Below are 67770 nucleotides of genomic sequence, written 5' to 3' on the forward strand. Positions count from 1 at the left end.
GTATAGTTTTAAATTTTAATAATTAGGTGACTAGTTAATACATTTAAATGTTAGACCATTTCTGAATTCTGGAGGTAACTCTAACTAGGACATAATGCATTATTGCTTTGAACACATTACTGAATACAGCTTGCAGAATTTTATTTTGAATTTTTATATCTATATTTATGAATGATATAGGTCAGAATTTTCTTTCTCATTTTGTTCCTGTTTGGTTTGGGTATCAAGGTTTTTCTAACCTCATTAAGTGCATTGAGGCATGTTCTCTTCTTATTTTCTGGAAGAGTTTTATGAGATGGGAATGATCTGTTTCTTAAATACTTTGAAGAAACTACCTGTGAAAACATCAGAGCCTATTTTTTTTTTACAAGGTAGATTTTTAAACTTCTGATTACATTTCCCAAATGATTATAAGATTATTTAGCTTTTCTATTTCTTCTTGAGTCAGTTTTGCATAGATATATTTTCCAGGGAGTTACCCACTTTCATCTAAGTTTTTAAGTTTAGTGGTAAAAATTTATTTGTAATTTATAATGGTTTATAGTTTAAATTTCTGTTTTTTTCACCATTATGCATTGCTCTTTCACTTTTCTTATTGTTAAGTTGTACCTTCTTTCTTATATGTTTCGTAGATATTTCTTTATTTTAGAGATGTCGCTCTGTCACTCAATCTGGAGTGCAGTGGCCCAATCTCACCTCACAGCAACCTCCGCCTCCTGGGTTCAAGGGATTCTCCTGCCTCAGGCTCCCAAGTAGCTGAGATTATAGATGTGTGCACCACACCCGGCTAATATTTGTATTTTTAGTAGAGACAAGGTTTCTCCATGTTGCCAAGGCTGGTCTCGAACCTCAAGTGATCCTCCCGCCTTGGCCTCCCAAAGTGCTGAGATTACAGGCCACCACCTTGCCCAGCCATTTTATTTAATAATTTAGGTATTTAATATCTAAATCTTATTGTTTTATTTCTTCTACTTTCTTTGGATTTGTTCTATTATTCATTCTTTCATGTTTAATGTTGGCTACATCACTCAATAATTTTCAGCCTTTCTTTTTTTTTTAACATTACCATGCATGGTTATACATCAGTCTTACGTCCTCCTTCCTAGAGGCAGCACCTGCTATAGGTATTCTTGTATGTGTGATTTATTTAAGGAGGGCACTCAGAATAAGGGAGCAGAGGGGAGATGGATGAAGAAGAGGAAGGAGTTAAGCAAGGATGTGTGTTCAGCTGGAGTCTAGCCTTGGCTTGAGCCCAAGATTCTGGAGTATGAATGGCCGTGGAATTGGTCCTTCCTTGAGGCAAGTGGGCTGGATTTTGTATCCCTATTTGAGTCAGTGATTGGCTGCAGACCACTGTGGAAGTGGTGGCTGGCACATAAAGTCCAGGTGAAGTGGCTCTCATCAACTGAGGGCAATTCTATGGAAACAGAGCAGTCACGGAGCTACTGGCAGGCAACACTCACAGCAGCCAGAGGATGGGCACATTGACCTGTTATAGGGGATATGGTTGGGGCACCAATAGCAGCTATTACATCCAATAAGGTATAGTATTTTGGCTGACTACAGTGGCTCACAGCTACTATAATCCGAGCACTTTGGGAGGTCGAGGCAGGAGGATTGCTCGAGCCCAGGAGTTTGACACCAGCCTTGGCAACAAAGAAAAAAGAAAGAAAAAAGATATAGTATTTATATAATACTATAATACTATAATGTCTCAAACAAAAAAAGATATAGTATTTTTATAATTTCATATTTGTAATATTTCGTTATTTATTATAGATTTATTATTTTATCTGTAACACTTAGAAATGTGTTTGAAAGTAATTTATAAATGTGTTTCTTAGTTATTTTTTGTGAGATTTATAAATCAATTTATTTGCATCAAGAGAACTTTTATTTACTTATTTATTTATATTTATTTATTTTTTGAGACGGAGTCTCGCTCTGTCACCTGGGCTGGAGTGCAATGGCACAATCTCGGCTCACTGCAACCTCCGCCTCCCAGGTTCAAGTGATTCTCCTGCCTCAGCCTCCCAAGTAGCTGGGATTACAGGCACGTCCCACCACGCCTGGCTAATTTTTTGTATTTTTAGTAGAGACGGGGTTTCACTGTGTTAGCCAGGATGGTCTCAATCTCCTGACCTTGTGATCCGTCCGCCTCTGCCTCCCAAAGTGCTGAGATTATAGGCATGAGCCACTGCGCCCAGCCAAGAGAACATTTATGATACTCATTCTTTGCTATTGGTTAGCTATTGATTGCTCTATGGTCTATTATGTGGTCAATTTTTGGAAATATTGTGTATGCACTTGAGAAGAATAATGCTTTTTTTTGTTTCTTTTGCTGGGTGCAAGGTTCTATATATGCCTTTTAGATCAAGCTTACTAACACAATTGTTCAAATCACCTGTATTCCTTAAAAATATTTAATCTACTTAGTTCTCAATTATTGAAAGAAGTTTGCTAAAAATTTACACCAAGATAATGGATTTGTCAATTTCTGCTTATAATTTCATCAAATTTTGTTTGACTTATATTTCACCAATTCTTAGGAGTAGCCCCTAGAGAAGAAATGTCAGATTACTTTTAGTTAGATGGCAGTGGAAATGAGAAGAAACTGGGAATAATATTTTCAATGTGTTGGGAAAAAAATTCATAGAATTTTATGCCCAGCTAAAACATCTTTTAAGAGGTGAAAAAAGGCATTTTCATAAAACAAAACATCTAAAATATGGGTTTACCCCCAGCAGAATGTTACAAAAGATTGTTCAGCAAGTCCTTTAGATAGAAATAAAATAAACTCAGATGGAAAGTCTCAGATGCAAACAAGAGATAAAGAGAAAAAACAAAGGCAAATATGTTTTTCCATCATATTTACTTTATAGCACCAGACACGACTTCTTCTTCTTCTTTTTTTTTTTTTTTTTTTGAGATGGAGTTTCGCTCTTGTTGCCCAGGCTGGAGTGCAACGGCGCGATCTCAGCTCACTGCAACCTCACCTCCCAGGTTCAAGTGATTCTCTTGCCTCAGCCTCCTGAGTAGCTGGGATTACAGGCATGCACCACCACTCCCAGCTAATTTTGTATTTTTAGTAGAGACGGGGTTTCTCCATGTTGGTCAGGCGGGTCTCGAACTCCTGACCTCAGGTGATCCACCCGCCTTGGCCTCCCAAAGTGCTGGATTACAGGGATGAGTCACCGTGCCTGACCTAGACATGGCCTTTTCTAACGGCTCTGCCTCTTGCCCAACTTTCAGAAAGGAGCATCTGAAGTGGAAACAAAACCGCTGTCACCAAATGCTTTGGGGGGTTGAGAAAACAGTAATTTCAGGCTAGAACGTTTGCTGCCATCAGGAGGACTATGACTACCTTTATTTTGAAATATGTGATGGAAACCTAAGAGAGAAATATGGTTTAAAGGAAACACATGATAGAATCATTTTGAGGTTCTTCTATTTTAAAAACTCTGGAATATAAGAATAACTCTCAAAATTCACTGATAAGAAGACAACCCAATAAAAATGGGCAAAGGATTTAACAGACACTTCACTGAAAAAGATACAGATGACAATAAAGCACATGAAAGAATGCTGGGCCGGTCACGGCTCCTGCCTGTAATCCCAGCACTTTGGGAGGCCGAGGCCAGTGGATCACTTAAGACCAAGAGTTTGAGACCAGCCTGGCCAACATGGTGAAACCTTGTCTCTACTAAAAAAAATACAAAAATTAGCTGGGCATGGTGGTGTGCACCTATAATCCCAGCTACTTGGGAGGCTATGGCAGGAAAATCCCTCGAACCTGGGAGGCAGAGGTTGCAGGAGGGTGAGATAGTGCCACTGCACTCCAGCCTGGGCAACAGAGCCAGACTCTGTTTCAAAAAAGAAAATGTCCAACATCATTAATTTTTATGGAAATGTAAATTAAAACTACAATGAAATGTCACTATACACCTACTATATGACCCAGCAATCCAAATTCTAATATTTATCCAAGTGAAATAAAAACTTATGTTCTGAGCCAGGTGCAGTGGTGCATGCCTGTAGTTCTAGCTACTTGGGAGGCTGAGGCAGGAGGATCGCTTGAGCCCAGGAGTTACACGCTGTAGTGCACTATGATTTTATCTGTGAATAGCCACTGCACTCTAACCTGGGCGACAGCGAGACCCTATCTGTAAAAACAAACAAACAACAAAACTTACGTTCACACATAAATCTGTATGTAAATGTATATGGCAGCTTCAGTCATAATCTCTCCAAAGAGGAAACAACTCAAATGTCCTTCAATTAGCGAATGGATAAACTGTGGTATAACCATATAAAGGAATACTACTCAGCAATAAAATATGAACAACTAATATACACATTGGCATGAATGAATCTCAAATACATTAAGCTAAGCAAAAGAAGCCAGACTCAAAAGGCTACACATACTGTATATTTTGGAAGAGGCAAAACTATAGGGAGGGAAAATAGGTCAGTTGTTTTCAGAGGCTGGGGGAAGGGAAGAGGTGATCACACAGGGGCATGGAGGAATATTTTGGGGGTGATGCAACTCTTTTATATATTGATTCTGGTGGTGATAACATAACTGCGTGAATGCGTCAAAACTCGCAGAAGTATACACTAGAAAGAGTGAACATTACCCTATGTAAATTATACCTTTAAAAAAAGAAGAAAAAAATCGAGGCATCCTCAGGGTATTTTATAACCTCACTCTCTTCAACATGGAAGTAAATTCTGTTTATTATACACTCTTGCAAACACATACCCACACCCCCTCCCCACACCAAAAACGCTGTTTGTTGTTGAGTCAGATTTCCAGAACCACTTCCTCTAGCCCTCTCTGACTTTTTAACAGATGACTTTTCCACCTACTTTACCAAGAACTGGATCAGATGAACACATCTGACCTTTCTCTCCTCCGTCTCAAATTTCCTCTCCTTATTCGTGTGAAAATACAAGATGACCTCTAAGAACCTCCAAACGTTTGCATTCTAGTATGGAAAATAATTTTAAAAATTATTAAAAAGTACTATTAACTCACCAAAAAGTATAGTGACTTGGTAGTATGACCAGACGCTGGCATACCTTGACATTTCAGGACCATTTGAGGACTCTTTAACCATTTACAGTTAAGTGGAAGAAGCCCATGTGAAAAGGCTACATATTGTACGATTGCAACCCTAGGATATTCTATGAAGACGGTAAAAAGATCAGTGGTTGCCAGGGGCTCTGGAGGAGGGAGGGACGAATATGTAGAGCATAGGAGGTTTTTAGGGCAGTGAAATTATGATGTGTAATTATGATATGATATGTAATTGTATGATATGTACGATATCATAATGTTGGATACATATCATTATACATTTGTCAAAAACTCATGCAATGTATACCAAGAGTGAATCCTAATGTCAGTAGAGACTTTAGTTAATAATAATACATCAATATGGGCTCATTAACTGGAACAAATGTACCACACTAATGCAAGATGTTAAAAATAGGGAAGACTGGGAGGAAGGTGAAGGAGTACACGACATCTCTCTGTACTTTTTACTCAATTTTTTCTGTAAACCTAAAACTGCTAAAACAAAAATTTACTAATTAAAAAAAAGTGGTGTAGAAGGGTTGAACTTTAGACGTGAAGTTTTAGGAATACTTAACCCATTTTATTTTGCTTATTTCCTTCTTATGTATGCACAAGAGTGATAAGCCATAATTCACTGATTCTAAGACACACATTAAAAAAATTCTTTCTTCCTTTTTTTCTGAGACAGGGTATCACTTTGTTGCCCAAGCTGGAGTGCAATGGCACAATCACAGCTCACTGTAACCTCGACCTCTCTGGGCTCAGGCCATCCTCCCACCTCAGCCTCTCGAGTAGTTGGGATTACAGGCACACACCACCACGCCCAGCTAATTTTTCTATTTTTTGTAGAGATGGGGTTTTGTCATGTTGCCCAAGCTAGTCTGGAACTCCCTGGCTCAAGTATCTGCCTGCCTTGGTCTCCCACAGTGCTGGGATTACAGGTATGAGCCACTGCACCTGGCCAAAAATCTTTCTGAAATCAGATTGCATCTTAAAATAGATGGAATGTTAGATTTGATAAAATATGGTATGATAAAAAAGTATGATAAAATATGTATGTTTAAGATTTCTTTCAATAAGTATAAAATAAAAATCTAAGATTATAAAGTACTGTGTCGGAATGATAAAGGATTGTGTCAGAATTTAATTGGCAATATTTTTCCTTTTAAGTGGGGATTAAAATAATAGTGCATTTTAGGTGCGGTGGCTCATGCCTGTAATCCCAGCACTTTGGGAGGCCAAGGTGGGTGGATCACGAGGTCAGGAGTTCAAGACCAGCCTGGCCAACATAGCGAAACCCCATCTCTACTAAAAATACAAAAAGTTAGCCAGGTGTAGTGGCGGGCGCCTGCAATCCCAGCTACTCGGGAGGTGGAGGCAGGAGAATCGCTTGAACCCGGGAGGCGGAAGTTGCAGCGAGCCGAGATAGCACCATTTCACTCCAGGCCAGGCAACAGTGCGAGACTCCATCTAAAAAAAAAAAAAAAAAAAAAAAAAAGTGTGTCTCACAATTGATGAAATTGATCAAATTAGATGAAATATGATATAAGTTTAAACCAAAGAAGCCGATTAAATGGATACATACTTAATTTATCTGTTGTTGCCTCTGGCAGTAGGGATCCAAAGGAGACTACAATTTGACTTGTAGTGTTTCATTTCTTGTATTTATTTGCTTTTTTGATTTTATTGATTTTTTTTTTTTTTGAGACCGAGTCTTGCTCTGTCACCCAGGCTGGAGTGCAGTGGTGCAATCATAGCTCACTGTGGCCTTGAAATCTTGGCCTCAAACGATCCTCCTGCCTCGGCCTCCCAAAGCTCTGAGATTACAGGTATGAACCACTGTGCCTGTCTACAAAAAAAGAATGACAAGGCAAATGACATATAATGTTCACAATATTCATATCTGAGAAGCAGGAGCATGGTGTTTGTCTTTCTTGGTTATTTTTATTTTATTTTCTGTATTTACAAATCTTAAGGAACAAAACAGAAATGCCTGAAAAAATAATACTGAAGAGACCGAGTGTGGTGGCTCACACCTGTAATCCTAGCACTTTGGGAGGCAGGAGGATCGCTTGAGCCCAGGAGTTCAAGACCAGTGTGGGCAACATAGCAAGACCCTGTCTCATTCAAAAAGGAAAAAATAATAATAATACTGAAGAACAACAGCTCAGAATCCTTCTTGGAGCAGCCTGCCAATCGCCAATTCTATTTGCTGGGGAGTATTCTTAGGCAATTGAAGAATGACAGAACTTGAGGGAGGAAAAGTCAGGCAGGCAGACACAAAGGACAAATATCCTGTGAGTCTGCGTATGTGAGGTGCTCACCATAGATTCATAGAGACAGAAAGCAGAATAGGGGTCACCAGGGGCTGGAGGTGGGGCAGGGGGGTGTCATTGTGTAAAGAGCACAGAATTTGAGCTTGGGTTACTGAAAGAATTCTGGAAATGGATGGTGGTAATGGTCACACAAATTGTGAATACACTAAATGCCACTGAACTACACACTTAAAAATGGTTAAAATGAGCTGGGCGTGGTGGCTCATGCATGTAATCCCAGTGTTTTGGGAGGGAGCTTGAGGCCAAGAGTTTGAGACCAGCCTGGGCAATATGGGGAGACCCTATCTCTACAAAAATAAATAAATAAATGAATAAACAAATAAATAAATGAAGCCAGGTATGGTGGCACACACCTGTAGTCCCAGCTATTCAGGAGGCTGAGACAGGAGGATGGCTTGAGCCCAGGCAGGAGGATGGCTATGATTGTGCCAGTGCACCCCAGCCTGGGCAACAGAGCGAGACCTTGTCTCACGAAAGATTAAAATGATGAATGTTGTGCTTTGTATCTTTTACTACATGCACACACACACATGCTGGGCAGAAGAAATCAAGAATTTTATTTTGGCCATGTTAAGTTTGAGGTGCTCAGGAAGTAGTTTGATAAAAATCCAAGCTCTAGCGAGTGACCAGGGCTCTAGATGTAGATTCAGCAGTCACCACGTTGAAGCCATGGGGCTAGCGAGTGTGTGGGGAAGGGGAGGCAGTCAGGACCAAGAGGGGCCCTCCCACATTCAGAGGAGCATTGTCCAGTGAGGCAGGAGGAAAACCGGGAGAGTGTAGGGTCTGAGATGTCTACAGCAGAACGCATTCCCAGAGGGAGGCAGAGGTCAGTGGACTGGATATTTCTGAGAGATTGAGCGAGGTGGGGACCATCGGATTTGGCCACGTGGGAGGTGTTGGAAAAGGAATCTGGCCTGCAGTGGGCTGGGAAGGAAGGAGCTGGGGATGGGAAGGACCCACAACCCTTGAAGGTTTGCTGTGAATATCACCGAGGAGGGGCGTGGTCGCTGGAGGCAGATAAGGAGGTTAGGGTAACCTTGTTTTGTTTAGATGAGAGCGGCTGGAAAATGTGTGTATGTTTATGGGAACAGTCCATGAGAGAGGGAGAGATGGAAGAAACAGGAGAGGAGGGAGAACTGAAGGAGGAGGGGCACAGTGGGGTGAATGGCTTTTGCTAGGAGCAGGATGCCTCCTGTGTCTCAGAAGGGACAGCAGCGTGGGACAGACAGCCCCTAGGACAGGGTTGAGTGATTTCCCCAGCAGCACTCTCTCTCTGAGAGCTCTCTGGGGTGTGTGCAGAGAGCGTAGTAGGTGGGTCTAACTCCATCAGTGATTCTCAAAGTGAGCTTGATGGGCGAGCAGCATCGGCATCACCAGGAAACTAAGAAATGCAAACCATGGGGCTCCACCCCAAACCTACTGGATCCGAAACTCCGCGGGCGGGGCTCAGCCATCTGTTTTTCACAAGCTCTCCAGGTGATTCTGAAAGTTTGAGAAGCACTGAACTAGGGCGAAGGAGCCCAGCGCATGCAGATGACCCACAACGTCTGGGTGAGAATGGCTTCAGTTCTTCGAGGAGGCAGAAGTTCCTGTGGTATGAGCTCCAGGGGTGTCTTCTCTCTTCGCCAGGGACAGAACTATAAGTAAACCCTGGAAATTTCCAAGCATGGAATGCCATTCAGAGGAACTCTGAATCTTTCTAATGAAAGATTATTTATCAAGACAAACAACACACTTCAATGTACCTATTCTTTTTCCACGCCTGCATTTGAATATCAGGTTTCACCTATCTTGATCTTTGCTCCTGCCCACAGTGATTTGAAAGGACCCTGGACTCTGTCTCCCTGGGTCACCTCTTTCAGGGTTGTCCCGAAGACCTTGTTGTGGCCTGGTCCATCTTTCCACATGGCTCAATTCCAGTTTTCATTTCTGTTGGGAAATAGCAGTGAACTGGCTTGGCCATTCTCTGTGGGAGGCCTTTTTCTTCTCTGCTGAAATAAAGACAAAGATGACTCAGCCTCTCCCAACCTCCAGGATTTCCCAGTCCTTCCAGTGACTCAGAGGATGGTCTATTTAATGGGTAACTAACAGCTCCTCCCAGGAAGTTGGCGGCCCCAGCCTCCCCCTACCTGAGTCACCAGCACTGGGATGCTCCCATCAAGGCACAGTTACCTTCGAGACCAGGGGAGGCAAGCCAAGAAAGATCAGCAATAAGTGGATCAGGAAAGAGGACAGAAGCTGAAAGGCTAGATTTGTTCCTCATTTGCTGGCGGCCTTGGGTGGACCAATGGAGGGCTCAGTGTCCCTATTTTAAAATGGAGAAATTGTGTATCCTCTGATATCATAGCTGCCCTAAAGGAGAGAAGATAAGCCCATCCCTCTGGAACTTTTCTGTGCAAAAGGAAGGGAACCCTGGGGGTGGGTTTATCCTTGAGGATTTCTAGGACAAGCTATAGCAGGGGCAGGGCCTAGCAGGAGAGTGGAGGAAGGTGGGGTGAGGGGCAGGAGGTCAGATATGGGGTGGGCCGGCCAGGGGCAGGGCTGGAGCGATAAGTGGGAGGCAGGGAAGCTTGGCGAGGAGCAGGACCTGGAGGGCGCAGGGCACCTGGTGGGAACAGCAGCCCAAGACCTTGGTTTTGTGATGTCCTCAATTTTGCCCTGCTTTCTTCTCACTGACTCCTTCACTACTTCTTTGCCTTTGCTCTTCTCCATTCCTCTCCTCCCCCTTCTCTTTTCTCTCCTCCTTCCCTCTCTCTTGCATCACTGAGAGCATGGAGGCAGCCTTCCCATGGGTTGAACGTTTCCTTCCTGTTTAGATAGTGAGTGGCATCTGCTTTTGGAGCAGCCATCGGTCCATCCTGTTTACTTGTTGCTGACGCAGTGGGTTGTGGCCTGCGACGCCATCCACCAGGACCCCCACAGGGTGGGGTGGGAACCAGGACGCTGACACATACACAGGCATACACATAGCCGTGACCAGGTCAGGCTGCCCCACTGGAGTTGATGTTTGGGATGCTGTGGGATTGGCAGCTGGGCCGAGGTCATCTCCTGTGCTGTTGACACGGATGCCCCAGCCTGCCTGGCATGGCTCAGGGCTCGGAAAAGATCTGACTGAGGCTGAGCACGTGGCCTGCAGCTGCTCACAGGGTCAGGGGAGGAGTAAGAAGCAGAAAGGGAGATGCCGGAGGGGCGACATTAGTAGGCACCTTGTCCGGTGGTGCTCTGATTCCTCATGAAGGAGTTAGAGCCAGACAAGATAAAGGGCTTGCAGGATGGGTGCCCTTCACCACACCCCCTACCTGTTCCACCTCCCCTGACCGGGCCCTTCCTTAATTCATGTAATTTGAGATGCACTCCTTTGCTTTTCTTGATTTCTCTAAATGCTGTGCAGTGGCTACTGTTCAGGGTGACGCTGGAAACTGACAAAGTTTCCAGGGGCCGGTGGTATGGGCTGGGGAAGGGGGCAGGCCTGTGAGAGGACAGATGGTGGAGGCGATGGCATTTAAGTAGAAAGTTGGAGGAACCTGAGGCAAAAAAAAAAAAAAAAAAAAAAGTGCTTGAAAGGCTTGGCATGATGCCTCACGCCTGTAACCCCAGCACTTTGGGAGACCAAGGCGGGAAGATAGCTTGAGGCCAGGAGTTCGAGACCAGCCTGAGCAACATTGCAAGACCCCGTCTCTATAAAAAAATTGGCCACGCGCGGTGACTCATGCCTGTAATCCCAGCATTTGGGGAGGCCGAGGCAGTAGGATCACCTGAGGTCAGGAGTTTGAGACCAGCCTGACCAACATGGAGAAACCCTGTCTCTACTAAAAATACAAAAAAATTAGCTGAGCGTGGTGGCGCATGCTTGTAATCCCAGCTACTCAGGAGGCTGAGGCAGAAGAATCGCTTGAACCCGGGAGGTGGAGGTTGTGCTGAGCTGAGATTGTGCCATTGCACTCTAGCCTGGGCAACAAGAATGAAACTCTGTCTCAAAATAATAAATAATAATAATAATAATAATAAATCTGAAGAAGCTGATTAAAAAAATAATAATAGGCCGGGTGTGGTGGCTCACACCTGTAATCCCAGCACTTTGGAAGGCTGAGGTGGGTGGATCACCTAAGATCAGGAGTTCAAGACCAGCCTAGCCAACATGGTGAAACCCCGTCTCTATCAAAAATACAAAAATTAGTCAGGTGTGGTATCGAGTGCCTGTAATCCCAGCTACTCAGGAGGCTGAGGCAGGAGAATCACTTGAACCCAAGAGGCAGAGGTTGCAGGAGAATTGCTTGAACCCAAGAGGCAGAGTACCATTGCACTCCAGCCTGGGAGACAAGAGCGAAAGTCTGTCTCAAAAAATAAATAAATACATAAATAAAATGATAATAAAATAAAAAGGAAAAAAAAGATGGGTGCTCTGATTTTAAGATACTTGCCTATGACCTGACTCCTAAACTCTGAGATAAGGGCCTAAGCATACAAAGATTATCGAAGAAAAAATCAAGGAATAAACAAAACTCACATAATCTGATTCTAGAGGTGTGGCCTGGGCTGCTCTAAAGGGATTTGTGGAATTACTGAGGTTACCTGAAACTCTCCAGGAATCTGGCCTCCTGGGCTGATTACACACCAAGAATGATGGTGAAAATCCAGATAGTCCTGGGCTCGGGGGACCCACATCTGCCACTCACTGCTGTGTGGCTGGGCCAGTGCTTCTACTGAAAAATTATTCATTGTCTGCCTGAATTCAGGCGTAACTGGGTAACCTGTATTTTTTTTTAATTTATTTTTTATTTTTTATTATACTTTAAGTTCTAGGGTACATGTGCACAACGTGCAGGTTTGTTACATATGTATACGTGTGCCATGTTGGTGTGCTGCACCCATTAACTCATCATTTACATTAGGTTTATCTCCTAATGCTATCCCTCCCCACTCCCCCCACCCCACGACAGGCCCCGGTGTGTGATGTTCCCCTTCCTGTGTCCAAGTGTTCTCATTGTTCAATTCCCACCTATGAGTGAGTACATTAGGTGTTTGGTTTTTTGTCCTTGCGATAGTTTGCTGAGAATGATGGTTTCCAGATTCATCCATGTCCCTACAAAGGACATGAACTCATCATTTTTTATGGCTGCATAGTATTCCATGGTGTGTATGTGCCACATTTTCTTAATCCAGTCTATCATTGATGGACATTTGGGTTGGTTCCAAGTCTTTTCTATTGTGAATAGTGCTGCAATAAACATACATGTGCATGTGTCTTTATAGCAGCATGATTTATAATCCATTGGGTATATACCCAGTAATGGGATCACTGGGTCAAATGGTATTTCTAGTTCTAGATCCTTGAGGAATCGCCACACTGTCTTCCACAATGGTTGAACTAGTTTACAGTCCCACCAACAGTGTAAAATTGTTCCTGTTTCTCCACACCCTCTGCAGCACCTGTTGTTTCCTGACTTTTTAATGATCGCCATTCTAACTGGTGTGAGATGGTATCTCATTGTGGTTTTGATTTGCATTTCTCTGATGGCCAGTGATGATGAGCATTTTTTCATGTGTCTGTTGGCTGCATAAATGTCTTCTTTTGAGAAGGGTCTGGTTATATCCTTCGCCCACTTTTTGATGGGGTTGTTTTTTTCTTGTAAATTTGTTTGAGTTCTTTGTAGATCCTGGATATTAGCCCATTGTCAGATGAGTAGATTGCAAAAATTTTCTCCCATTCTGTAGGTTGCCTGTTCACTCTGATGGTAGTTTCTTTTGCTGTGCAGAAGCTCTTTAGTTTAATTAGATCCCATTTGCCAATTTTGGCTTTTGTTGCCGTTGCTTTTGATGTTTTAGACATGAAGTCCTTGCCCATGCCTATGTCCTGAACGGTGTTGCCTAGGTTTTCTGCTAGGGTTTTTATGGTTTTAGGTCTAACATTTAAGTCTTTAATCCATCTTGAATTAATTTTTGTATAAGGTGTAAGGAAGGGATCCAGTTTCAGCTTTCTACATGTGGCTAGCCAGTTTTCCCAGCACCATTTATTAAATAGGGAGTTCCTTCCCCGTTTCTGGTTTTTGTCAGGTTTGTCAAAGATCAGATGGTTGTAGATGTGTGGTATTATTTCTGAGGGCGGTAACCTGTATTTTCACTTGCAAATCTGACAACCTCTCCGAACCCTCCAAAGGACAGATCCTAGCCCCAACTTGAGGCCATCAGCAGCAAACCTGGAATTACCTTGAAGCCTGGGATTTCACCTCAAAAACTCACATAAATTTCAAGCTCATCTCCATGTTTCTATCCTTGTTTTGATATAAAACAGGTATTAAATCGTCCTGGTTAAAAAGCAAGTGTTTTGGCTGGGCGCCGTGGCTCACGCCTATAATCCCGGCACTTTGGGAGGCCGAGGTGGGTGGATCACCTGAGGTCAGGAGTTCGAGACCAGCCTGGCCAACATGGTGAAACCCTGTCTCTATTAAAAATACAAAAATTAGCTGGGCGTGGTGGCGAGTGCCTGTAATCCCAGCTACTCAGAAGCCTGAGGCAGGAGAATCGCTTGAATCCGGGAGGTGGAGGTTGCAGTGAGCTGAGATCTCACCACTGTACTCTAGCCTGGGTAACAAGTTGGTCAGGTGCTAAAATAAAATAAAGTTAAATTAAAAGGTCACTTTTTTTTTGAGATGGAGTTCGAGACCACCCTGGCCAATATGGTGAAACCCCATCTCTACTAAAAAATACAAAAAATTAGCCAGGCGTGGTGGCACATGACTGCATTACCAGCTACTCAGGAGGCTGAGGCAAGAGAATTGCTTCAACCTGGGAGGCAGAGGTTGCAGTGAGCTGAGATCGCGCCACTGCACTCCAGCCTGGGTGACAGAGTGAGACTCTATCTCAAAAAAAAAAAAAAAAAAAAAAAAAGAAAAATACAGAACCTCAGGCCCCGTCCCAGACCTGCTGAATCTGAATCTGCATTTTAACAAGGTCCCCAGGTGATTTGTATGCAGTCTGCCTTAGTGACCTGTCAGGAGTTTCATCCTGACGAGTGGTCTCAGCAGTAGTTGGCCTTCTTCAATGGGGACCTGAAGGCCACGGAGGCTTGCCTTCCCATCAGAGCTTGCCGCAATATCTCCCACCCATGGGTGTACAAAATTGGAGCTTTTATCCACAGGAATGGAACTTGGATTCATCCTTTGCCTGGGTCTATTAGTGTCTTTTCATCAATGCATCATTGTTCCATTGGGACAACCATACAGTAACCAAAAATGTTGGCTGAAGATCAGGGACTTCTGTCTTGGAGGAGAAACCCGAGGATAACCAGTCAGAATATGTGTAGAGGAGGTGATAAGGCATGCAGTTTGGCCTTGACTTCAGGTGCAACATTCATTTACTGCATGACCATACAGGCCTGGTTTTAGGCCATGCACCTTCTTGTTTTCTAATTCTTTTTTCAATCATACGACACTGACACAAGTTATGAAAAGACTGGGCAAGTGAGGGATGTTCTTTATTTGTCCTCTGTGTCAGCCAGTTATCACCATGACAGTGCTGTGAAACAACCATGAAATTGGCACACAACAATTCCTATTTATTTCTCATGTGTGTAGGGTGTCTGGGATGACTCTACTGATCTCCTGTATCTATAAGTTAGCTGGGTGTTACAAGCTGAGCTAAGCTTGGATCAGATAGGCGGCTCTGCCTCAAGTTACTCTTTGGGTGAGTTTGCCTCTGGGTGCTGGACTGAGTTCTGGTCTGCTCCTGTGTTTATTCTGTGGCCCTAGGCTGAAGAGCAGTGGCTGTCTAGGAAAAGACTTTTAATAGAGATGATAAAAGCACAAGGAAGTGGAAACATGTGAGAACTCTTAAAGCTAAGGCTCAATAGGGACACACTACCACTTCTTCCCTATTTCATTGGCCAGGGAAAGCCACATTGTCAAGCCCAATATCTGTAGTTAGGAAAATATAATCCTCTTTTCCGAGTCCATGGCAAGAATGTGGATGCAAAATACTATGTAAGGAAGTGAGGAACGTGGCCAATACGTCAGTCCACTATATCTTCCAACTGGAAACTACGTTTCTGTGGATATACATGACCCATTCCTTTATAAAATTCCTCTTGGCAAAGAGTGCTGGCTGTTCACCAAACATCACTTTCCTACCCTTCCTGGATATACAGCTAGGACACATTTCCCAGCCTTCTTCGTACTTAGATGTGACTATGTGACTGGTTTTGGTCAATGGCATGTGAGTGGAAGTATGTCATTTTTCAAGCTAAGACTTTCCTCTGCTGCTGGTTTTATGCAGATTACTACAAGACCCTAACGGTTGCTGGAGGCACAAGATGGAATGAGCCTAGATCCCTGAATCACTATGTGGAGGAAGGCCATTATGAAACAGGAATATTCCTTTATTGTGTCCGTAAGATCTAAACTTCTATTACGTTGGAGTCATTATATTCTTGGGTCTCTGTTCCACTAGCCAGCATTACTGTAACTAACATATTTCTTAAAGTCCTTCTTTGTTACTCAGCTTTCATCATGCATGGTAACCCAGTGCCTTGTGATGGTGGGTGTGAAGTGCTCCGCACATGTGAAATCTGACTGTGATCAATGCTTTACTAATGTTCCAACACAAAATGGAATCTAAGTCAGCTGCACTAATGTGACAGAGACTGGTGCTAATAATTACTGACATTTGGAGAGGACCTGATGGCTTGGACATCACTTTTCACACCCTTTATTCTTTTTAATCCTCACTACATCCCCGAGAGGCAGACTTTTATCATTACCTCCATTTTACAGAAGACAAAATGGAGTTCTCCAAACTTGCTGAAGGCTTCACAGCTGGTCATTAGATACCTGTACCCGACCTCCTTCCCCTCGTTGTCCTGCGAGGAAACGATGAGGAGACTTCTCAGGTCCACTCCATTTTACACCAATCAGGCTCCAAAGGCCTCCTTGGTGAGGTAGAAAAACAGATTCTACCCAAGGCTGCTGGTGCTGCTGGGTGTGACTTGTAAGGAGAATTTGCAGTTCCCAGGCTTTAGTTGAACCTGCCTGCCCTAGGAATCTGTTCTTGAAGACAACAGCAGGGTATTCCTGGGGGCTTCTGCTTGGTGGTAGATTACTTGCAAAGATGGCTGCCAAGGAGTCCTTCAATTCCTGATGCACAGTGGTTATGGGTTGAATTGCATCCCCCCAAATATGCTGGGGTCGTAACCCTGAGTACCACAGGATATGACCTTAGTTGAAGATAAGGCATGATATATTGTTTGTATGTGTGTATGTATATATATACACACACACACGATTATATTGTGCATGTGTATACACACACACACACACACGATTATATTGTGTATGTGTATACACACACACACACACACACACACATATGTTTTTGTCCATGGTTCTTAGTTCATAACTCCCATAGCCCTTATTATTTCCTAAATGACCAAAACATATCTTTTGTTAAAATTATTTGTCCTTTTGTCTTTGGTTCCTGAAGTAGCTTCAGAACAGCTTCAGAGCCATGAAGGTGAAAGGCAGTCTTTTGTTATAACGTTGGGGGACTTTAGGCCTCAGAAGACAGAATTGCTCTCTCTGACCTTCTTCATCCATCTTTCATCTGCTTCTTTTTCTCCCCAAGGCAGGCCGTAGAAATTAAAGATATATTCTAATTTCCCCCCATCTTTCTGTCTTGGAGCTAGCCATAAAGAAATTCTCTGACTTATCTAATTGCAGGTCATAAAATCCTCATTTCAGAGGGGTCTTGCCCCATTCCCTGGAGGAAGGACTGCTGCACGGAGAGGCTAAGAAGAATCTGAACAGACAGGTCTTGCTGGGTTTCCCCACTCAGTCTATTAGTATTAGATTATACCCTCTTTGTCTAATCACATTTCTACACAGTTGTCCTTATACCAATCATGTCTATCCAATGAAGTCTCCATAAAAGGCCTAAGAGGAGGGGTTTGGGGAGTTTCTGGACAGCTGAACTCATAGGAACATGAACAAGAATTCATCCATGCGCCCAGAGGGTGTTGTACCCCAACTCATAAGAATGGAAGCTCCTGTTCTCAGGATCCTTCCAGACCTCGCCTGTATAATCCCTTCATCTGGCTATTTATTTGTATTATTTAAATAAAGATATTAAATTAATTAATTACTTAACTAATGTATTTATTTTTTTCTTCCACTGCCAGAAATATTTGTATTCTTTAAAATATCCATTTTTTTTTTTTTTTTTTTCTGGAGACTGTCACTCTGTTTCCCAGGCTGGAGTGCAGTGATACCATTTTGGCTCACTGCAGCCTCTGCCTCCCAGGTTCCAGCGATTCTCCTGGTCAGCCCAAGTAGCTGGGATTACAGGCACGTGCCACCATGCCTGGCCAATTTTTTATTAGTAGTAGAGACAGGGTTTCACCATGTTGGCCAGACTGGTCTTGAACTCCTGATGTCAGGTGATCCACCCGCCTTGGCCTCCCAAAGTGCTGGGATTACAGGTGTGAGCCACCACACCTGACCTAAAGTATCCTTTCTAATAAACTGGTAAGCATGTTTCCTGGAGTTTTGTGAGCCACTCTAGCAAATTAATCAAGCCCAAAGAAGGGATCATGGGAACACTAACTTGAAGCTGGTTGGTCAGAAGTTCCAGAGGCCTCGGCTTGCAATAGGCATCTGAAGCTGGGGCAGTCTTGTGGGACCGAGCCCTCAACCTGGGGGATCTGCCACTATCTCTAGATAGATAGCGTCGGAATTGAGTTGCATTAGAAGATGCCCAGCTGGCTTGGCGCGGTGGCTCACGCCTGTAATCCCAGCACCTTGGGAGGCCGAGGCAGGTGGATTACCTGAGGTTGGGAGTTTGAGACCAGCCTGACCAACATGGAGACACTCCGTCTCTACTAAAAATACAAAATTAGCCGGGTGTGGTGGCACATGCCTGTAATCTCAGCTACTTAGAAGGCTGAGGCAGGAGAATTGCTTGAACTCAGGAGGCAGAGGTTGCAGTGAGCTGAGATCGCACCACTGCACTCCAACCTGGGCAACAAGAGTGAAATTCCATCTCAAAAAAAAAAAAAAAAAAAAAAAAAAGAAAGAAATTGCCCACTGCAGAATTGCTTTGCTTGCTTACTTATCGGGGAGCAATCTCCCATGTTTGGTCACAGAAGTGTTCTGTATTGATTGTTGGGGTGTGACAGCAGAGAATAAACAGTTTGTTTTTCAGCCCCTGGGGTTTTTACAGAGGTAATCAAGTTAAATGAGGTCACTAGGGTGGGCCCTAATACAATGTGACTGGTGTCCTTATAAGAAGAGGAGATTTGAGCTGGGCGCAGTGTCTCACACCTGTAATCCCAGCACTTTGGGAGGCTGAGACAGAAGGTCATGAGTTCGAGACCAGCCTGGTCAATATGGTGAAACTCCATCTCTACTAAAAATACAAAAATTAGCCAGGCGTGGTGGCACACACCTGTAATCCCAGCTACTTGGGAGGCTGAGGCAGAAGAATCACTTGAACCTGGGAGGTGGAGGTTGGAGTGAGCCAAGATCCTGCCACTGCACTCCAGCCTGGGCAACAGAGCAAGACTCCGTCTCAAAAACAAAACAAAACAAAACGAAACAAAACACCCAAAACAGGTCGGGCGCGGTGGCTCATGCCTGTAATCCCAGCACTTTGGGAGGGCGAGGCGGGCGGATCACGAGGTCAGGAGATCCAGACCATCCTGGATAACACGGTGAAACCCCGACTCTACTAAAAATACAAAAATTAGCGGGCCATGATGGTGGGTGCCTGTAGTCCCAGCTGCTTGGGAGGCTGAGGCAGGAGAATGGCATGAACCCGGAAGGCGGAGCTTGCAGTGAGCCGAAATGGCACTCCTGCACTCCAGCCTGGGCGACAAAGCGAGACTCTGTCTCAACAACAACAACAACAACAACAACAACAACAACAACACACACACACAGAAACCCCAAAACAAAACAAAACAAAACAAGAGGAGATTTGAGAGATAGCTCATGGGAAGGTGATGAAGCCAGTGAACACCAGAGTGCCAAAAAACTACCAGAAGATAGGAGGGAGGCTGGAACAGATTCTCCCTTCTAGAGGGAACCCACCTACACTTTGATCTGGATTAATGCCTCTAGAACTGTGAGAAACTAAATTTCAGTTGTTTAAGCCCCCTAGTCTGTGGCATTTTGTAATGGCAGCCCTAGCAAATGAGTACAAGACTCTTTCCATCAAGAGGTGGAGTTGATTTATCCTTCCCTTGAATATGGGCTGGCCTTATGACTTTCTTCAGCTATAGAATGTGGTAGAAATCATGGCTTGGCAGTTCTGAGTCTAGGTCTTAAGATGTTTGGTTGCTTCCATATTCACCCTCTGGGAAGCCAAGCCACCACATGCTAAGGAAGTCTAGGCTATCCTGCTGGAGAGGTCCTATGGAGAAAGAGGCCATTTTGATTGTTCCAGCTTCAGCCAAGCTTCCAGCTAATGTCCCCAGTCAACATCACATGCAGTAGAACTGTCCAGCTGAGTCCAGCAAACCCCCAAAATTGTCAGAAATAAGAAATCATTCAGCTGGGCACGGTGGTTCGTGCCTGGGAGGCCAAGGTGGGCGGATCACCTGAGGTCGGGAGTTCAAGACCAGCCTGACCAACATGGTGAAACCCCGTCTCTACTAAAAATACAAAAAAATTAGCTGGGTTTAATCCCAGCTACTTGGGAGGCTGAGGCAGGAGGATCACTTGAACCCAGGAGGCGGAGGTTGCAGTGAGCCGAGATCGCATCACTGCATTCCAGCCTGGGCAACAGAGCAAGATTCTGACTCAAAAAAAAAAAATCGTTGTTTTAAACCACTACATTTGGGGCAGCTTGTTATGTAGCAATGGGCAACTGAGACATGCATCTTCAGTTCAGCGGGGCAAGTACTCCAGCATCTCTGCCACTGCTGCCCTTAGTGCCTCCAGTGCCGTCCTTCCACCCTCCTCCCGGTGGATTCTGGGTGACTCCTGCCTCCTCACATGGCTTGCTTCTCTTCTTTTTTATTTTTATTTTTTAAAGATACATTCTGTTTGATGTTCCCAGCATTGCTCACTTCTATACACTGATTTTCAGTGGTGCATCTTGTTGGCAGGGCCTGGCTGCTGCCAGCGCTTCAGCTGCAAAGGAGACTGGGAAAGAGTGTTTCTGGCTTTGGCATGTGGGGAGGGGTTGGGGATTCATGACATGGAAAGGTCCCCTAACATAGAAAGATGTTCAAAAGGTACTGGCACTCCTGAAATGTAATGAAGGTCTTCAACCATGGCCAATACTTTTTGGGAACTTAATGTGTTCTTGGCACACAGTTCTGGGTCTGTTCACCTTCTAAAGGTAAACAGGGCCCTGAAATCACCTTTCCTCACTCTCCATCCACATGAATTAGGATGAATTGACTCTAGGGATGGGTGTGTGACTCAGACCCAACTAATCTGAATATCAGAACCTCAGTGATTAGTTTGGAATGATACGTGAACCAGTCCAAGGCAACTAGGTGTCACCTTGGCTTTTTGCTGAAATAAATGAGGACTTGGGCTGTGAGGGTGGAGCCTAGAGCTGCTGGAAGCCAACTTCCTACTGCAAAGAACAGAGATGAAAGTTAGGGGAAGGAAGACCAAATCCTGATGTATTTTGTGCTTCTTGGTACCTGAATCAGTCAGACCACCTTTTATGTGAGCATATAAATTACCTGTCTGCTTACACCAAGCCAATTTGCATAGTTTCCCATCATTTGTAATCCATCAATCCATATTAATATTTTTATTTAATAAACTTTTTAAAAAAGATTTTTTTTGAGATGGTGTCTTGCTCTGTCACCCAGGCTAGAGTGCAGTGGTGTGATCTTGGTTCACTGCAACCTCCGCCTCCCGGGTTCAAGCGATTCTCCTATTTCAGCCTCCCGAGTAGCTGGGGCTACAGGCGCCCGCCACCACGCCCAGCTAATTTCTGTATTTTTAGTAGAAACGGGTTTCACCATATTGGTCAGGCTGGTCTTGAACTCCTGACCTCAGGTGATCCACCCGCCTCGGCCTCCCAAAGTGTGGGGATTACAGGCGTAAGCCACCGCGCCCGGCCTTATTTAATAAAATCTTTGGAGTAGGTACTATTTATTAACCCTGTTTTACAAATGAAGAAACTGAAGCAAAGAGATTAAGCTTACCTAAGGCTACTTAGGGGCGGAATTCAAATCCAGGAGATATAATTCTGAGAGCTAACAAATATTCCGCTCTCCTTGGTGACCCAGGAGGATTCACAGAGGAGGTTGTGACATGTAGACTAACATTTAACCCCAAGAGGGCATAGGGATTTGTGGGGAGGGGTGAGGAGAAGAGGCTTCCAGGGGATGGAATAGCTTGGGCAATGACAAGGCCTTTTCTGCTGAGAGGAAACCTCACCTGAAATTCACTTGCCCCAGTCCTGAAGCCTGTCCCCAAGCGGTTCCCCCTTGGAGGGGAGCATCAAACCCCATTTCTCCAGGGCCACCTCTACCCTCCTGGCTCCTGGACCTCTGCCGCCGCCCTGTGCTACACCCCGGGGCCTGTCCCGCGGTGGGTCCCCTGCGGGAGGGGGGGCCCCTGCTAGGGAGGGAGGGGGTGCGGGCCCAGATGTGGGCGCGGGACCCGGGGTTCCGAGGCAGGGATCCAGCAGTCTCCGGCTTCAGGGGCTTCTAGCTTCCCGGCTCCCGGCGGGGCGGGCCCGGGGAGGAGCTCGGCGGGTCCCCGCCCAGAGGCGGAGCGGTGGGCCGGGCCGGAGCGGGGTGGGTAGGGGACGCGAGGCGGAGCGGGGCCCCACACAGGCCGCGGCGGCTGGCTCGGGCCCCTACGGTCCCGGCGGCGGCTGGAGGAGGAAGCCAGGCGGCTGGCGGAGGAGGAGAGACGGAGGAGGCCGAGACCGGAGCGCCGCTCGCCGCAGACTTACTTCCCCCGCTCAGCAGGGAAAGGTACGGTGCGCCGGCTCTCCGGCCCCGGGCCCCGGCTCTCAGCCTCCCCCGGGCGCAGGCAGGGGCTGCGGCCGCCGCGGGAGGGTGAGGGGCCCGGAGCGGTCCCCGAGGGCTCGGCCGGCCCGGGGCTTGGGCGGCCAGCGCGGCGCTCGGGCGCTCGGGCGGGGGTGCGGGGCGTTCCGGGAGGCTCGCGGGGAGCAGGGGGCGCCGCGCCCCCCTGGCTTCCGCCGGGGTAAGCAGTGGTGTGGGCCGGGGTGGCGGCGATCCCGGCGCCAGGGCTGCTCGGCCCGGGCCGGGCGCCGGGGGTAGAGGGCCGGACGGACCCCCGGGCTGCGTGCGGGAGGGGAGCGTCCCGGGCGCCCTGCAGGCGCGCTCCATGGGCGCAGACAAAGCCGGGCGCGGACGCCCCGCGACGACTCGGGCTGCCGGGAGGGTGGGCACCGGGGAGAGGACAGAAGGCTCCCGGGTGATGGCCCGAACGCCAGGAGAGGCTGTGCTGACTTCCCCCTCTGGGCTCCGGGCGTCCGGGTGGTCCCCTTGGGGCCCCGGGCAGGGTGAGGAGCAGCTTTCTCTTAAGGGCCAACTAGGGGCTCACGGGTTGCCCCGGGCTTGGCGGGAGCCGGGCTCGCAAAGGGTTCGGGTGTGTTGGAGGGCTCACTTTGTGGGAGGGGCTGAGGGAAGCCACTGCCCTGGGGTAGGGGCGAGGGCTCCTTTAGAGCAGTTGAGGGGCCCGCGGAGCTTGCGCCAGGGGGACTTGGCCCGATGAAATACGCTCGGTGCCCGGCACGTATAGTGAGAGGTGCCCACAGGTTGTTTGCAGAACCTGCTGTTGGTGGCACATCACGTACCAGTCTGTGGGGGCAACTTGGCCGTGATTGGAGCCAGCAGTAGGTGCCCTGGGGTTACCGGGAGCGGCGCGGGCCGGGGTGCCATGCATCCGAAAGTGTGTGCAGCGAAGCCCCCACATTTGCATTCGGCCACCACTGCCCCCTGGCCTCTTGTTAGGCGGAGAGGGCATCCCAATTCCTGCTGCTGGCCCTGCCTCCGCTTGGACTCCAAGGTCCTCTCCCTGTCCCCCTTTCTGCAGTTACCTCCCCTCTCTCCAGTGTTAGAAGTGGCTTCTATTCCCCTGGATCGTCCACAGCATTATAAGAAATATGCTTCGGCACCCTGTCTCTCCAATTTTGTAGCCCCCTTTTTGCCTTAATCCCTCATTCCCTCCAGCTTCGGACCTTCTTCCCTTCACAGCAAAACTTCTCTGGAGAGCCTTCTGCACTCGCTCCTTCAGAGCACAGCTCTTCCGTTCTTTTGCTGGCTTGCCCTGACTTCGGTCCCACCCCTTCACTGAAACAGCCTCAGCCAAGCTCTCCAGTGAGCTCCACGCCCCCAAAAGCAAGTCTTCTTCCACCTCTCCTGGTCTCCTTGAACACTCTCCTTCAAGAACCAGTATCCTCCCTTGGCTTCTGGTTTTCTTCCCTCCTTGGCTGCCCTTTTTCTTAGACTTCTTTTCAGACAGCTCCTTCACTCAGCTCCAAATTTTGGAGGGCCCCAGGGCTTTGTCCGTAGCCGCTTCTCTCTCTGGTCTATTTACAAACCCTTCCCCGTTTCATTCTTTCTTATGATTTTAAAAATCAAGCATCAATTTGCAAACATACAGATCTTAAATGTACATCATTCTCATGGTTTTAAAGAGCAGATTTTATCTCCAGCCCCAGCCTCTCTACCTAACGCCCCATCTGATGATTTATGATGTCCTGGATGACAAAAAACTTAATATGGATGAAACAGAACCCTGATGGTACTCCCCAGGCCTTCCCATCTCAGTGAATCGCCCATCATCTACTCACTTTTTTTTTTTTTTTTTGAGACAGAGTTTCGCTCTTTTCGCCCAGGCTGGAGTGCAATGACGTGATCTCGACTCACCGCAACCTCCACCTCCTGCGTTCAAGTGATTCTCCTGCCTCAGCCTCCCAAGTAGCTGAGATTACAGGCATGCGCCACCACACCCGGCTAATTTTTGTATTTTTAGTAGAGATGGGGTTTCACCATGTTGCCCAGGCTGGTCTTGAACTCCTGATCTCAGGTGATCCACCCATCTTGGCCTCCCAAAGTGCTGGGATTACAGGCGTGAGCCACTGCGCCAGGCCCATCTACTCACTTTTAAAGATGGGAAACCAGGAGCACAACTCCACCAAGAGCAAGTCCTTTTGGTTCTTTTCACAACATTGATCTCAAGCCTGCCCTCTGTACTCTGACTCCACTGTTAAGGCCCCAGGCTACCTGCCCCAAGCCAAGCCAAGCCGCATAACCCTCTCCCCAGGTCTGCACTTGCCCTTCTCTGATCTATTTTAGTAGAGCAGCGAGAATGTTATAGAAACTTTTGATAGGACCATCTCATTTCTCTAAAATTCGTGATAGCTCCCTATCACACTTGATTAAAATCTCAAAGCTTTCCCTCAGCCTACCAGACCCTTCCCATTCTGGCCACAGCTGACCTCCCCAGCCTTATCTGGACCACTGTCCCCTTTGCATTCTCCCTGACAGACACATCTGAATCATTTCTGCCCTTTGGACAACCTAAGCTTTCTCCTGCCCCACGGCCTTTGCTCCTGCTATCTTTTCTGCCAGTAGTGTTTTTCCAGTGCCCTTTACTGGCCTGGCTTTTCTCCTTCTTATTTTTAAGGTCTTCACTTAATTATACCTTTCTCAAATGCCTTCCCAGTCTTGGGAAGTCTCCCGTAATTAATCGTAGCACCTGACTTATTTTCTATATTATATTTATCACAGTTCACAACCATTTGTTACAATTGTTTGTATACTTGACTTATCTGGCTTCTTAAGGGCCGGAACCTTGACTGAATGGACCAGTGCTGTATCTGGAGCATCTAGTACAGTGCCTGGCATGTAGCTGATGCCCAGGAAATCTTCAGCCAGGTGGGCAGGTTGGGGCTGGGTTGGGCAGAGAGGTGGGTATTGCAGTGAGCACAGGAGTCCTCTTTAAACTTCAAGTGACCCTGAGGATTTTTATTTTCTTTCCACAAAAGCAACTGTGCAGATTGCTGCAAGAATCTAAGGGCGCCAATGGGATGTGAAAAAGGGAAGTGGAGAAGGTATGCGTGGCTGGAGGGCAGGGCTGCATGCCGAGGGCAGCCGGTGGGATGTGAGTCTGTGTGTGTGTCACTGTGGTTGGGGTAAATGATTTCCTTTGCTTTCTTTGGTAGAAATGCAAGCGGGTCAGCAGAGGGATATGTGTGCATGTTGGGTGGGAGGGAGATTCTCTAGCTCACAAGATGTGGGCAGCCTGGGCAGCCAGGGATTGATTTCAGCCCACTCTCTTGGGTGACTGCTGGGTGCCCAGCCCTGGGGTGGTCTCTCTCTATCTCTAGACTCTTGCCTTTCTACCCACAGCTCTCCTGTTTGCACAGAGGAGCCAGCTGAGTGTTAAATTGTGGGCTGGTACTCTCAGAATGGAAGGCTGAGAGCCAGGGGACCTCAGATCTGGGAGGGAGGGGAGCTGACCCCTGGACAGGGGGACAGGGGTGGACTGAGGTAACACCACGACGTGGGTGCTAGAACTAGGGGCAGTGGTCCAGATCTGGGATCGGGCTGGCATGCCTAGGAAAGACCTTGAGCTGGGATAGGTAGGGATGAGGAGGGCATCCTGGGTGGGAGGAATCAAGCAGAGGCCAAGAGGCAGGGCAGGGCCCTGGCATATTCACTGCATGCCCTGCATTGTTCTAAGCACTTTGCAAATGTTAACTCCTTTACTGCTCTTAACAGCTCTATAAGGTAGGTCTTATTCCCATTTTACAGATGGGAAGACTGAGGCACAGTGATACAGCTAAATAGTGACAGAGTAAGGATTGAATCCAAACAACTTGGCTCCAGAATCCATGCTTGAAATCAGTCCACTCTGCCATTTCGCTCATGCCTCTCAGTTATGTGTCAGCCGAGGGCTTCCTAAGAGAGGCTTTTCCTGCCTCCCAGAGGTGCCTGGCCTTGGGGGCTGGGGAGGTGGGAAAGAAGGTAGAAGGGGTCCTCGCTTGGAGTGGGTGACCGAATTTTTCTGCTTCATGCCCCACTTTTTCTTCCAGGAGGGGCTCCGGACCCAGGCCAATGGGTTGGGCATCACGTACACTGTGATTTTGGGGTGCTGGGAAGGTCTACTGCTTCTGGTTCAGCTACCGCTTTCTGCCTGAGATGCCATCATTAGAATGTCACCCTTCTGGGTTTAGCATTGCCCTCGTCATCTGCCTGTAAAATGGGATTAGAGGGACTTTTTTTCTTTGCTCCCTGGAGGTCACATGCTGGAGTGCTTTCTCCTTGTAGACTCTGAAAGGAGGAAAGGCTTCCCCTGGGATGCCAGGCTGAGGAACTGGGCCAGGAAGGAGGGAGGAGGGTGTGACAGCTCTGCCCTGGGAGGCTTTCCTGTTTGGCATGAGGATGACTCTAGGCAGGTAACCTGGCCTCCCAGGGACCTGGCTGGCTGGCTGAGGAACGGTTTGCTGACCACACAGGGATGGGGTCTGTTTTCTCTGAATTCTGAGCCCCAGAGTTGAGGGGATCTGCTCATCTATCTGGACAGATCCTGCCAGCCTCCTAGGAAGAGAGGGAGGCAGGGTTAGTGGAAACTGAGGCACAGGGAAAACATTGCTGTTGGAAGCTTACCAGCCTTCATGGTTGTCAGGAAGGGCTCCCTTCTCTGGCAGGGGAGCATGGGGGAGGCCTGTCCACGGTGCCCAAGTCCTTGTCTGCTGAGTTGAAGTGAAGGCTGTGGCCAAGCCTGAGGCGGGCAGGCTAGAGCTGAGGTGGACTTCCTGAGAAGTAGACACTGGGCCTTGTTAGCTGTGGTCAGCACCTGGCATCTCCTGTGCCCCAGCCTGGTGTTCAGAGCCTTTGGGAACACAGGACACGGTTCCTGCTCTCCAGGAAATAAACGTGAGCCATGCCAGGTGTGATATAATGAGGTCCTCCTCCCAGAGGAGGTGGTGCTTTGGGAGGGTTCTGAAATCTTGGGCGGCTTTGGCCGACAGAGGAGGGGATGGCCTTCCTAAGGTGGAGGAGGAGAAGTGGGTTGAAGCCAGGCCTGGAGTGGGTTGAAGCCAGGTTGGGAAAAGCCTTGGCGGCCAAGCTGCTGAGTCTGGCCTTGATTCAGTAGACCCTGGGGAGCCTTTGAAGGTTATAGGGCATGGGGGCAATTACTTGATTAGAGCAGTGGTCTATAAAAGTGCTTTTCAAGCTTGAATGCACATAGATCACCTAGGCAGCTTGTTAAAATGCATGTCTGTCCTGTCTGATTCACCAGGTCTGGGGTGAGGCCTGTGACTCCGCATTTCTTTCTTTCTTTCTTTTTTTTTTTTTTGAGACGGAGTCTTGCTCTGTTGTCCAAGCTGGAGTGCAGTGACAGGATCTCGGCTCACTGCAGCCTTCGCCTCCTGGATTTAAACAATTCTCCTGCCTCAGCCTTCTGAGTAGCAGTAGCTGGGATTACAGGTGCCCACCACCATCTTTAGTAGAGACAGGGTTTCACCATGTTGGTCAGGCTGGTCTCAAACTCCTGGCTTCAAGTGACCCACCTGCCTCAGCCTCCCAAAGTGTTGGGATTACAGGCATGAACCACTGTGCCTGGCCTGAGACTGCATTTTTAATAAGCTCCTTGGCAGTGCAATGCTGCAGCTCCATGGAGAACGCTTTGTATAGCAAGGATTTAGACTGGAGTCTTGAGGGACGAGTGCAGTTCAGGTGGGTGGAACAGGGAACTACCTTGGCTCCTGAGGCTCCTGTGTTGCGGGATGTGTAGGGAGCTGCCGGGGTAGGGGGTGGGGGTGGTGCAGGTGGGCTGGGGGCAGGACAGAGGGGACTGTAGAAGATGTGAGATGCAGGGGCCATTCTGCTGGGAGCTGGGGCTGTGTGAGGGCCTCTGGGTGCTTGGGTCATAGACCAGGAACATAGGTCTGATTTCCAGGGCCTCTGACTGTAAGGAGCTCCCAAGACCACGAGGGGGTATCTTGGGTGACTGTATCCCGGGGCAGGGTGACATGCAGACAGCACGGAGGGCACCTTATCTCTGTCCACAGCCGAGCCTGGCACTGTGGGCAACCAATCTGGGGTGAGCACCCTTCCTCCAGCCAGGGCGGGGCCGAGAGATTGGGGAAACAGCTGATCCAGCCCTCTAGCTCCAGCTGTGACGTGTCCTCATAAAAGACCGTAGTCTCCCCAGCTGCCGGGCCATCACCCCAGTGTGTGCAGTGCCTGTCACCCTGGCCCAAGTCCTTGTTGCTGCCGCTGATGGTTACGTGAGCTGCTGTCACTGATGGTTACATGAGCTGCTGTCAGGGGTCTTATCCCACTCTGGCCACCTCTGCGGCGTACGTGGGAGTTGGGGGGCCTGGATGCTTCTCTCTGCTCTGCCCTGGCTGGGCCACTACAGGCAAGTGTCTGCTCCTCTCTGAGGTGTCAGTCTCCTCATCTGTAAACTGAGGGGTTCAGGTCCCTCCAGGGGGGTTATCACACGGTTTGTTGGGTGGGGCATTGCCTCTTCCCAGAGAGTCAGCTTAACACATTTTAGTTTAATATTAAATATTAAATATTAAAGTTAATATTAAAACTTACATGCTAATGATGGGGTCGAATTAGCAATTTGCTTAGAAAAAACCATCCAGGTTGCTTTGGGGGTCTCCCAAGGCCCCTTGCACCTCAGGCTCTGCATGGCCTGGGGTGCATATCTGAGGACACTGGTGGGTTGAGTCCCCCCAGTTGCTGGAAGGGGGGTAGCAGTCACTACACCCAAAGGAAGGTACAGAGGACAGACACAAAGGGCAAAGGTTCCACTGCCCTGGGCAGTGCCATGAGGGGCTGGCAGGGTAGGGGTTGACTGGCTCTCAGTCTGAGCTCCCCAGATATCCCACACACACCTCCTCAAAGGAGGGCAAGGCCAAGCCAATCACACCCCACTTTGATCCCTGCCCCTGGGCCAGGCCGTCCTGCGGGATGGGAGGGGATAACAACATTTCTCAAAGACTGTTCTGCGCAATCTCAAGCGTTCAGGGGATAAATAAGGGTAGAAACTGGCAAATTCACTCCACTACCCTATGGGAGATTCAGAATATATTTAAGAGAATTAAAGGTCCTGACAAGTCCTGTAGAAAAGAAACTGTTTAGTGTTTCCCAGCCTGATCTGACCATGGAAATCTTTTTTTTAAATGACTGCCAATAATGTCCCACCCACCAGGAAAACACCTGCTGGGAAAAGCTGATGTGGAAAGATGCTGCTCACTGGAAGGCCACGAACATGGTAGCACAGGTGGACTTCCTGGTAGAGGTAGACTTGGTGGGATGGGCACATTTGGACGATCAGTAGAAGAAGAGGGCACTGAAGAGAGAGAGATGCCAGGCTCCCCTCTGAGGCCTCAGTTTCTTCATCTGTAAATCTTCGCCCCCCATGTCTGCCTCCCCACCTTCCTTTGGGTGTAGCGACTGCTACCCCCCTGCCAGTGCCTGGGGGGACCTCAACTGACCAGGGCCCTCAGATGTGCCCATCCCACCTCTACCAGGAAGCTCCCTGCCATCCTTCCTTTTCTCCCTGGTATTTCTGGGCCGAGAGCCAGCCCTGGGTTCTTGTGGCAATGGCTCTGCCTCACTGGGTGAATGAGGAAGGATCTGGAAGGACCTGTCTGGTGCCTGGGATCCCCAGGTAGCTGGGCCTGGGTCTTCTGGATTCTTTTTCTTTTTTTTGAGATTGAGCCTCGCTCTGTCGCCCAGGCTGGAGTGCAGTGGCGCAATCTCAGCTCACTGCAACCTCCACCTCCTGGGTTCAAGCAATTCTCTTGCCTCAGCCTTCCGAGTAGCTGGGATTACAGGCGCTCATCACCACGCCCTGCTAATTTTTGTGTTTTTAGTAGAGGTGGAGTTTCACCGTGTTGCCCAGGCTGGTCTGGAACTCCTGGCCTCAGGCGATCTGCTCACCTTGGCCTCCCAAAGTGCTAGGATTACAGATGTGAGCCGCTGTGCCCGGCCGTCTTCTGGATTCTGAGAGGGCCTTTTCCTTATACCTCCCGGGCATTTCCTTGCTTTGCAAGTTCTCCCCAGCCTTTCATCTCAGAGGTTAACACAGCAGGGTTGTGAACTCTGGACAATAAGCTAAGCCTCTCTGTGCCTCCGTTCCCTCATTTGTACCATGAGGGTAATATTACCTCCCTCCTAGGGTGGCTGGGTTGTTGTGACACTCTAATACCGGTTGGCTGCTCTTACTACTGGACTGACATGGCTGGAGGAGGGACCCCGGGGAGGGCCCTGTCATCGTGGACATGAGGGAAGAAAGCAAGAGCCAGCAGAAAGCAGCACAAGACTTAGGTTGGGGTCCTGGTTAGACCAGAGTAGCTTGCAGAGGAGAAGAATGAGTGTGTGAGTAGCTAGCAGGACTGGCTTCCTGGAGGAATGGCCAGTTAGGTGGGGAGATCTGGTCAGAATGAGAAGTCACAGGTTTGAGTCTGAGAGTCAGAGGATCCTGGTGGGTGTGTGTAGGGGACAAGTGGCCTGCGGGCAGGGAGGAGGCATCAGGGACTACCTTCGTTCACTGGGCTGTGGCAGCCCACAGAAGGTTTTGAGCAGGGCAGTGATGTGATCAGAGCAGTGCATTAGTGAGACATGAGGCAGGATGTGAGTGATGGTGGGCTGTGGGAGGGGGCGGTGCTGTGCCCCTTCATGGACATGAAGCTGGGGGAGGGGCCAAGTTGCGGCCGTGACCCTCATTCTCAGACTCTCAGGGCAGTCAGTGAGGCTACCGTGCCTCGCCTCTGCCACACCTCCTTTCCTCTGCGGTGTGAGGCTCTTTGTTCAGCAGCTCAGGTCGGGGAGGTGGGCTGTGGTATTTTTTATTTTTTATTTTTTTTGAGACGGAGTCTCACTCTGTCGCCCAGGCTGGAGTGCAGCGGCGTGATCTCGGCTCACTGCAAGCTCCGCCTCCCGGGTTCACGCCATTCTCCTGCCTCAGCCTCCCGAGTAGCTGGGACTACAGGTGCCCACCACCACGCCCAGCTAATTTTTTGTATTTTTAGTGGAGACGGGGTTTCACCATGTTAGCCAGGATGGTCTCTATCTCCTGACCTCGTGATCCGCCTGCCTTGGCCTCCCAAAGTGCTGGGATTACAGGTGTGAGCCACCGCGCCCGGCCGGGGTGTGGTATTTTAAATAGTACCCAGGAGGAGCTACGGTGGTGCATGGGGCAACGTTGGCCCTCCGACCTGACCCGAAGGCCCTGGTGGGGCATGCTCAGTGGATTCTCCTACCCAGCCCTAGCTCCACTCTCTTGTCCTCCTTTGCCCCTTTGTCTTTCTTCCTCAAGCATGTAGGAGCCCAGTGCTCTCTAAATCTGGGGCTGGGAGGTTGGAGGATGAGGAAAAGCATCTGGATTCAGGTGGAGCATGGTGGCCTAGCTGGGGGCCGTTGCAGCACCCCTTAGCCCAGATTCCCTTCTTCTCCACCTGCTTCTTGAGGGACGGCATTAAGGAAGGTGTGACTTAAAGTCAGAAGAACAAGAACTTGGAAATGAGTTGCAATTTATTATAAAACAGAACAAAGAATCTAGCCACCCCTGCCAACTCTGTGCTAGGCCCTGGCAGACACATGGGTCCTGTCTTCCCCATGCAGCCCCATGGGGCCTGAGTGAAGCATGATGGGTCTCACTCAGTTTCTGGGACATCTGTCTGGTTGCCCTTTCCTCAACCCCATGGCTCTCTCAGAGCCTGTCCTCATACCTTCAACTGCTCCCCACCCATAACGAGACCTCCGGGACAGCCCAGCTCAGCCAGCGCACCTCTGATCCTGGCGGGTGGTGGTGATACTCCTTGCAGGCTGAGTTGGCTAGATTTTAGGATGACTCAAGCAGGAGACACCCAGCACCACCAAGGGGCATATATTCTTAGGAAATATTTTTAAATGATGCCTTTAAATGTTAAACACACAGGGACCTTTTACTCTCTCTTATTTTGGAAAATTAAAAAAAAATCATACACAATGCAAAACCTTGAGAGTTAATCTAAAAACGTTTGGAGTTTAAAAAGTAACTCAAGGAAAGACAATGAACTTGACTTCTTCATTAGATTTTTTTTTGTTTTTGAGACAGAGTTTCACCCTTGGAGTGCAATGGCACGATCTTGGCTCACTGCAACCTCTGCCCCCTGGGTTCAAGCGATTCTCCTGCCTTAGGCTCCCAAGTAGCTAGGATTACAGGTGCCTGCCACCACGCCCGGCTAATTTTGGTATTTTAGTGGAGACGGGGTTTCACCGTGTTGGCCAGGCTGGTCTCAAACTCCTGACTTCAAGTGATCCGCCCACTTCGGCCTCCCAAAGTGCTGAGATTACAGGTGTGAGCCACTGCGCCCAGCTGCTTCTTCATTAGATTTTAAAAAGAGCAAGGCCTGAGGCTTAATATATTACTAAGTAAAATTTAGAGGCAGGCTGATAGCAGGCTGTGGAACCTCTCTGAATCTCAGTTGCCTCCTCTGTAGTACGGGGCTATTGATGTGAGGATTAAGGTATTCCACACAAAATGCTTGGCACTGCACTCTGTATCTCAGATGTATTCAGCTAAAAATAGAGTGATAACAATGATGATAGGATTTTAAGAACAGACCTTTCTTGATGCTTCAAAAGCTAGTGAGTTATTCTCTCTTTGAACTCCACAAAAGGGCCTAAAGAATATGTTTATGTCCAAACTCAGCGTCTCCACTTCATAGGGGTTTTATGGATTAAATCATGGGCGCATGGCCCCTGTGTGCATCTTGAAATGAACCCCAGTGGCTTTCGAGACCTGGTTCCAGCCCTCGCTTGGGTGGGGGACTGTGCTTCATGGTTGAATTCTATGGAAAGTGCTTTATTGGTTAATCCTGTGGACTTCTTAGGAGAGCACAGTTAATGTACCCTGAAGTCACCAGGAGGGGAAGGTCTCGGGCCAGTGATCGAGGACCGTCTAGAGGCAGTTATGAGTTACTTGCTTTTTGAATTTTCTTTTGTGCTGGCCAAAGCAATTAGAACTTGTCCCTGGCCCTATTTATGGAGGAGGAGATCGAGGGTGAAGGACTGGGGCCTGGCTAGTTTAGTGCCTGGCAAGCCTGATCCAGCTGCATGGGGCAGGGAGACCAGGGTGACCTGCAGGGACCCCACTAAGCGCCCAGGCCAGAAAGCAGGTAGCTTCCCGGTGGCAGCCCCAGGCTTTGGCAGTGAAGCTGGAGTGAACCATCAGGCCTTGAGATGACTCCTGCCAGCCCCAAGTGCCTGGCACAGTGTGTGCATATCAGTATGTGGGGAGGAGTAAGATGGGAGAATTGTTGAGCCAGGGCAGTCCTCGGGCCTGCCGCACCCCTGGGGAGGCTGAGTAATGGGGCCTGAGGTCGGAGCAGGGATTGAGCAGTGTTGCCCTGCCCTGCCCCTCACTCCATCCAGGTGGCCTCTGTCATGCCTCTGAACCTCTTGGGGCCTGTTTCCTCATCTGTAAAATGGGCAGCAGAGAGTTTATGAGTATTAAAGGATGCAGTGAATGGAAAGTGCCCAGCAAAGGGCCTGGCACAGGAGGAGCAAAATAGAGGTTTGCTGTGAGGTTCATCTGGTGACTAGATTTTTCTTTGGATATTTTCCTTTTTTCGTTTTGTGATTATGCATGCCACCTTGGCTCTATGATAAATTATGTTGTGTGGACACCATAAGAGAGGTATTTGTGCTGGGAAAGGGTTTACAGTGGAGGAAGGCCCGTCTCCACTTTCTGGGAGGAATGCTGCCTGGATCCAGCACGGCTCAGACAGCTCTGACACTGGGGCTGTCGTGTCTCTTTGTGGGCAGAAAGCACAGGTCCCAGGCTGGGCAGAGTGGGACCCTGTGGCTCAGGAGACAGGATGGGCTTGCCGGAGACCCCACCCCCTCCCCGGGGCTGGAGCTGAAGCACAGTTGGGCTTTGTGCAGAGTCACGAGGGGCCGCTGAGGGGGAACTGCGCCCGGGCTGAGCTCACAGGCCTCAGTTCTTGTAAGTGGTTTTGAAAGAGTCAGCGGAAAGTGCTGACTGAGCTGTTCTCCTTCACCCCAGAATTGTGAGGCTGCGGCTCCTGGCAGGGATAGGGGAGAAGCCCCACCGGGAAGCCACCCCCTCAGCTGCCAGCTCACACCTCCCAGGTGTCAAGTGCCCAGGCTGCAGAATGGGTGGATCTCTGTGCTGGGTGGTGCTGGGGACACTGACTCACGTCAGGGCCGTGCCTGCAGGTGATGCCTGATGCAGGGGGCTGTGTTTGGGGGTGTGCTTGGCCCTGTGATGGCAGGCGGCTTGGAGAAGCTCTCCCAACCCTGCTGATAGCCCGGAGGAGAGAACTGGGCTTAATAATCAGACCCCTGGGCTGACCTCCCCACTGCAGTCCTGCACTGAGGTATTTGGCTTCTGTCATTTTTCTGACCCCATCAGCTTGTTGTGAAGGGCAAAGATGATGACCAGTCGACACAGTCAGAACTGGTCTGGGTTTGTCCCAGTGGTGTCATGCCTGGTCACCCAGGTCATGCTGATGTGGCCCTTGCCCTCACCCCACATCCTGCCATTCAGCAAGTCCCCAGGAGGTTGACACAGCACTGCATCTCCTCTGCTGCAGAGTTGCCTTGGCAGGAGGCCTTCCCTGACGCCCCTGTGCAAGCAGTTAGTTTCCTGTCTCCCTGCCCTGCTTTTCCCTGACCTGACAGATCCTTAAGGGGAGGCGTCTGGGTGTTGCAGTATCCCCAGTGCCACGGACAGTGCCTGGCACAGGTAGCCCTCCAGAAACCTTTTTGAATGAACGAAAAATCTGTCCCCTGCTACTCCCGTCCCTGCCTTAGGGCTCACTCACAAACCCTGTCTGTGCTTTTCTCCAGTCTTCTTAGCACTGGTCCCACCCTAGGCCGGGAACGTGCCCCTCGCCTGCCCGGTGCCCATCCAGACTCCCACTCACGGCGGCGGCCACTGGGTGGCAGGGCCTGTGTGTCTCCAGTGCCTGTGCCTGCCCCGCCCCCTTCCTGGTGCCTTGGGCGGCAGGTCGTGTGCCTCCTGGCAGGTGTGCCTCCTGCCCTTCCCCAGGGTGCCTCGGGGAGCCAACCTGCATGGCTGACTTGCCCAGGAAGCGCAGGGCGGCACGGGTGGGGCTGGGGCAGGCCCTGAGCGGAGGCGGGAGGTGTGTTCTCCCCACCTGACGCTGGAAGGCTTCCCCACTCCTCACTCCCGACTCCCAACTCCCAGGGCGGGGTGAGGCGGCTGCCACAGTCATGGAGGAAGCTCAGGAGAGTGCATAGTGTGGGACCAGGGGATTCCAAGCCAGTCCAGGTGAGTTCCCGGAGAGAGAGAAAAGGGACAGCGTTGGAATCACACGTTGAGAGATGATACTGTTAGCAGTGCCTCTGAGCCTCTGCACATGCAGTTTCCCTGCGTGGAGCTCACTTCTCTCTCCTGGGAATTTCCACCCCCTCTTCCACCCTCCATTAGGTCTTCCTTCCCATTGTCTCTTGAATTCTTCATGATCCTTATTTCTGTACCTTTGAGTTCACTGGCTGTGAGCCTCAGGGCAGGGCCCTGTCTCTTGAATCCATTGCTGCGGAATCTCCAGGGGCTGATGCAGGGCCAGGCAAGGGTGCATCTTGGGGGAGACAAAACATACAAATATAGGTCTCTCTAAGGACTTCTGATGAGGAGGCTTGGACCCAGCAGAGAGCAGAACAGATGTGATGGTCATTCCCATTTTGCGGAAGAGGAAACGGTCTTTCCAAGATCACTCAGAGCTAGACCCCATTCCTGCTTCCTGGCTCCTGTCCTCCAAGGGAGCAGTCCCAGCGCAGACGTTGGACCTGCAGAGGGTGTTGAGATGCAGAGAGAAAGACGGGGAGGATGCGGCTGTGTGTGTCGGTGTGTGAGCAAGGTTGGGCAAGGACATCTGTGTGGCCTGAGGTGCTTTGTATGCCTGGAGAGCAGAGGGCTTTGGGAGCTGGGCAGCAGCGGGGTGGAGGGAGACCCAAGCCTAAGCCCAGGGTGGAGGGAGCTTGGGCACTGCCTGGCCTTGTGGCTGTCTCTGCCTCTTCCTCTCTGGCACTGTCAGACCTCAGTGGCTGTGGGCTGGCCAGGAGGCTGCAACTGGAACCTGAGCCTTGGCTGTACATTGGCATCCAATGTACAGTCCCTAAAAAAAAAAAAAAAAAATACATGGTTGGGCCCCATCCCAGAGAGTCTAATTTAGATGACCTGGTATAGGTAGGGGTTATTTGTGAAAATCTCCAGGTGAGTCTAATGTACTGGTTGGGAGAAGTTCCTGTCTCTTGGGCCTTGTAAGCTGTAGGGCCTGGGCCAGGCTCCCTGCCCGCTTCATCCTAGCTCTGCATTTCAGAACAGCGGGGTCTGAGGCCCTTAGAGGGGTTGGTTGGGGGAGTGTTTACCTGGGGACTTCCACTTTGGGGAGTCTCTGGGGAGAGAGAGATGCTGACTCTTAGGTACCTATTGTTGGCTAACCAATGACTCCAAAACTGGTAGCTTAAAATGGCAGTAAGCATTTATTATGCTCACAGTTTCTGTAGGTTGGGAATTTGGTAGCAGTTTAGTTGGGTGGTTCTGGCTCGAGGTCTCTAATGAGGTTGCAGTCACAGTGTCAGCCAGCGCTGCAGTCATCTGAAGGGAGCAGGAGGATTTGCTTCCAAGATGGTGTGCTCACATGCTTGGCAGGATGGTTTGGCTGTTGATGGGAGGGCTCAGTTCCGTGCCCTGTGGGCTGCCCCAGGGTTGCTTGAGTGTCCTCCCCACATGGTGACTGACTTCTCCCAGAGTAAGCTGCCCAAGGGAGCAAGGTGGAAGCCACAGTGTCTTTTATGTCTAGTTTCAGAAGTAACATTCCATCATTTCTGCAATATCCTGTTAGCTGCAATGGTCAGCTTGGGAGAGAACTACACCAAGGCACGAATCCCAGGAGGTAGGGATCATTGAGGGGCATCTTAGAGGCTGGTGGCCACATAAATTGTCCTGTTGTTGCACCTGCAGCTTCACAACCCTAGCCTGGGAGCTCCAAGCACCCCTACCAAGTAGGATAGTGGGGTGACCCTTCTATCCTGATCCCCTGTTCTTCCCATTGTCATTCCATAACAGTGTCTCTGTGGGGTAGGGTGGCTCTCTCTGAGGCCTGGGGCCCTGCTCTGGAATCATTCTGCAGGGGGATCTGTGATCTGTCTACTGGCTGGGCTTCCTTCATCCCCACCCCTGTCTGTCACCCGGCCCGATCTTCCCTGCAGTGACTACCACTAGTGTGCAGACTGGGGCCTGTAGGAAAACATAAGGACTATTGCTGCTACACATCTGGCTCTGGGATAAGCCGTCTGCACGCGTTGTCACACACCCCTGTGGGGCAGGCACACTTTATCCCCATTTTACTGATGAGGAAACTGAGGCTTAGATCACTCATCTAATAAGTGGTGGGGATTCAAATGACTGGTATTCAAAGCCAGCATCAGACCCCAGGACCTGTGTGAAAACTGTGGTACTATAAGGTGTTCCCAAAGGATAGGACTATTTATTAAGCTGGGTCGTCAAATGAAACATAAGGAAATATGCTTTCACGATTTGTGTGTGTGTGTGTAAGAGAAGTGTCTCTTCCTGGGGTTCGCCGAAGGCTGTGGTGACTTGGGTGCCTCAAAACAGGGCTGATACCTTGGTCTTGAAGCTAGTATTCCCTCTCTGGGTTTCGGCTGTGTCAGGAGACTTTTTTCCTAAGGAAGCGAGCAGCTGTGAGCACCATCGCCTGTTGGCCCTCCCCTGCCAGTGGCCTGGTCTGCTGTTACCAAGGGCAGTCTTGCACCAACGTATTCACCAGGGCAGTGACCGGCTCTGTGGTGTTTTCTTCTTTAGAGACAAGGTTGCCCATAGTGGAGTACAGTGGCATGGTCATAGCTCATTGCAGCCTTACACACCTGGGCTCAGGTGATCCTCCCACCTTAGCCTTTGGAGTAGCTGGGACTCCACTTGTGCATCACCATGCCCTAGCTAAGTTTTTTTTTTTTTTTTTTGAGACAGAGTCTTGCTCTGTTGCCCAGGCTAGAGTGCAGTGGGGTGATCTTGACTCACTGCAACCTCCGCCTCCGAGGTTCAAGTGATTCTCCTGCCTCAGCCTCCTAAGTAGCTGGGATTAACAGGCATGCGCCACCACACCCGGCTAATTTTTGTATTTTTAGTAGAGACGGAGTTTCACCATGTTGGCCAGGCTGGTCTCGAACTCCTGACCTCGTGATCCGCCTGCCTCGGCCTCCCAAAGTGCTGGGATTACAGGCCTGAGCCACCGCACCCGGCCCTAGCTAACTTTTACATTTTTATTTTTGGAGAGACAGGGTCTTGCTATGTTGCCCAGGCTGGTCTCAACCTCCTGACCTCAAGCAATCCTCCCACGTCAGCTTCCTAAAGCACTGGAATTACAGGCATGAGCCACTGTTCTGGGCCTGGTCTTTCTTACACCTTTGTGGTTGATGACTTCCTGGAGGGGAATTCAGAGTTGGGATGTTAGGTCCTGCTCACAGGGAGGGAATCCAGACCATGGGGTCTTATCCTGAGAGCCACTAAAGGGAGCTGCAGTAGACTTTGCTGGGGATACAGGAGGCTGGTGAATAGGTTCAGGAGTCAGGGCTGGTCTCTCTCAGGGTAGGGGTGATTCTCCCCATTTGACAAATGGGGAAAATGAGGTTCAAGTGCTAACAGACTCTCCCAAGGCCACACTGGTTAGTGGCAGAGGCTGCTGCTGGGCAGTTCATCTTCTCTAGGAACATCTGGAGTGGCATAGTCCTCCCAGCAGACCTCTGGTTGCTGAGGGGGCATGGAGCTTGCCTACCTCTGGAAGATCTGGAATCTGAGGGGAAGAATGTGGGTTCTGCCTGCTGAGAGGTGACTATCTATCTGGCAAGCCAGGGACATCTGCAGATAGACATACACAAAGATGGGAAGCAAGGCATGGGGTGTGAGAAACCTGGAGGTGGAAACTTAGCTGGTGGGGCTGGCCCAGAGCTTGAAAAGTTCACAGGAGGTGTTCAGAGCAATTGTGCCTAGCGCCTGGTCTAATCTATTGTCAGAGTGTGATCTATTGTCAGAGTGTGATCTATTGTCAGAGTGTGATGAGTTGCTAATTTTTGCTGAAGGTGGGACCTATAGGGTAGGGCTTGGGATGAAGCTGCAGGGGTGTGGCCTGGGGAAGTAATTGCAGTACCAAGCTCTGTTCTGGCCCATCTCTACCTGTGTCTCTCTCTGATACTGCCATCAAGGCCCTCAGTGAGCTTTCAGAAAGACCCTGCCCTTTGTCTGACTTCTTTTTTTTGAGACAAGGTCTTGCTCTGTCTCCCAGGCTGGAGTGCAGTGGTGTGACCATGGTTCACTGTAGCCTCGACTTCCTAGACTGAAGCAATCCTCCCGCCTTGGCCTCCCAAAGTGCTGGAATTACAGGTGTGAGCCACTGTGCCCTCCCAGCCTCTCTGGCTTCTTTCTGAGCTTTCTTCCCCTCCTCCACCCCCAGTTAGGTTTCTAGTTGAATAGTCTCCTGGGTCTGCCCCTACAGGGAGCTATAAAATCACCTTATGCCTCCCAGGCAAAAGGGTCCTGAAACAATGAACCTCGGTGGTATGCAGGACACCAAGGGAAACAGAGACCGCCCCAGAGTGCTCACCTCTCCCGGGGGCCTCCCGCTCTTGCCTCCCAGTGCCTGTGGGGGCCGTGTCTTTGGCTCTGTCCCTCCATGCACTGAGTCAATGGCTGCTTCTCCTTGCAACACATGCCTGCCAAGGCCCCCTGGCTCCCTTCTTCTCATCTGAAATTCGCTTACAGAGCCTTTTTAAAGTTGTGCTTTTAGGGACTTTATGATTTTAGGGAAGAAATGTGGGTAGCAATGACAATGTAATTGGAAAGAAGTCTGGGTGCCAGGCAGGATGATGGAGTCCTTCCCTGTTTTTGGCCTGTGAGGGCCAGGGGACATGGCTGGGGGCGGGGGCTCTGCTGAAAGAGGCTCCCAAGCTTTTGCCTTTCATGAGCTTGGAGCTGGCTAATGGCCACCACCTCTGATGCCCCTTCCCCTCAACAATGGGGAGGATGGTCAGGCTGAGTCAGGATTGAGGGGCTCAGGCCGAGTCAGTATTGGGTTGGGGTCAGTCAGATACAGATGTGAGGTGCCTGCATGATGTCAGTGTCAAGGTCCAGCCTGATAGTAGGGTTGGGGCCAAGGTGAAGGCTGGGTTCTGAGCTCAGATGAAGATTGGGGTTCTTCTATAAGTGAGACAGAGCTCTGGGCCCTAGGAAAGGTGACTTCTGTACTGGTCTCTTTGGGGATCTTCCTCCCTCTCCCGCCCTCTCCGAGATGACCTTTGCAGTGGCCACACCTTTTACCTGTGCTAATTTAATCTTCCTACAAGTCGGCTGTATCTATCCCCATTTTACGGATGGGAAAGCTTGAAGACCAAAGTGAGCCTTTAAATATCAGATAGGGCTTGGACAAGTGTGCCCAGGTGGTGGGGTACAGAGGGTGCGTCCTTGGAGTGAGTTCAGAGGTGTTGGCCAAGTGGGGCCTGGAGAAGGGAAGACACTGGCCCAGGGGTCACCTGGCAAGGTAGAGATTGAGCTGGGGCCTGATTCCCAGGTCTGGGCCAGTGTTCTCTCCCTCCTCTTCTGTCTCCTGGGTTCATGAGCTGCCCCTGCTCTGTTCCCCACACCTGTACCCCGATTCTCCCACCGTGGCAGCCCAGCCTGGCCCAGCAGTCCTTTTACTTCCTGGCCAGCCTGAGTGAGGAGGCTGGGGAGGGTCTGGCTGGGAGGAGTTGGGGCCCAGCCCCTCCCTGGTTGAGGGGTGGGAGGAGCCTCACCGCAGACACAGAGCCCCTTTGTCTGGGCCGTTGTGCAAAGCAGCTGGTCTGGGATTTCTGGGCGTTTTTACATTTGAAGAATAATTGCATTGTCTGGGGGGCCTCAAGAATCCAAATCCCTCCCCAGACTTCCAGGCAGTCCAAAGATGTGCCCCTGGAGCAGCTCCCCAGCTTCCCTCCCACTCCCTCTCCTCCTGTTAGAAACCTGAGAAAGAGCGGGGTGGGGGTGGGGGGATGGGGAGGGGGCATGGGGAACTGAGGTGGGGCTGCTGCCCTCAGGAACCAGAAGTCTCCATTGGGAAGAGAGGTTTAAAGTCCCCAAGGCTGGTCAGGAAGGGGGCAAGTGAGCTGTCCCCTGCTGCCGAGGGCACCACAGCCCTGAACAGGTCTCATGAGCAGATGTGGGGTTGGAGGAGGGAGGAGGCTGGTGGAAGGGCTGGGTCTATTTTGGGGCACTTCAGCTGGTGGAGTCCTGGGCCCCAAGGGGAGCCAGGCAAAGTGAGCCAGGTGGGCCAATTTCCTGGGAGCCTCACTCTTCTTCTCTGGGAAGCGGATTAGGAAATTCATCCCCGGGTGACCTTGAGAAAAAGGCAGGGCTCAGGCACACTTGGGAATAGCCTGTGTTCGGAGGGGGCCAGAGATGGGTAGGAGTTTTGTCTCTCTCTCTCTCTTTTTTTTTTTTGAGACAGAGTCTCGCTCTGTCACCCAGGCTGGAGTGCAGTGGCGCGATCTCGACTCACTGCACCCTCTGCCTCCTGGGTTCAAGCGATTCTCCTGCCTCAGCCTCCCGAGTAGCTGGGATTACAGGCACCCGCCACCACATCTGGCTAATTTTTGTATTTTTAGTAGAGACAGAGTTTCACCATGTTGGCCAGGCTGGTCTCAAACTCCTGACTTCAAGTGATCCACCTGCCTCGGCCTCTCCAAGTGCTGGGATTACAGGCTTGAGGCACCATGCCTGGCTCTCTCTCTATTTTTAAAATTAATGCTCTATTTTATTTTATTTTATGTTATTTTGTTTTAGAGACAGGGTCTTGCTCTGTCGCCCAGACTAGAGTGCTGTGGCGCTATCATAGCTCATTGCAACCTTGAACTCCCAGGCTCAAGCCATCCTTCCTCCTTGGTCTCCGGTGTAGCTGGGACTACAGGTACATTTCACCACAACTGGCTAATTTTTTAATTTTTATTTTTTTTGTTTATGTTTCAGACAGTCTGAATATGTTTGCAATTTTTAATTTTTAGTAGAAACTAGGTCTCACTAGGTTGTCCAGGCTGGTCTCTTAACTCCTGGGCTCAAGTGATCCTCCCACCTTGCCTCCCAAAGTGCCGGGATTACAGGCATGAACCACCTGTAATAGCTCTGACCATACCTGGCCAGATTTTTATCTCTTGTGAGGGGCGTCTTGGAAGGGTGTGGGGTACGGGAGGCTGGCCTCTCCTGGCACTGTTTTGTTTCAGTAGCCACTCTTGGAGAGGGAGTGATGTGCTGATTTTTGGGTGATGTTGAGGTGGGCTTCAATGTTAAAGAAAGGGCACTGCACACCCAGCTGGGTGATTGATTCCACTGTGGTTCACTCACAGGGTTTGGCCGCGCTCACCTTGGGCAGGGGCTCACCAGTCTAGCCTGGGACCTCAGCCCTGCTCTGTGGCTGTGGGGCTTCAGCCTCATTCTTGAGATAACAGACAACAGAATTTCCTGGGGTGAGATGCCTGTGCTTTGGGGGTAGGCTGGGGGTCAGGTGACAGTGCAGAACCAGTACGAGGGACTCACATTTCAAGGGTGTCTGTTGCTTCAGGAAACAGTAATGGAGCAGGCCTTGCTGGTGGTTTGAGCAACACCCAGCCCTGAAATCGCACAAGGCTGTGCATATGTTAAGAGAACCCAGAACCAGCTTCTCTGATGTGTATGAGGGAGGCTGTTTCCTGCAGGCCTTCAGGTGGGCTGGGCTGGGGAGGCTCCAGACTTTTGGTGAAGTTGGGGGTCTGTGTGTATGTTTTGGGGGGGAGTTGTGAGTGAGAATTGAAGCTAGAAAGGCCAGCTGGGTCCAGAGGGCAAGGCTGACATGCAGAGATCTTCCCCAGGCCTGCTACATAGTAGGTGCTCAGTGAATTGCTAAATTATATTCCCTGGCCAGCGAGATGCCCAGCTGTGCTTATCCTTGGAGGGTGGGGCTGGGAGATTGAGACCCGCATGGGTGAGGCTCACATAGAGGAGGCGGGGTGGGGGGGTGCTTCTGGCGCAGTTGGGGGTGGAGGTGACATGATTCAGGCTGTGGAGTTGCCATGGCTTGACCCGATGAATGAGGAGGGTCTCCCACTAAGGGTGACTCCAGATTTGAGCCTAGGGACTGCTTGGTGGTCCTGTAATTTGCCCTCAATGAGGAAAGTGCCAGGAGTTGGATGGTGCCTCCTGTTTAGTTCTGGGCATTTCCAGGCGGGGCTTGGCAGGGTCAAACGTTGGAGACCAGGACTAACGCGTGTCTCTAGTATTTGGCCATTAGAAGGTACTTGCTGGAGTGTAAATTTCTTCACTTTTTTTTTTCTGAGACAGGGTCTCACTCTGTTGCCCAGGCTGGAGCACCATGGTGCCATCTCAGCTCACTGCAACTAGAGCGTAAATTTCTGAGGGTGTCAAAATGAAATTGGGGAGGATGTTCCAGGGATGGGATGAAGAAGTGGCAGTTCACACAAACTTTGGTGGCTTGTGCCCACTCTGGTCACCTGACCTCTGAGTCTTTATTCTATTCATCCGTCTTTGGCAACCCTGCCACAGGACGGGGGTTTTCCTCCCTCTTTTCCTCTCTCCATACCCTGCTGCCTTCCTGTGTCCAGTGTGGCCTCTTGGGACACTTCAGTCAGGGTGGTGGTGGCTCTGGACAGCTGGGGGAGGCGGTGGCCTGCAGGCTGGAGAACTGGCTGCGTGGTATCTTGGATGAAATTGCCAGGGGACCGGGGGGTGCACTCATGCCCTGGCTGGCCTGATTTCTTGGCACTCCTAGGCATTGCCTGCTTGGGGACATGGAGAATAACCTCAAGGCGTGGGTGCAGGCGCTGGGCAAGAGGCTCACACCCCCACTTTGCCATGGAAGCAGGAGCAAGAAGGCAAGTGTCTATTGCCCGCCCTCCTCCTCTTCCCTGCCTGGCGGAGCCAGCACTTTTTTCTTCTCTCCTTTATCTGCTCAAAAAGTACAGGGTGTTCTGTTTCTCCTGTGCATACAGATCAAGGAGCGGATGTTATTTCTTTCTTTCTTTCCCCAAGGCGAGAGAAGGACAGGGCAGGCACCGAGTACCATTTAAGCGATTCTCCTTCCTCAATAAGGCAGTTTCTCATACATTAAAACAAAACAAAACAAAACCCAGAAGGGAAAGGAAACGATGACACAAACCAACAGAAAACAAGTTGCCCCTCAGTGCCCCCACTCCCCACCAGGCATTTAGCACACAGTAGGTGTCCTGGCTATGTTCTCTCTCTCCCTTTCAGTTGGACCCCAGGGTGTGCTGGCTCCGTGGGATGATATCAGGGCCACAGGACAGACTCATTTCTCTGCCCTCCGTGGGCTGTGTAGGGGGCTCCTCTGGCTTCCTGGAGGCATCGGGGATTGACAGGCTTATCTGGGACAGGGCCTGAGGAGGGACAGGACCGTGGGATTAGCTGTGAGGGTCAGAATGCAGGGGACTCACGTGGCCCCTGCTTACTTGCGTGGCATTCCATGTGCGATGTCTGTTTGAGTTCAAAGTCTCTGAGACCAGGTGCAGGGAGCTGGGGGTTCTTTCTGTGCTGATCTTGGAGGCAGAGTGGCTGCCTGCATTCATTCCACGGTCCATTCCACAGCTTGTTCCAAAGACAGTCTGCTCATGATGTAGCTTCTGCACTTGACAAATTATTTTCATGCACGAGGCCCTTGAAAATGTTGACAGTCTTGTGACATCCATGGAGGGCCTTATTTGACGGTCACAACGGAGCGGTGAGGACAAGCGGGCCATGCATGGCTCTGGGAGCAGGGAAGGCAGGTAGCTGGCTGGGACGGCCCTGCTGGCACCGAGCGCTGTTCCCCTATCCTGGCTTCCCAACGCTGGGGCTTATCTGGTCCCCTGGTTTTCAGAGGTGGTGCTCCAGGGAGCCTGGGGTGAGGGGGACCCCCAGTTTAATACCTGCTACACCCTGACCCCCATAGCAGCTTTTTAAGAAGGGGTTCCACCAGTAAGGCGTGAGAGCCACTGCAGCCATCCCTTTCCGTAGTGGATAGGAGACTGTGTGTGGGGTGGCCTGGGGCAGACCCGCCGGGCGGGTTGCGGCGCCACGTCAGTCCAGGGTGCCCAGGGTGGCGGCGTCCCCGTCGCAGCTGGCGCGGCCCCTCCGGAGCACGCCGCGTGTTTACCGACCTGACGCAGCGTCCCGGCCCGGCTGGCAGACATCCGGCGGCATCACCGCTGACCCTCCCCGCCCGCCCCATGCAGGCGGCCACATCCTCACCTCTAAATTTAGTTTGCAGGAAGGAGAACCTGGGGTAGGGTGGGGGAGGACTGGAGCCAGCCCTGATCCGTGTCCTCTCGGGAGGGTGGCAGGACCTAGCATCTCTGGGGCGAGGGAGGAGAGGGACGGGAGTCAGAGGACAGAGGCGGGGAGGAGGAAAGGGCCGGAGCCGCCCTGCTCCCGGCGTGGCCTCATCCCCAGCGAGAGCGCGACACCCGCTGTCTGGGAAGGGGAGCGGGAGCCCTTGCCTCCGAACTGGAGGCTGCCCGGATGTGGCTCCGGGTCTCGGGCGCCACCTACCGGCCCTTTTGGGAACCGATTGTGCACGGAGTTGGCGGGCCTGGGTCTCAGGGGGACTTGGAGGGATTTTAGGGGCTGGAGGGTGGGTGGGGGGGTGGAGGGAGGATTCCCGTCCAGGCCCAGGCATCGCGGGGGCAGGTGCAATGGGCGGGGGAGGCACAAAGAGCAGCTTCTCAGCCTAAGCGTATTTCGAAAAAAGCCTCCTTTGTTCACCCATGTCACTTAAGGGATGTTAAGGACGCTGTGGTTCCAAGTGGGATAGAAACCTCAGTGGTCAGACCCTGAAATGCATGGAGAAGAAAGTCAGTGTGGCAGCCTTTGACGGATTGATTGGAGGGCAGGAATGACTATCTTGTTAGTGAGGTCTATGTAGATACATACAGTGAATTACACATATCTCAACTGTGCAGCTCAGCGAATCTTCATACGTGCACTGGGTACCCACCCTTCAGATTAAGATATTTATTCCGTCTACCCCAGAAAGGCCCCTCCTGCCCCCTTCAGTCATCTCCCTGCCTTCTAACCTCTCTTCTGACCTCTGGCTTCATGGATTGGGTTTGCCTCTTCCTGAGCTTCGTGTGAATGAAGTCATACAGTCCGTGCCCTTGTCTCTGGCTTCTTTGGCTCAGTGTGTGATTGAGGTGCATCTGTGTGGTTGGGAGTATCAGTAGTTGGGTTCTGTCTACTGCTGAAGAATAGTCCGTGGTATGGATATGCTACGTACAGCACCGTATATGTCTCTGTTCTCCTGCTGATAGACCTGTGGGGTGTTTTTATTTTCAGGCTGTTATGAATATAGGTGCTGTGCACACTCTTTAACTTGTGTCTTTGGTGGAATGTGCCCTCTTTCTGTTGGGTGTATTCTTAAGAGTGGGATTGCTATGTCATGGGAACAGTTATGCGCAGCTTTATTAGGTACGGGTGACGGTGCCCCTTGTTTGCTGTCCGGCAGCCACCTTCCGCCCACATTTGTTCCCTGTTAGATCCTGGATACTATTAGATTCTGCAACTTTTGCCACTTAAACCCCAGCAAAGACAGCTGGAATCTAAATTGCTTGAATCAGGGAAGGAACAGGGACAGCATCTGAGCTGAGTGGTTCCTCAGGGTGGCCCCCAGATACCTCCAAACCCTCCGGGTCATTCTGGGAAGAGAAAAGCAGCCTCTCCTAGCCCTGGGGCCAGATTTGGGGACCCCCTTGGCCTCCCAGCCATCAGCTCCCCTAGTCTGGCGTCTTTGAGCAAACTGGCTTAGTGTAACTGTCAATTTCATGTCTGGCCTCTGGTGCCATGGGTCCTCTTGGTCCTCTGTTTCCTGGGCTCCTTGCTGCTTTGTGGTGGCTGAGGGACTGGGTGGCTGGGAAAACAACCTACCCGGAATAGCAGGCTTGTTGGATGCAGGCCTCGTGGCACTTTCTTGGGGGAGGGCGGGACTATGTCCTGCCCACCAAATTGCCACTTCGGTGAGGCTGTGAAAGACCAACAGAAAGCCAGAGACAAGAGAAGGGGCAAGGGAAAGAGAGAGAGAGTGCCAGGGAAAAGCCAGGCAAAGGAGGGAGAGCAGAGGGTCCAGGGTTGTGTGTGCAAGTATCCTGGGGTCTGTGTGAGTATCCTGAGGTTTGTGTGAATATCTTGGGGTCCATGCAAGTATCTTCAAGTCCAGGCAAGTATCCGGGGTCCATGCAAGTATCTTGGGGTCCAGGCAAGTATCCTGGGGTCTGTGTGAGTATCCTGGGGGGTCTGTGTGAGTATCTTGGGGTCCAGGCAAGTATCCGGGGTCTGTGTGAGCCTCCTGGTATTGGCACCAGGTGGACCACAGCAGCTATGCCATGCTGAGCTGGTCCAGAATCAGCAGCCCCAAGCTCCAGTCTCTCCTGACTGTGGCCTTCTTGGTCATCTCCTCACTGGCTGCCTCTCATCTCCACTTTGGGGCCTGTGGTCAGGGAAGAAGCAGTGCCTAACAAGTTTGGGGGTGGGATTGAGAATTTCAGGGGCTTAAGATGGGCTCCCAGGTCTCCTGCCTGCTGGCGGGGACCCAAAATGCATCCCTCCCTTACTTTCTCCTTCCCTCCCTTTCTTCCTTTTTTCCTCCCTTCCTGCCACCTTCCCTTATTTATTCTTCCATCCCTCCCTGCCCCTTTGGAGGTGGCTCTTCTTGTCCAGGTCCTCAGAGAGGGAGGGAGAAGACTCCAGGTCCCCCCACCCACAACAGAGGGCAGAGTGTGATGAAAGCCCTGAGTGTCCCTTGGGGCAGGTGGGAAGTGAAGGCAGAGCCACTAAGCTGTGACACCTCCTCCCCCTGCAGGTTCCTAGAAGGTGAGCGCGGACGGTATGCAAAGTTGTGAATCCAGTGGTGACAGTGCGGATGACCCTCTCAGTCGCGGCCTACGGAGAAGGGGACAGCCTCGTGTGGTGGTGATCGGCGCCGGCTTGGCTGGCCTGGCTGCAGCCAAAGCACTTCTTGAGCAGGGTTTCACGGATGTCACTGTGCTTGAGGCTTCCAGCCACATCGGAGGCCGTGTGCAGAGTGTGAAACTTGGTAAGTGCCACCCAGTCCAGCGCAGCCACCTCCCCAGGTCACCTTTACTCTCCTAATTCCCGGCTCTGCCTGAAATCTCATTATTTTAACTTCTGGGATAAATGTTCCATCATGCATCCTGCCTGGGCGTTTTCCAGAAGCTTCCTTCGCTCCTCGTGGCAGCCCTCTGAGGCGGGCATGGTAGGGCCCTGACTTTCACTTGTGGAGAATGCTGGCTTGCTTCTGACCTAGTGTTCAGTGTTTAGGAGGGAGTGGACACCCAAGCTCTCTTGGTACTGAGTGGGCAAGTTTCTATTTCACAAGAAGTGAAATTCTTCTGCAAGGTCCTAGTAGTTGTTAACTTTTTGTGAATACTAATTGTGAATTAGTATAACATGACTGAGAGCTAGCCCTGGAGCAGTAGGATCCTGGGTTAGCAGAGATGAAAGGGGATTTTGGGCCTCCATGTGTGTGATGGGCAGGTCTTGGGATTATCTGGGAAGTGGATCTGTCTAGGTTGCAGAGCAATGAGGACCCTGGAGAAAGCAGCCAGGTAAGAGACTTGCCCTAGGGGTGGGCAGACTTTGCCAGGGATCTCAGAGAATGGGAAAATTGCCCGAAATCCCTAGGTCAGGGCTTCCCAACTTGGGGGGCGGGGGTGGTGTCTGACCATTGAGGGGTTGGGTGGGTAGAAACCATGAAAATGACCCAGTGAGACCACGCATGGCCTGGAATGTGTGGCTACATTGATCCTCTAGAGGATTTTTTTTTTTTTTTTTTTTGAGACAGAGGCTCACTCTGTCACCCAGGCTGGAGTGCAGTGGCATGATCTTGGTTCACTGCAACCTCTGCTTCCGGGATTCAAGAGATTCTTCCGCCTCAGCCTCCGAAGTAGCTGGGATTACAGGTGTGTGCCACCACCCTGGCTAATTTTTATATTTTTAGTAGAGACAAACGTTTCACCATGTTGGCCAGGCTGGTCTTGAACTCCTGACCTCAGGTGATCCACCTGCCTGGGCCTCTTGTAGAAACTTTGATCACCTTAAGTGTCTTCCCCTACAGCATTTCCTGCAAGGCATACCTAAAGTTGTCCCTCTTCCCCGGCACACACAAGAGTGTCTGCAGGGAAACAGACTCCACCTTCTCATGGGAGGAATGGCAAAGTCACGTTGCAAAGGGGTGTGTGTACAAAGATAGGAGGAATCATTGTGACTATCTTGGCAAAAAGTGTACCGCATATATCTTGAAGCAGGCCTGCAAAAACAAAACAAAACACCCCCCAAAATTTCTATTTTCCTTTCATTGTTTCGGCTTCCCTGGGAGCTAGGTAGGAATGGGGAGGAATGGGAGAAGGAGACAGTTTCTGCAGCATCAGAAGAAGAAACTGAGGCCCAGGCACAGAGGCAATTTGCCTCAGAGTATATGATACCTTGGCTGGGGATGGGGTAGTAGTAGACCTAGTTCCCAGGCCATCCCAACTTGGACCCACGAGATGTCCCCTGCCCCAGTCTGGTTCTCAGGGTTTTTTGTACTGTGTCAAAGGATGTAGAGGGCTTCACTTTCCCTGGAAGTGTGCTTTAGATTGCTTTTTGGGGGAATCTTGCAAACTGGGATGTTTGGACTTCTCTCCTGCCCTATGCTGAATTTGGAGGGAGACATTTTCTGTCTGGGAAATGCTTTAGATCTTGGAGCCACTGGGGATGTTGAAGAATTGAAAAAGGCCATGTGGGGACCCTCAGGTACCCACAGTGCTTCTTCCCGGAGAGGAGGCACCAGTGAGGAAGTGGGGTCTGATATCTGGTGTTACCTGAGAAAAAGGTGGGACGGAAAAAGAAGAGCCTTCTAACTGGTCCAGTAAGGCCACTCTGGGACAAATCAGAGTCATCCAAGGTGGCAGTTATCTTAGCTATAAGGTGGTTTTCAGTGGGAACTTTTCACTGAGGACCTTCGTTGGTTGCCAGCAGTGGAAGTTCAAGCTCTTTCCTGCCCTGTTGTAGGGTGGAAAGACCCTCTTGGAGGAAGGAGGGGGAAGCAGTGCTGGCCCTCTCTGGAGAAGTCCCTAAGCCTCTAAGGGCCTGCTGTTGTCACCCTCAGGACACGCCACCTTTGAGCTGGGAGCCACCTGGATCCACGGCTCCCATGGGAACCCTATCTATCATCTAGCAGAAGCCAACGGCCTCCTGGAAGAGACAACCGATGGGGAACGCAGCGTGGGCCGCATCAGCCTCTATTCCAAGAATGGCGTGGCCTGCTACCTTACCAACCACGGCCGCAGGATCCCCAAGGACGTGGTTGAGGAATTCAGCGATTTATACAACGAGGTAAGGTGTGAGCAGAGTAGCTGGGCATAAGGGCATGGGGAGACCTGGGAGGTCTGTGATTCTGGTCGTGTCTCTGCACACTCCCTGGGCCTTGCATGTGGAAAACCAGGATAATGTGAGGGTAAAATGAAGATATTCAGTGCGATAGAACTGATTTTTATATATTGATTTGTTACCTTGCTATTTTTAATTCTAATAATACATCTATTATGTTAATTATATTAATTTATATTCTAATAATATTTTGGAATTTATGTATTTAACTCTACACAAAAAATGAGAATTTTGTCTTTTTTTCCTTTCTAGTCATTAGACCAGCATTTGTCCAATAGAACTTTCCATAGTGATGGTGATGTTTTAGACCTTCGCTCTGCAGTGTGATAGTCACTAGCCACATTTGGCTCTTGAGCACTTGAAATGATGCAAGTAAAACTGAGGAACTGAATATTTAATTTTTTGTTGTTGTTGTTTGTTTTTGAGATGGAGTCTTGCTCTGTCGTCCAGGCTGGAGTGCAGTGGCACGATCTCAGCTCACTGTAACCTCTACCTCTCTGGTTCAAGCGATTCTCCTGCCTCAGCCTCCTGAGTAGCTGGGATTACAGGAGCGTGGCATGCCCAGCTAATTTTTGTGTTTTTAGTAGAGATGGGGTTTCACCATGTTGTTCAGGTTGGTCTCGAGCTCCTGACTTCATCATCAGCCTACCTTGGCCTCCCAAAGTGCTGGGATTATAGGCGTGAGCCACTGCGCCCGGCCTAATTTCTTAATTTTAAATTGCTACAGGTGTCTAGTAGCTACTGTGTTGGATAGCACAGCTGTAGACAGTTTTATTTTTTTCTTGCCTTATTGCACTGGTTAGTATCTCAGTGCAGTGTTGGATAGAAGTGGCAATGGCACACATCCTTGTTTTATTCAGATTTTTAAAAAATTATTAATATTGTTAGTATTCTTTAGCTGTGTGAACTGCACTGAACAAGCAAAGTAATGTGTAGGCCCTGTCATCTGATAGCTTGTCATTTATAGTGTAATGAATGATCCTTCGCTCCAGGTCAGTAATTTGGCCAGCAAACACCTATTGTGCATTTTCTTTTCTTTCTTTCTTTCTTTTTTTTTTTTGAGACGGAGTTTCGCTCTTGTTGTCCAGGCTAGAGTACGATGGCGTGATCTCAGCTCACCGCAACCTCCGCCTCCCAGGTTCAAGCGATTCTCCTGCCTCAGTCTCCTGAGTAGCTGGGATTACAGGCATGTACCACCATGCCCAGCTAATTTTATATTTTTAGTAGAAACGGGGTTTTACCATGTTGGTCAGGCTGGTCTCAAACTCCTGACCTCAGGTGGTCCGCCCACATTGGCCTCCCAAAGTGCTGGGATTACAAGTGTGAGCCACCTCGCCCAGCCTATTGTGCATTTTCTAATCTCTTGGGCATGAGAAAGGAGACATGACCCTTGCTTTGGGGTGGTCCCTGCTCTATGGAGGACAGGCACACTTGGTGTCATGTGTGCACCAACAAGGTACGTTGTGTTGTGCATTCTCACTCATGTGCAAAGAGACTGAATTGTTAATGGGTCAAATAAGAACTAGTATTCTTCAAAATAGACCTTTCTTTTCTGTTGGAAATCAGCCCCAGCCTGATCCCCAGGTTATTGTGAGTGATTCAAACATGGATGCCTCTTGAAAATGACTTTCAGGGCCCATGGTTTGTTCTTTTAAATGTCGTTAAAAGTAGATCATCATCAAATTCTGCTGGTGGGTTTGATTTTTGAAAGTCAAGAGAGTGCATTGTGGATATGGAGTGGATATGGTGGATTATCTGGGTGGTGATGTTTTGAGTCAAAAGGATAAGGCGTAACCCTGATGTCAAGATTTCTTTGTGTGACTTTTAACCAATCCTAGAGGCCATTCTGAGGAGGTGTGCTCTAAAGCACATGAAACCTTGCCTCAGTGTGGCTTCATAATAAATATGCAGCCCCCAAAGATGATGACGTTGAAGAGCCACTCATCTGAATGTATTTTATTTATTAACAAATACATGAGTTTGTGCAATAGTATCATCTAGAGCTTAGTTTCTGGAGTAAGACTGCCTTGATCAAATACCAGTTCTACCATTTATTAGCTGTGGAATCTTGAGCAGGTTACTGAGCCTCTCTGAGCCTTACTTTCCTCTTCTGTAAAATGGGCATGGTGGTACTTACCTCATAGTATTATGAGGATTGAATGAGAGCCAATGATAAGTGCTTAATGAGAATTGGGGTGAGTATTATTAGCTGTCACAGACCTGTCCGATTTTCCTTGGGTCACATTGGGAAGGTGTCGAGTAACCCAGGAGAGGAGACTGTGCCATGTGATACACCCATGTTCGGTGAAGGCTGCCCTCGTTGGTGGCTGATACAAAGAGTCATGTCGATGGACTAAATTCGTTACTCCTCAGCTGGGCATTTTGGCCTCTAGTTAACATAAGCTAAGGACTGGCTACCATGTTGCTTATCGCCCAAGGGAAAAACCCAGGGAGGAGGCAAATTGAAAGCCTGACCCTTGGCAGTGGTCCTGGGTGAAGAATTTGCTGAGGACTCCAGCTAAGGCTCACCACTCAGCATCTCCTGATTGCAGGGAGGCAAGATGAAACAGTTTCTCTCTTTCTTCTTTATAATTTAGTCTCCAGAGATAAGTTTAATTCATGTCTGTGTCTCAGGTGGAGGCCTTCCCCTTGAGTGAGATGGTGGTGGTGGCGGGTGGTGGACATCACTGTGCTTTGCCATCTTCCTTCACCCTGTGGCCCCAGGGCCTAGCCCAGGGCTGGGGGACAGGGCAGACACCATTCCCAGACATGTGTGCTGACCACACTCACTTTAGGAAGGGAAACAAACCATTCATCAGCTCAGCCACAGGGGCTCGACCAAGGAGCCTCCATTAGCTGGTGTCCTGGGAATGACAGCTGGGGGCATGTGATCCTGCCGCCTTCTTGCTCACAGCCCTCCAGCGATGCCAGGGCCTTGGATCAAGTCCAGAGTCCTTGGAATAACTCTCAGTCCTTTATGCCCTGGACCCTGCCTCCCCTTCCAAAGTCGGCTCTCAGATCCTCTCTCCTTGCTGCCCCTTCCAGCAAAACCAAACCCCTTCAGGATTCCTGACTGCTTCTCCATCTTTGAGGTTGCTGTTCCCTCTGCCTGAAATGCTTTTCTTCTCCCTTTCCTCTCCACCCTGGCTGTCTCCCAGCTGCCCAGGGTTGTCTGCGTTGACTTCACAGCCCCGGGTTCTTTCCTATCACGGCAGCCCAATCGTGGACTGTCTCCCCAGCTGGAGTGAGGGGAGGGGCAAGGACTGTTTCGCCCACATTACAAGCTGTGTCCTGCACAGAGCCCGGTAAATGTTGAGTAAATGTTGCTTCTGGGGATCCCTGGACTGGCTTACTTCCTTCAGGGAGCTCTGCCCAGTGCTTAGTGGGGACTGTATACGAGACAGGCACGAGGGTCGGGCGGGCAGTCAGACCCCTTTCCAAGCGACTGATCGTCGTTATCTGCTGATGAGGTGTGGGCTGGAGTTCTTGCTGAAACGTGCCCGTGAAATGCATCTCCCTTCCTTGGCACACTGGGGCCTCCTGAGACCCTGGCTTTTGTGTTCCTGTCTTTCCCACTGCGTCTCAGCTTCCTTACTCGTGGCTGAGGCCTGAAGCAAAGGGGGTGCTTTGTACGGAGCTGCACAGGCCCAGGGAGGTGTCTCCAGTCTTCAGGGGCCCTTCTGCTGGCCAGGCCACAGCTCCAGACTGCCCTCTTGGGAGCAGGCAAAGCAGACACACTTGGGCAGGGGTGGCAGGGAAAGTGCATGTATCGTTCTTGGAACAGGTAAATGTGTGCAAATGCCCATCCTCCAGTGGGAGGTGGAGCCCATGGAGGCCCATGCAGAGTCCATGAGGGGTGGCTTCTTTCCCACAGACTGTATGGGCACCAAATGTTTCACATTGTCCTAAGTGAGGGCCCAGCAAGAAAACCTCCGGGGCTTATCCCACCTCTCCGACAGGCCGGAGGCGAGGAGGTGGCTGCCCAGGGCCTTGGCTGTTGGTGCAGCATTAAGTGCAACATCGGATCCCTAAGGGACAGAGACCAGGGGCTCAGTGCATCCAGGGGACACCTGGGAACTGGTGGGTTTGGGTTGGGGGCCTTCTGTTTGAGATGGAGGTGTGATGAGGTGTTTTCAGTCTCATGGGGTCTCTCTGGCAGGTCTATAACTTGACCCAGGAGTTCTTCCGGCACGATAAACCGGTCAATGCTGAAAGTCAAAATAGCGTGGGGGTGTTCACCCGAGAGGAGGTGCGTAACCGCATCAGGAATGACCCTGACGACCCAGAGGCTACCAAGCGCCTGAAGCTCGCCATGATCCAGCAGTACCTGAAGGTATCTTGAGGAAGACGGATTCTGGGGGCGTCTGGGTCTGAGGAGGGCTGCGCTGCTCCTACCCCTGCCCAACCCTGGCGGTCACCTGGCTTCTCCTTGGGTCTTCCCGCAGGTGGAGAGCTGTGAGAGCAGCTCACACAGCATGGACGAGGTGTCCCTGAGCGCCTTCGGGGAGTGGACCGAGATCCCCGGCGCTCACCACATCATCCCCTCGGGCTTCATGCGGGTTGTGGAGCTGCTGGCGGAGGGCATCCCTGCCCACGTCATCCAGCTAGGGAAACCTGTCCGCTGCATTCACTGGGACCAGGCCTCAGCCCGCCCCAGAGGCCCTGAGATTGAGCCCCGGGGTGAGGGCGACCACAATCACGACACTGGGGAGGGTGGCCAGGGTGGAGAGGAGCCCCGGGGGGGCAGGTGGGATGAGGATGAGCAGTGGCCGGTGGTGGTGGAGTGCGAGGACTGTGAGCTGATCCCGGCGGACCATGTGATTGTGACCGTGTCGCTGGGCGTGCTGAAGAGGCAGTACACCAGTTTCTTCCGGCCAGGCCTGCCCACAGAGAAGGTGGCTGCCATCCACCGCCTGGGCATTGGCACCACTGACAAGATCTTTCTGGAATTCGAGGAGCCCTTCTGGGGCCCTGAGTGCAACAGCCTACAGTTTGTGTGGGAGGACGAAGCGGAGAGCCACACCCTCACCTACCCACCTGAGCTCTGGTACCGCAAGATCTGCGGCTTTGATGTCCTCTACCCGCCTGAGCGCTACGGCCATGTGCTGAGCGGCTGGATCTGCGGGGAGGAGGCCCTCGTCATGGAGAAGTGTGATGACGAGGCAGTGGCCGAGATCTGCACGGAGATGCTGCGTCAGTTCACAGGTGCGCCACGTGCCCCACGACCCGCTTCCCCCACCCTGCTTCTTCCTCACCTGCCCTCCTCTGGTGGACCCATGGCAGCTCTCTCCTCCCCAGACCGTGAAGCTCGGATGCTGTGCCCCACGGGAGAGCCACTGCAGGGTGCCACATTCAGCCAAAGGCTCCTCAATTGCTGACAGTTTAGAACTTGAAACACTCAGAATTATGGGCGCTGTGTCTCTTCCCCCTTTCTAAGGGCTGATGGTAAAACACTCAGAGATCACCGCCCATTGTGCTCTGTTGCTAAGAGCTGGATTTGCCTTTTACTCTCTGAGTCTTTCAGCTCAACATTTTTCACCCACTATTCCAGGAGGACCTCACGAGAACCCCCGACATCAGGCGGGGAAACATGATTATGTGTCATGTGTTTTCAGATAGATAGGAAAAGTAAGGTGGAGTGTTTTGCTGGGGGTCACAGGAGGCACTGAGTGGGTACACAGCTCGAGCCCCAGCCCCCCTCCTTCCTCTTCTATCCTCCGTGCCTACCCCTGGCAGTCTGGTCCTCCCGGAGCCCCGGAGGTGGGGTGGGGGGTTGTCCCTTTGGGGTCATCTTCCATATGCAGCCATTTCTTATCCTCCCTCCTCTTGGCTTTTCTGACTCCCCATCAGGGAACCCCAACATTCCAAAACCTCGGCGAATCTTGCGCTCGGCCTGGGGCAGCAACCCTTACTTCCGCGGCTCCTATTCATACACGCAGGTGGGCTCCAGCGGGGCAGATGTGGAGAAGCTGGCCAAGCCCCTGCCGTACACGGAGAGCTCAAAGACAGCGGTAAGCGGGGCGTTTGGGGTGAGGAGGGGAGTTGTGGATGTATTTTGTATGTGTGTCTGGTCCAGGGTGAGGAGGGCTAGGGTAGTGTTCACTAAGGGGTGCTCAGGTGAGGCAGGGATGGAGTAGCTTCTGTAATGAGAGAGAACACAAGGAAAAAAGTGTGCACTTAATATCTGGAAGAAAAAATGGAATCAAATTGAAACTTAAAATGTTTTCTTGATGTTATGAAAACTGAGCTATTCCATGCTGTGCTGGCCAATACGGTAGCTATCAGCCACTTTCAATTTAAATTAATTTATTAAAAATTTAAATTAATACAGTTTTTTTTTCTTTTTTCAGACAGGGTCTTGCTCTGTCTACACTTCAGGCTGGGGTATAGTGGTGTGATCACAGCTCACTGCAGCCTTGACCTCCTGGGCTCAAGTGATCCTCCCACCTCAGCCTCCCAACTAGCTGGGACCACAGGCATGCCGGCACGCCACCATGTCCAGCTAATTTTTGTATTTTTTTTTTTTTTTTGGTAGAGACAGGGTTTCATCATACTGCTAGGCTGGTCTTGAACTCTTGGGCTCAAGCTGTCCTCCCGCCTCAACCTCCTGAAGTGCTAGGATTATAGGAATGAGCCACCACACTTGGCCAATACAGTAAAGTTTTTGTTCCTTGGTTGCACTAGTCACATTTCAAGTTCAACAGCCACATGTGGCTAGAGGTTACCATAGTAAAGTACATAGCGATAGGAATGTCCTATTGGACAGCACTGATTCAATGGAAATGTTTTCCCAATATATGTTAGAAAATAAAGTTTAGATTACTGATGCTCCACAATTATGCCAACTGTATACTAAAAAAAAAAATCTGAAATATATATTTTTGCTCCCATAAAGTGGATTTTGAGTTTCCCCCATCAAGTAGACACACACACTAAATGTTAAAACTCAACAGAGTTATATTTAAAACAATTATTTGGTATAATTGGTGAAGAAGAGTTCAGTCAACCAGCATCTACTGTGCCTGCCCAACGGTGCTCAGATGGAGAGAGAAAAGGGCTGGTGTTTAAAGAGAGAGAGGTCCTCAGAAAGGCCCTTTCTGCTGCCACAGCCATCCTCCTAAAAAGCAAATCTTCTCTTTTCACTTGCATCAGTTAGGACTAGTGCATGTAGCAAAAAGCAAAGCAAAGCAAACACAACTGTGACTTAAGGAAAATCAAAAGGAAATCTGGAGGCAGGCAGCAGGATCCCGTATCATTAGCACCTGGCTCTCATCTTCAAGACCATCTTGTGGTCCAAGAGGGCTGCAGAAGCTCCAGTTCTCACATCTGCATCTTAGGCTAGAAGGAAGAGGAAAGGCAGATGGCAAGAAGGGAACCCTTGGAGCTGAGTCAGCTGTGTCTCTAAGCAACAGTCCACTTTAATGCTTATTGGCCAGAACATAGACACATGACTGCACCTAGCTGCTAGAGAGGCTGGGCAGTATCATTTTTATTCTGGATGGCAATGGACCCAGTTAAAAATCAGGACTTTGTTATTGAGGAGAAAGAGGAGAATGGTTGGATGTGGGAGTGGTCCCAGCTACTTGGGAGGCTGAGGTGGGAGGATCACTTGAGCCCAGGAGGTCAAGGCTGACACAGTATACAACACCCCTTTCAGTGTAACAGCCTCTGTGGGCTCCTTGGTGGTGGGATACAGCCTCACTACTCAGGGTAGGTAGATCAGTACCAGCCTCACCTGGGAGCTAGTTAGAAATGCAGATTCTCAGCCTGGCCAACATGGCGAAACCCTGTCTCTACTAAAAATACAAAATTGGCCAGGCATGATGGTGCACACCTGTAGTTCTAGCTACTTGGGAGGCTGAGGCATGAGAATTGCTTGAAGCCGGGAGGCGGAGGTTGCAGTGAGCTGAGATCATGCCATTGCACTCCAGCCTGGGTGACAGAGCGAGAGCCTGTCTCAAAACAAAAACCAAAAAACAACAACCCCTCCTGCCCTAAACACACCCACACACAAATAAATAAATAAATAAAAAGAAATGCAGACTCTCAGCCCACCCCAGACCTGCTGGATTAAAAACTGCATTCTGGCCAGGGATGCAGGCTCCTGCCCATAATCCTGCCGAAGTGGGAGGATGGCTTGAGCTCAGGAGTTCAAGACCAGCCTGGGCAACGAAGTAAGACCTCCATCTCAACAAAAAATTAAAAAAAAAATTAGCCAGGTGTGGTGGTGTGTGCCTGTAGTCCCAACTACTTAGGAGGCTTAGATGGGAGGATTGCTTGAGCCCAGGAAGTTGGGGCTGCAGTGGAGCTGTGATCATGTTACTGCACTCCAACTGGGGCAATAGAGTGAGACACTGTCTCAAAAATAATAAATAAAAACTGCATTTTATCAGGATCCACAGCTGGTGCCTTGCACCTTGAATTTGAGAGGAACTAGGATAAAGTCCAAATGCAAACTTGGGGTGCAAGAACTTGTACCTTGCCTAGACCTCACCTAGACAGCCTGCTTTCTCAAGGCCGAGCCCTGGCTGTACCAAAATTCTCACTGTCCCCCGAGCAAGGCCTGCTTTGGTACATTTTTGCCCCCACCTTTCCCTCTGTCTGAAATGTCCTTTGCCTGTCCGTTCACTCAGCATCTTCCGAGAACCAGTTCAAAGGTCCTGTCCTCTGGGAAGCTTTGTGGGATCCCCTGACACTGGGCCTCTTTTCTGGGCTTTCGGCGCCTTGTGCAAACACCCATTCCATCACGTATGACGCTGTTTAGTAATTGGGTTTCATGTCTGGCTTCCTCACCAGCATGGAAGCTCCACAAAGCAGCAGCCTGGTCACCTTTTCTCTTCCAAGTGCCCAGAACAGCCCCTGGATGCTAACAGGGGCACCGTAAAGGTTTGTCAAATTACCACCGACTTTATTGAGTGCTTTGTTCTTCCAGGTTCTAAGTGCTTTAGATACATGATTTCCCTTAATCCTTACAACCACCCTCCGAAGTAGGTGGTATAAACCCATTTGGAAGATGAGAAAAGCAAGGCTTAGGGAGGTTAAACCACCTGCCTCAAGTTGACAAGTAAGAGGCACAAAGAGCCTTTGAGACCACCGAGCCGGGACTCCTAATGGCCTCAAGACAGAAAGAGCCGAGGGAAGAAGCAGGGGAAAGTGGCCAGATAGGATGGGCAGCTCTTCATCCTGTGGAAGCAGCAGCACCTGCGTCTCAGAGCCTCTCTAATTTGTCATTGGGATGGGAGGTTCTGGTGGAGAGGGGTGGCCTTGTGGCCTTCTGGCCTTTGCGGCTCCTCCACCCTGACCTCCCCATCCCCGCCCCCCAGCCCATGCAGGTGCTGTTTTCCGGTGAGGCCACCCACCGCAAGTACTATTCCACCACCCACGGTGCTCTGCTGTCCGGCCAGCGTGAGGCTGCCCGCCTCATCGAGATGTACCGAGACCTCTTCCAGCAGGGGACCTGAGGGCTGTCCTCGCTGCTGAGAAGAGCCACTAACTCGTGACCTCCAGCCTGCCCCTTGCTGCCGTGTGCTCCTGCCTTCCTGATCCTCCGTAGAAAGGATTTTTATCTTCTGTAGAGCTAGCCGCCGCCCTGACTGCCTTCAGACCTGGCCCTGTAGCTTTTCTTTTTCTCCAGGCTGGGCCGTGAGCAGGTGGGCCGTTGAGTTACCTCTGTGCTGGATCCCGTGCCCCCCTTGCCTACCCTCTACCCTCTGTCCCGCCTTGTTATTGTAAGTGCCTTCAATACTTTGCATTTTGGGATAATAAAAAAGGCTCCCTCCCCTGCCCCTCAGCTTCTCTCTGGTTTTCTCAGCCTCTGTGTATGTGTGTGTGTTTATTTCTGTCACACCGCCTTTGAGTGAGAGGGAGAAGGTTGGGGAGCCCTGGCCTAGCTGTGTCCCCAGAGGGAAGGTGCTGCTTTTACTGGAAGGGATGTCCCCTCCCCCCATCTGTTGGGGTGTTTACCTTCCTGCCAGTAAGGCCGCTCAGGAATACGGGCCTCTCAGTGTACACCTGCTCCTTCAGGTCTGGCCTGAGTCTGCTTGCTGGCCCTTTTTTTTGCTGGACTTCTCTGAGTTTAACTGAGTGACACACTGCCTGGAGTGAAGGAGTTCTGTGGGGGGGACCCCCAGTGGTGGTGGCTCCATGCCAAGCCTAGGTATGTTCATTGTTTTTTTTTTTTTTTTTTTTGAGACGGAGTCTCGCTCTGTCGCCCAGGCTGGTGTGCAATGGTGCAATCTCGGCTCACTGCAACCTCTGCCTCCTGGGTTCAAGCAGTTCTCTGCCTCAGCCTCCTGAGTAGCTGGGATTACAGGCGCCCGCCACCACGCCTGGATAATTTTTGTATTTTTAGTATTTTTGTAGTTTCACCATCTTGGCCAGGCTGGTCTTGAACTCCTGACCTCGGGTGATCTACCCGCCTTGGCCTCCCAAAGTGCTGGGATTACAGGGGTGAGCCACCGCACCTGGCTTGTTCATTGTTAATTAGCGTCACCTGGCCACTGGGCTGTGGGTCTGGCCCCTGGGGTGGCCTTCTTTTGAACCTCTGGGCAGATGGTCATTCTGGGCTTTATTTTTTGGCAGGGGGAATATCCTAAGGCCTGCCATTTATTGGGGAATAGATTTTTCTTCTCGTCAGCTGGGTTCAGTCCTCCCAACACTTTGGGAGGCTAAGGTGGCAGGATCACTTGAGCCCAGGAGTCTGAGGCTGCAGTGAGCCATGATTGCACCACTGCACTCCAGCTTGGGTGACAGAGTGAGACCCTGTCTCAGAAAAATAAAAGAAGGTGTTATTTGTAATCCTTTACATGTAAGCTGTCAAGCATCTCAGTATTAAGGAATAATTCACACACCAAATATAAAGCAATCAATACTTTCCTTTACATACTAGGCATCTAGAAAAGGGTCCTAGGCTGGACATGGTGGCTTATGCCTGTAATCCCACCAATCTGGGAGGCTGAGGCAGGAGGATTGCTTGAGCCTGGGAACTTGAAACCAGCCTGGGCAACACAGTGAGACCCCATCTCTACAGATGTCTGTAAAAAGAGAAAAACTTCTTTTTCTTCTCCTTTTGCTGAGTAAAAAGACACATCTACCCCCTTATATATACTCACCCACATATATAGGTACACATACCTACATATACTCACCACTACACCTTACACATAACCCACATGACATATACAGGTACACACACCTACATACACTCACCTCTATACCCTACACATATACCTACCTACATACACACACACACAGAACCTTAAAGAACAGTCATTTTGTTACTCCACATTTCTAGTGATGAAATCTGAATTCAGATCCACATGGCTCTGTCCATGTGGTTTAAGCCCAAAAGCTATATAAGAATACGCTTAAAATGTCCCCATTCACACTGTCCCCAGTCATCTTAAAGAACAGTTAGTCATTTTGTTATCCTAGATTTCTAGTGATGAAATTTGAATTCTACAGAGTTGAAGGGGTGGGGTGATGGGGAGAAGTTATGAAGAGCTTAGGTCAGGTCCCCTTCATGGACATTTAGGGCCCTGCCCTTGACAGGACATGACAGCCCCTTCCTCCTCCCAGGTGATTGATTGATTGATTGAGATAGCATCTCACTCTGTTGCCCAGGCTGGAGACAGTGGTGCGATCATGGCTCACTGCAGCCTCAGACTCCTGGGCTTAAATGATCCTCCTTACTCAGGAGTAGCTGGGACTACAGGCATGTGCCACCATGCCTGGCTAATTTTTATTTTTATTTTTTTGTAGAGAGAGTGTCTCATTATATTGCCCAGGCTGGTAGGTTGTGATGGAGATGTCTAACACACAGACACACGTACACACATGCTTACCTGCATCCACTTACGCACACACACCTACATGCACAAACCTCACAGACATTTTGCTTTGCCAGGGTTGATCTGCCAGAAATCTTCATGGAGCTTATATCAAGGGATTCATACCCACCTGCTGGCATAACTGAAAAATGTCTAAATATATATATGAATTTTTTTTTTTTTTTTTTGAGATGGAGTTTCACTCAGTTGCTTAGGCTGGAGTGCAGCGGCATGATCCCAGCTCACTGCAACCTCCACCTCCCAGGCTCAAGCGATTCTCCTGCCTCAGCTTCCCGAGTAGCTGGGATTAAGGCACGAACCACCATGCCCAGCTAATTTTTCTATTTTAAATGGAGTTGGGGTTTTGCTATATTGGCCAGACTGGTCTCAAACTCCTGACCTCAGGTGATCCACCCGCCTCGGACTCCCAAGGTGTTGGGATTACAGGCGTAGCCACTATGCCCGGCCTATATATGAAAAATTGTCTGAATAGAGGATCTGTTCATGCAGTTTAAGCCCAAAAGCTGTCCATGTGGATACAATACACTGAAATGTTCCCTCTCACAGTGTCCCCAGTCACTGTTGCCTCTCCCACAGCCCTAGGGGTATCCATTCCTAGATGTAAGTCAATATAAAAACACTCTTCTCCCTCCTTTTTATACAAAAGCACCAAAGTATTCATCTTGTCCTGATTTTGCTTGTTTTAGTTAACTATGTCCTGTAGGCTGGGCGTGGTGGCTCACGCCTGTAGTCCCAGCACCTTGAGAGGCCAAGGCGGGTGGATCACCTGAGGTCAGGAGTTCAAGACAAGCCTGGCCAACATGGTGAAACCCTGTCTCTACTAAAAGTACAAAAAATTAGCCAGGTGTGGTGGTGCATACCTGTAATCCCAGCTACTTGGGAGGCTGAGGCAGGAGAATTGCTTGAACCCAGGAGGCGGAGGTTGCAGTGAGCCGAGATCGCACCATTGCACTCCAGCCTGGGCAACAAGAGTGAAACTCTGTCTCAAAAACAAACAGAAAAACAAATAAAAAACCAAAAAACCCCACAATATGTCTTGGACATCTTTCTGTAGTGGTACATAAACAGACAATGTAAATTTGGACCTTACTTTGGTCAAAGCATGTCTGTCTCCTCCCTGGCCCAGGGTCGCTTTATGGAAGCCACCTTCTATTACCTGTTACCTTCCATGACTCATAGTCTGCTGTCTGCTTCTGACTCCTCAGTTGTTGGATTTCCCCATCCACTGCAGTGGGATGGAGACAAGCAGCCCCATCACATAAGTATCGGGGAAGAAAGTGATAAATAGGTTCTCAGTGTATAGGCAGAGGAATTTTAAAGGACTCCATGGTGGGGTGAAAGGTCTGGAAATGTTTACTTGGTGACTGCACTTCAGGGAGCTTCATGGGTGGGTAAGAGGGAGGGAGTGCCAATTGCCTGGCACTGTGCCATGTGAATGTGATACTGATTTGACAGTGATGCCAACTCAGGCTTTATTTATTCCTGTGGGCAAATGAAACCTCAGAGAAGTTAAGTAACTTGCCCAGGGTTGCTCAGAGGTGCCGAGACATGAGCTGAAGTCTGTCTGACTGCATGGTGTAGGCTCGTTCTATTGTATGATGAAAAGAAGAGGCTGGTGCCACCAAAAAAGCTTAAGGCCATTGCTGGAGAGAGTGGGTGTGGTACGACCACACTGGGGGACTGTGGCAGAGTCAGCTAAAACTGGCCATGTGCTTGCCAGCATTCCCACCCCTGGGTATACACCCAAGAGAAAGGCGTGCAGATGCTCACCAAACATATATACCAATGTGTCCACAGTAACATGGATCCTAACAGCTAAAAAGCTGGAAACTGCCCAGACGTCCATCAACAGTAGAATGAATTCCAGTGCACTCACACAATGGAATACTATATAGCAATAAATAAAAGGAATGGATATTTGCAACAACATGGATTAACCTCAAAAATGTTATGTTGGCAGGGTATGATGGCTCATGTACCCCCAGCACTTTGAGAGGCCAAGGCAGGTGGATTGCTTGAGCTCAGTAGTTCAAGACCAGCCTGGGCAACAAGGCGAAACCCCGTCTCCACAAAAAATACAGAAATTAGCTGGGCATGGTGGTGTGTGCCTATAGTCTCAGCTACTGGGGAGGCTGAGGTGGGAGGAATGCTTGAACCCAGAAGGTTGAGTCCGCAGTGAGCTGTGATCATGCCACTGCACTCCAGCCTGAGCAACAGAGCAAGATTCCATCTCAAAACAGCAACAACAACAACACAACAAAAACCCTCAAAACATTATGTTGAGTTAAAGAAGCCAGACAAAAGGCTATGTACTGTATGATTTCTTTTACATAACGTTCAAGAACTTGCAAAACTAATCTACTGTGTTGGAAATGAGGGGCTGGGGGTGGTGGCTGGGCAGGAGTGGGATGGGGGCACTTCCTGGGGTAACGGAAGTGTTCCACATCTTGATCTGGGTGGTGGTTGCATGGGCATACACATTGGTAAAAATGCATCAAGTTATACATGGAAGAAAGTTTCAAGAGTCTGAGAATGCCCTCCCTCCATTCTCCCATTCCAAAACATGGTCATATTGGCCCAGCTAATTTCCTCCTTGCAGCAGAGATGACACATCTGAGAGCAGATAAAGGGAGGAGGGGCCCTCTTAGGCCCCACTGGCTGCCTGGTGATAAGCAGTGACCTCAAATTAATATAGGATGTCACTGTTTACCAGCTCCATTGCCTGTATCCCCTTATCCTCTCTGCATCTGCAACCACGAAAGAGGGTTTGGGATTGTTCCACAGCAGAGGAAATGGAGGTTCTCGGAAGGACCTCGGGGAGGCCACGCAAGGCTACTCGGCTTGGAGAGGACATGACCTCGTGGGGAAGGGAGCAACCCGGGGAGGAAGCCGAGGGGGAGCCTTTGGACACACAGGCAGGGACAGGCGCTGGAGGGGGCACCTCCTGCAGTGTGCTGCCTCCACATCAATAATTGCATAATGTGGATACCATTTATGATGGACAGTTCCAAAAACCAAACTCACTCACTACAGATGAGCAAGGAAGAGCAAGAGCCATTCAGAAGTGAGGAGGTATGACGTACAAGGAACACAGGATATGTTTCATGCTGTGATGAAGTTTCAAAATAGACTTGGCATAGATTGAAACCCAAAGGGCTCTATCAGGAGTGGCAAACGTGGCACGCTCAGGCCAACACCCACGCCAATGATTCCTATAAAATTCCCATTGCCTGGTAGAAGTTCACAGGAGAGGAAAGTTCTTTCCTGCATCAGGTTCTATGGATAATTGGTTGCATGGTTTCTCGTGCTGTGGGCATCAGGGACTTCAGGGTGAAGGTATTTAGCTGTGGCTTTGTGCAAACCTCAGAACTGTGTCCTCCAAGGGCCTGGGGTATTTGGCAGGCGCTGTCTCTTGCTGCCTTTGCTGCTGTATGACAGGTGAGTAATATGTTATATCCTATTTCTTGGGAGCTGCCTGGAGTGTCTGCCCCTCCTGCAAACAAATGTAGGAGTGAAGCACCTCTAGTTTGAGTCACCTGAACTTACTAGGTCCTGTTGGGGGTGAGCTCAAGGGTAACTCCAAGGTGCAGAGTGAGTTAGGCTGCTGGTTCAGTTCTTGAGAATTGCCTGTCTAATTAGTGGTCTGCCAAACTTAATGGTAGAGTTACAGAAGGCTGTATTCTTTATAATGACTGGCTGGGCTCTTTGTTGAGACTCCTTATTTGTGTAGGACAATCAAGCCATCAACACGCAGGCAGAGTTGTTGCTCTACTAAGGTGGCAGCCAGGACATCTAATCTTGTGTTATGTATTTAATATTAAAAAAGGGGGTCGTTCACTGCCCTGTTTCATACTGTTCAGCTTGAGACTGACAGGTACAAAAGTCTTCTCACTTCCCATGATTCTAGCGGTGATTGTTTAACACCGATTTTGCCAGAACGTTCAAAGCCTGGATCTCTCTCAGAGAATGCAAAGTGTTAGGCACATTTTATTTCTGCAAACTCTGTTTGTGCAATTTCAGTGCATTGGGTTGGGTATTCCCTCTCCATTTCACTGTAGTCCCAGCTACTCCCTTTTGTCTTAGATCTGCTACCGTCCCACTCCCATACATGGGGGCACATGGGGTTACACAGCTGCCTTTCATCCCCAGTTCAAGGTCATGTGGCCACTTTATTATGCCTTGAAGCTCTTTCTTCTCTTCTATGAGCTACTTGGGTGTGCTTTCTGTTACTTGAGCCATTGGTTCCTCCTCTTTTGCTTAAATTAGTTTGGGTTAGGCTTCTGTCACTTCTGATCAGTTCAAACTAATTAAAACTGGTTCCAGGACTGGAGTTTTACATTTGGTCTGTCATTTCACTGGGTCTCTTTCTAATACCCTCAACTCTCTTACACCCTGTTTCGTTAAAGCCAATTGACATAATTCCAATCAGCGTTCAGTCTACAGCTACGGCTGGGCCAACATCAGTTGCTGCTGGAAAAAAACAGAGCCACACCTGCTGGCCGAAGCAAAGCAAATAACAACACTGCCTGCAGAATCTTTCCAGGGACTTAACATATTTAAAGAAGAAATTCTGCTTCTTCCTAAATCTAATCTACCCTTGGTCTTCCGCATTTGAGTAAGTGGTACCACCATTTGGCCCAGGGCAAACACCTGGGCCATCATCAACTCCTTTTTCTTTCATATTCCACATCTGATCATCAGATTTGCAATCAGCAAATCTTGTTGGCTCTCCCTACAAAACATATCCTGAGTCTGATGACTTTGAGCCTCCTTCACCGCTCCTCACATCTCTGCTGTGTATGGCTGCAACAGCCTCCTAAGTGGGGTTCCTTTTTCCACGCCTGTCCCTTTTAGCCTGTCCTCTACACAGCAGCAGCGTGATCCTTTCAAAATATAAATCCAGCCACGCCACTTCCCTGGTTCTTAGTAACAACCATCATGCTAACGATCAAAGGTGATTCCCAGCATCCTATGTGATCTGTCTCCCTGGGTCGCACCTCCTCTCCACCCTCTCCTTCCCTTTACCCTGGCTGTCCTCC

General features: G+C 49.9%; 1 protein-coding gene and 1 long non-coding RNA gene across 5 annotated transcripts in view; both read left to right on the forward strand.

The window, feature by feature from the left end:
- Positions 1–22163: 22163 nt before the first annotated feature.
- On the forward strand, positions 22164–60692 carry SMOX (spermine oxidase). Of its 4 annotated transcripts, none has more exons than XM_063702396.1 (8): positions 22170–22354; positions 48295–48528; positions 50602–50828; positions 55042–55215; positions 55328–56087; positions 56822–56893; positions 59679–59768; positions 60206–60344. In XM_063702396.1, exons 2-7 carry the CDS (start codon positions 48321–48323, stop codon positions 59750–59752), a joined length of 1515 nt encoding a protein of 504 aa, XP_063558466.1. In that variant the 5' UTR covers positions 22170–22354; positions 48295–48320; the 3' UTR covers positions 59753–59768; positions 60206–60344. The 4 variants fall into 4 exon arrangements, with proteins under 4 accessions (XP_004061809.1, XP_063558466.1, XP_004061810.2 ...); XM_004061762.5 differs by having other exon boundaries at positions 22171–22354; positions 56733–56893; positions 60206–60692; XM_004061761.5 differs by lacking the exon at positions 59679–59768 and having other exon boundaries at positions 22164–22354; positions 56733–56893; positions 60206–60692.
- A 5319-nt stretch (positions 60693–66011) lies between these two features.
- LOC101134586 (uncharacterized) overlaps positions 66012–67770 on the forward strand; it is a 2865-nt gene continuing 1106 nt past the window's right edge. Inside the window, exon 1 of the long non-coding RNA XR_176928.4 lies at positions 66012–66169. This is a non-coding gene — a long non-coding RNA (uncharacterized lncRNA). The remainder of the gene's footprint in view (positions 66170–67770) is intronic.

The sequence above is a fragment of the Gorilla gorilla genome, chromosome 21, assembly GCF_029281585.2.
Source record: "Gorilla gorilla gorilla isolate KB3781 chromosome 21, NHGRI_mGorGor1-v2.1_pri, whole genome shotgun sequence".
Classification (NCBI taxonomy): Eukaryota; Metazoa; Chordata; class Mammalia; order Primates; family Hominidae; genus Gorilla; species Gorilla gorilla.

What these genes read in the sequence shown, in the direction of transcription:
- SMOX (XM_004061762.5), top strand. Translation starts at nt 48,321, where the DNA reads ATGCAAAGTTGTGAATCCAGTGGTGACAGTGCGGATGACCCTCTCAGT. An exon ending in TGTGCAGAGTGTGAAACTTG is followed by an intron (nt 48,529 to 50,601) that starts GTAAGTGCCACC and finishes TGTCACCCTCAG; the next exon opens with GACACGCCACCTTTGAGCTG. An exon ending in CGGAGAGCTCAAAGACAGCG is followed by an intron (nt 56,894 to 59,678) that starts GTAAGCGGGGCG and finishes CTTCCTCACCAG; the next exon opens with CATGGAAGCTCCACAAAGCA.